The sequence below is a fragment of the Sylvia atricapilla genome, chromosome 6 (genome assembly GCF_009819655.1).
Source record: "Sylvia atricapilla isolate bSylAtr1 chromosome 6, bSylAtr1.pri, whole genome shotgun sequence".
NCBI classification, from domain to species: domain Eukaryota; kingdom Metazoa; phylum Chordata; class Aves; order Passeriformes; family Sylviidae; genus Sylvia; species Sylvia atricapilla.
In genome coordinates, this window is record NC_089145.1 from 1,848,867 (window position 1) to 1,920,955 (window position 72,089).

Consider the following 72,089-nt stretch of genomic DNA (forward strand, 5'->3'; position numbering starts at 1 on the left):
CCAGTGTCACCCATCTTGGAAAACCTTCTGGTTTTATTATTTCAAACAGGTCAGGGAGAGCGAGGTGGGAAACTGCAGTTTCAAAACAGGCACCACTGCAGTGTCTTCAGCAAAACAGCGTGTGATTTCAAAGGGAAATCTAATATTGGTCCTGATCCCTTGCAGATTCCTTCAGTCCCAATGCCTCTGCCTGTCCCAGTGGTCTGGTGCTGAGGCCTGGAGTGCACAGCTGCCCCACGGGTCGTATGGGGCCACGATAGCCCTAAACCCAGAGCGCCACTGCAAAGAGAAGCCCTCAGCCATGAGTGAGAGACATTTTCTATTTCCAGCTCTGTCTCATATGAATGGAAATTATGCAACTTGCTGAGGCTGGTGCAGTCTGGGGCTGTGCATTTGCTGGTGTGAACAGGAACACGGGAGCTGTGTTTCTGTTTCCTGTGTTTGAAAGCAGTGCGAAGGCGATCCGGGCCTTCTGCAGCACTGCTCGCCAAAGAGACACTCTTTCTTTAGCAAAGCAATTCGGGAAGAACAACAAAGAATTCTCCCTTGCAGAAAAGGTTGTGGTTGCCTTGCCAGCTCTCAAAATTAAAACTATGTTCCAGTCAAAAATGCCTATTCAGGCTGACATCAAAGAGAAAAATGCAAGCAGGTCAGGGAGTTTAATTTCCATGGCACTCGCATTTGTGATTCACATGTCGGGTGCAGTAATGACTTACATGCCCATTGGCAATAATGGAGCAGAGGGCCAGCAGGGACACAAAGGGAAGGGATCCCGAGGTGGCAGTGACAGGACGGATCCCGTGTCGGGTGGGACCCCTTGAAGTTGGGTGGTGTCACTCGGAGCACGGGCTGCTGGTCTCTCCCACAGCGGCGTTCCCATCAATGAGAACCTTGTGGAGCCCCCTGCCTGGCTTGAGGCTTTTGGGAATGATGCTCATGGGGGGGGCCTGATGCCAGAGGGCTCCTTTTTGCTGGGAATAGACCAGATCCTTTTAAATACACTGACTCCCGAAAATCTGGGTCTCGGGGCATATTTCCTGAATGCTTTGAGGTGTGGTTTCATACCAGCTTTGTAACTTCTCCAAATCTCCGGTCCAGGTGAAGGGGTGTGTCATGAGGTTTGAAAGCAGGAGGTATGTAAACTTTTTAACAGTGTCCGTATATTCTCCTACTACTCCTTATTTGCTTTTCTCATGGGAAGATCCAAGTAGACATTACACACTGTTGATAAATAGATTTTCAGCCTATTTCACTTAACCATTACTGCATTTCCATATCAAAGACTTTACATTTGAGCCTATTTCATTTGTAATCTGTTCTCAAATGAGGAGTTTGGAATGGTTTTTTCATTATGTGTTTCATCTGCAATGTACTGCCCTCGTGTTATTTTTTAAGATGAGATCTTACACGCTACCTCAAGTCATTCTACAACTCATTGGCTCTTATTTATTCTGGCCTCCTAATCTAACACAATTTCTGTGTTGAAACTTGTTGCTATTTTTTTTTCCAAGGATACACCATAGGATGTTAAGCATGTGCTCTATATCAAAGTGCAAATATAAGCTAGTTGATAGTCTCTAGTCACACCCTGGATAGGGTGTGGCATTTGGGAATTTTTCACTTGCTGGCTGGAGATCAGAATGTGCTTAACATGGCTCCACACACAGGATCTCGATTGGGAGAGAAATGGTTGGGGCTTTTTGGGGTTTGGGTTTTGGGGTGGCTTTTTTGTTATTATTAATTTATTTAATTATTCTATTTTTTTGTGTATGTTGTTTGAAAGGTTGGGAGCTAAATAGTTGTACTGCTTCCAGAAACAGATTTTTACATGTTTGGCTATATTCAGAGCTGCAATTGGGAGATTGGAGGGTACGATAATCCAGTGCCTCGCTGTCTTTCCTTTTCTCTTTCTATCACTTTGTGATGGACAAGCTTGATTCTAGTGTCGCTAAGGCATGGTGCAGGGCTACACCACTCCAAGAGAAACTCCAAGGAGGAAGTATGACTCAGAGAGCTGCAATTCCTTCCGAAGTTCCTCCTTGTTCCAGCCAGGGAAGTAAGTTACTTTGGTATTTGAGCTGTTAGACTAAAGCTTGCTTTGCCCCTGGTGCTCACAAGCCTCAGCTTGCAGGGCAGAAAGAAGAGGGATAAAAAAGACCTGTGCCAGGATGAGGTGCCACCAGCCTGTGAAATGGTGGGACCACTCAAGCCCCTGTGCAGTTTCACTGTGGGCAGTCACCTCCCAGCCACCCACCTTTAACACCCAAAGCAATACTTTTTATAACCTTTTAACACCCAAAGCAATACTTTTACAACCTTTTAATACTTAGAGACTGGCAGAGAATTTGCCAGGCAAGTCATTTTCTCACCAAAACAGAAATGCTAATCAGGGTATTCCTGGTGAAAATGTTCAAAATCGGTATTTCCTCACTGGTAGTGCAACTCTGAGGCCTGAGGACATCCACTGGTGTAGGATCTCTTTGCAAATGGTGCACGTGCCTGACACTCTGCTCAGCACCAACATGCTTTGGGGAAAAACATAAAATAATAATAACAACAATTATGAAATTCACAGCCTGTTTTTGAAGATGCTTTTTCAGGGATGGCAGAAATGCTGTACTGTGGAAGGACCTTCAACTGAGCACTATTTTAAAAGAATTTTTAATATGGCAGTACAATACTGTGGTAACTGAGACAGTGTCAACTGAGAGCGCAGATTAAATACTGAAAGATAAAAAGGGCCAGGAAAACAAAAGAGAAATTTATCCATATGCACAACAGCTAGATGATCCAGTTAGTAATAAGACCTTGTTATTAAACCCTCTAGGATTACCAGGGATAAGCTTTCAGTAAGCATTTTGAAGTTTAAAAAAAAGCAAAAACAAAAAAACCCCCAAAAAACCAAAAAACAAACAAACAAACAAAACAAAACAAAACAAAAAAAAAACAAAAAACAAAAAAACCAACCCAAACTAAAACCAACAACAAAAACACAATGAAACAAAACCAGGAGCAAGAATCAACTTCAGAAAACAGATCTGGCCCTCATGTGGTGTTCAGCAGCACAGATACGTACACTCACACTTCCTGCCTGAGTTATATCAGTTTCAAAAATAGCCTGTGAAAGAAGATTCAGGCCATTGGAGCAACTTCTGCTTTCAGCAAAGTGGACTGAAATATCAATCTGAATTTATACCTCCATGTGTGATTTGAGGTGCCCACACATACAAAGCTCATCCTTCTGCTGTGAGCTCTGAATGGCATCAGCGCTAATTCACCTGGGTACCTGACAGAGATCACCAGAGAGATATAGAAAGAGAAACACCATTCACTTTAGCTTGTCTTTATTCCAACACTGAAAATAAGTGATGTAAAGGAAGCCTGCAGTTCAGACATGCAGAAGCTGCTTTTGTTTTGCATCGGTTTATTCAGGTATTTTAAACAAGCTTAGTTAAAATAATCAGTTGAGCCTTTCTGACAACATTGTAAGAAAGCCTTATGTGGCTAACTCTTAAATATCATCAGACAGCAGGCTGATTGTGTGCGAGTGCACATTGTTGCCCCAGGTTGCAGATAACTTCCTGTGTTGAAACGATGACTTGGGAGTGATATCCTCAAAGACAAGGAAATATCATCTTCCAGTCCTGCAAGGTCTTAGGGTATTCTGTGAGAGCCCCCTTCAGCTGCCTGTCTGTGCTTAGTCAAGTTCTTAGGCACATTCAGGGTGCATTAAACTCATACACCTTCCAAACTACTGGATGGGTTTGAGTCCATATAGCCAGCTGATTTAGTCATGACTCTGAATATACTGGCCTTGCCAAGAATGTTTCTGTATAGGTATGGAACAAATGTACTTGGATGTGTTTAATCATACAGATATGCAATGGCCACCTTTACCACCTTCTGTAGCATCTCAGTCCTTACCCATTTCCCTTCTGAAAAGGGGATAATACTTTGGAAGAGCAAACATTCACATTTCTGAACACATCATCAATCAAAAATACAGCAACAGAACTGTTAGTGGACCAAGGTATGTACCCTTTTGGACAGAAGTAAATTCAAAACAGTCCCATGAAGTCAAGTCAGGGGAGAACTTACTCTCCCTGATAAGTAATATAATAAAATTGGCTGGATGATTCATTGCAAACAGTTCAGTGAAAATATTATCTGTTTTGTATAGCCTTCCTTTTTCTTTTCTCCATATTCCTCTTTCTCTTCCTCATCCCCTTTTTAGTCTTTTCTGCCTTGTGATGCCTCACAGAGAAGACCTAAGAATCAGAGTGAGACAGAGTGAGTGGTTTGGAAAGGATAAAGACGAGCCACTGCTGGAAGTGCAGGAGATGGTGAAATACCAATAATCCATATTGGCATCTGACATGGCTAACAAAGGAAATATCAAAGGAAATATCTTCCTCATTCCTTGTATTGTCTGGGCTCCTGAGAGTTCTCCTTGCCTGTTCTGTTGTACAGTATAGCCCGGGTAAAAGGCAGCTGCAAGAGAGAAAAGGTGCCACTGATCCTGCTCTAAATGGGAGTCAGTACTGTGCTCATCACTGCAGTGTCTGAAAGCAAGACACTACTGCTGCTGCAGGACAAAGTTCATGGAATATCAAGTGTTGCTAGTCTGTGCTCAGAGTCTGTAAATGTATGTACAAATGGGTCACATCCACAGCTGGCATCTGTCTGGCTCCAGATCTGGTCCAGTAAGTTTCTAAAGAGTAGTTCACGACAGACCATTGAAAACTTCCAAAGAAAGTCCCAGGGCACATGACAAGAAATGGCCAAGTGGGACAGCGCAGCAGAAGAAAGAAATCCTGTGGGTTCATTTCTTTAAAGCATAGAAGTCATTAATCATTTCTATTCCTTTCCATTTGAAACAGCTGCCTGCCTGCATTTGCTAAGTGCTCTCCTAACCACACAGCAACTAAGTTGTGGGCCCCCAGAATGCTCATGCTTCCAGATATTAATGAACAATTTCCCTCCTTTGCTGTGTCAACGAAAGCACGTTACCATTCTTGGCATCTAGTTTTGGTAGGGAAATAAAATGCTGACGGTTCCACACTTTATGATTCCTTCCCCCTCAAAAAATTTTTCCCTTACTGCTTATCTTCTCGAGCGAGGCTCCAGAAGTTCAAAAGCCTCGTGGGAAAAATCTCAGTGGCCCTTCTACCTGTCACCTGCCATGCAGGTGACAAATCCAGATATCAAATGAAGGAAAAGGTTCTCTCCTGTGGCGCTTGTCTGCTCATCTCCTTGAGGAACCGAGTGCCGTTTCCCAGGTCAGCCCGTCCCTTCCCGAGCCGCCGGTCCCCGTGCCGGGGGCGGCTGGATGAGCGGAATGCCAGCCAGCAGGTGGAGACGCACGAAAGCAATCCCAGGGCACGGACGGGGCTGCCTTGACATCGCATTCCCAGAGCCCCGACCAAGCGATCCGGCGGGCCGGAGCCAGAAAATATCGCCACTGGCTCCGTGGAAAAGTTCCGAACTAAAATCTTGGGCTGCTGACAGAATATGTGCCGGAGCAGCCCCGGCTGCTGGAGGAGCCGTCGGGCACCTTTCCATGTCTCAGTGAGTCCTGGAGGGAAGGGATGGGGCGCTGGGGGCTGCCTCTGGCCTGAGCTCCGTTCATTCAGTTTGTTCAACATTTCAGAGCTGCCTGTCAGCCTCAGCCGTGCCGAGCGATGCCGGGAGCCACACACGCTCCGGACCGGGCACATTCCCCGCGGCGCTGAGCCCCAGCCGCATTCCCGGCCGCCCGGGATGGGATGGAAACAGCTCCGCTTCCTCTGCTCCTTTCCTAACTCCTCCCACCGCGTGTTTCCTCTTGCAGAGTGGAAACACCATCGTGGTGGCTATTTCTGAAGTGTCCCTGCCAAGATGAGGAAGCGCGGAAGGATGCAGAAGTGTGAGGAGGGGGAAAAGGTAGTTCGGGAGCTGTTTTGGGGGTGGAGAAGCTCTTTTCGTGAGCTTGGGAGCTAATCCAGGGATAATTCTGTGTCGTCTTCAAGGCAGTGGTTAATTTCTAGCTCTAACCTCTCCAGAAATGATAAGGAACCGCAGCAGTCAGTCTGCAGAATACCTGATGTGAACTGATTGCCTTCAGTGGAAATACTCACACAGTGGGAGCCAAACCTAAATGCCATGCCACAGAATGCTGGCAAACCCTCTCCTTACACCAAAAATGATTGCTCAGAATGCTGGCAGACCCTTCCCTTACACCAAAAATGATTGCTCAGGCTGTGAAAGAGAAATTTTAAGTGACAGCACACGTCAGTGTCCGCATGGAGGTATGGAAAGCAGGAAGGAGATGGTGTAAAATTAGGAGAGCTTTGAAAATTGCAAAAATCACCTGCAAACATTTTGAGAGATTTCAGTGTTTGAACACGTGATGTTCTGTCAGATTAAGTTCATTGTGGAGATACCTGAAAGCACAATGTCTTGTTTTACAGCTCCAGACACCCCCCGCTCAACGCTTCATCACTTGTGGTAAGTTTATTGGAGCTTGTTATTTTTCCTTTAAGTGAGAAAGGCTCTTCAAATCTTGAAAATCCAGTTTTGCTGTTCCAAAGGAAATGCATTTTGCAGCTTTTCCATCCCTTTGGATTTTTCTCCTCCCCCTCCACACTGCCTCTTGCACTCTTGTCTTTGGGGAGCAGAGTTTAACATGCCATTGAGGAGATAGCCTGCATGCAAATTCCCTCAAACATAAACACACTTCAGGAACAGATTTACCCCAGTATGTTCCAAATGTGGAAACCACATTCCATCTGCACCCTTATCAACTGGTCAATAGTCGGGATGTTGAATGGACATTCCTCAAAGTGAAAACATGCATTGCTGCTCGGCAGTGATTCACCAGCCTCCTTTACTCTCTCTGTCCAAGAGCATTTGAGCTCAAAGTGGCTCAGGCTGGGGACTTTGAGAATGCTATGCAGGAATTTGCCACACTGAGCTGCGAAACTCTCTCGAGGTGACTTTTGTGGTAGTGAAGAAGCCCTGTGTTCATTCAACTCAGGTATTATTTTGCATTTGCTGTCCTTTTAAAAGTTTGTTATTTCTTACCTTATAAATTATACATAATTATAAGAGGTGTTTTTTAAAACCTATCTCTGATTTTCCACTCAGATTTGTACACTGTGACATCAATGACTTCTGAGCTGTCACCCCGACAGAAAAATCAGAGGCCATGTGAGCAAGCTTGTCACACACCCTGCCTGATGATAAGGCAAGTTATCACCATTATTCTTTGACCTATTTTTTGGCTTGTAAATGACTGGGTCTAAATTCCCAGCCAGAGACTGAAGATACTGTTTATTGATCTATTGTATAGGATTGCCTTGAAAGAGTTTGCATTTGTCTTAGGTGACTCACAGATTGCTCTGATGATGGATGTGTGCTTTGGTTTGCTCTCACAGTGCATCTCTCTTGCTCTCTGTGCGCATGTATGTCCATAAATATATTATATATATACACAAAAGAAATGTTTTTATTTCATGACATACCCTTTAGAGTCTTGATTTCTTTGAGGGATTGTTTTTCAAAGGACCACTATTAGTCAAGCAAAAGTTCCTGAGGCAGACAGAAAGAAACTACCAAAAGTATTTGAAATAGAGGACAGTTTATTATTTAGGGCAATGGGATAAGGGTGCAGGAGAGAGGAAATTCAAGTGCTGAATCATATGGACATGCTTAGTATGTAGCTGGCAAGTTGTTTCATCTATATGGTGATTCAGTTCCTATGACAGCAGGATAAAGCTTAATGGCCTTGTAAATAAAATAAAATAAAATAAAATAAAATAATAAAATCTATGAATCCATATGAATGAATATAGACTGCAGACATGAAGGTGATGGCAGCTTATTCAAAATTTACCCAGTTTATATAATTTTGGATCCTGCCTTAAACAATGTTCTGTTGGAGACCTCTCAAAAGGTCTCTGTGGTACCTGTTCAAACTGAAATTAGGTCCTCATTGGGTTGTGACATAAGACAATGAAATTAAACTAAAGACATAACTCAAAATGTACAGTTTTTGGGCAAAACACCAAAGTAGCTGTCCCAGGACAAAATAGGTCTCTAACAGGGAAGTGTTTGCACCAATCAAATGCATTAATGAAGGAATGCAATTTTTTGAAGGATCAGTTTGAAAGATATTTTGAAAGAACCTAAATTTGCTGTTTACCTGCAGGCTATGTATCCTTAAGGTCTACTTCCAGCCAGTATCAGGTGCTATTTAATGTGAAATAAGGGTTTGCTTTCAATCTGAAGTTTGATTGCCCCTGTTTTCTCTATCCCATCCTTAGTTTCCTGAGTCACAAGGATGTATCTTGTACCTGTCTATTAATGACAACATTTGGTTTGTGTTACAAACCTCTCTTCCCACAAGTACGTGGCAGTGTTGTGTACGATGCGCATTCCCATAATCATTTCATATGTTTTCAGTCTTAAAAATAAAGTTTATATAATGAAAATACAATATAATTATACACATGGGAGTTCTGGTTTGGAAGGGGTTCAGCAGAATTCTTTGATAAACCAAGCCCCCGACCACAAAAGCTGCATGCAGTGATTTGACAGTCAAACATGTATAATCACTTACTCTAAATTAAAGGCAGTGTCACCACGGTAAGAGCAGCACACTGAAATCCCTTCTGTCACTTCTGGCCAACAAGTGGCAAATACTGTAAACCTAACCAAAATGCATCCTTGAATAAACTTTGAGGAGCTTTTTAAAAAGGGGCTTGCGGGTGGTGAGTTATATAAGGAAATAGGAGTGCAAAAGATCTTTTTATACAGGGTTATTTTATGATAATAATGGAGCTCTCATCAGCCTGGTCCTTTTTATTTTTATTTTTTTTTCATTTTTGTTTTGTTTTGTTTTGTTTTTTCCGTTTTGCTCTGCACCAATTTCTAGTACCCAGAAATGGACAATATGAAGGCTGTCAGAGAGAAAAACCATCTCATTAGACAGAACAGAGATGTCAAAATCTGTGAAGTTCAACACCTTATGGTTTAGGGTGAGATTTGCAATTTGGTGTTCCTGCCAACATCTCTCTTCCCAGAACACATGAACCCTTTTTCACTGCACCAAAACTGCCCCTCTGAGCAGAAAGTTCACGGGCAAGATGCTCCATGGGTACAGAATTTTGCAGCTTCACTGAGAGCAGTGGGATGATGCTGATTTACACCAGATATGGATCTGGTTCACAGCATGTCTCAGTCTGAATTCACAAAGCATGGAGTAATGTGAAACAAGGAAGTGACTTTTGTGAAAAGCATTTTGGAAAGGAAAACCAAAAATGATGGATGTACCATTGGGGCAGAGGGAGTGGAGCCTGCCTCAAAGAAGACCTTGTAGAGCTGCCAACCTTCCCACAAAATGTGCTGCTGCCCTCAGAGAGGAGTGGGAGGTTTCCCCAAGACAAATGCAGCCACACCAAGCACCCTAAAAACCACTTTGTAGATATTTTTATGTACCGTCACATCAAAACCAGACAGAAGTTCCAAAACATTTGAATTTGACCCATCGCTGATTGATGGAAGGGGGAGAAGGAGAATGGGTGGGAAGAATAGTCATTGTGAACTGCCATAACACTGGGCAGCAAGCCATGCTATTCAACACACGAGACAATACATTAAAAAACAAAACTCTGTTTTCAGGGGCCTTCTATATATATCAAGAGCTTGATTCACAGACCACTGAAGTATAATGGGAATCTTTCCTGTGACTTTAACCAGCTACTGACCCTGCTATTACAGAAGAGGAGTTAATACAATTTTGCACTTACTCGGTGCCTCAAGATTAGAAAATTACAAGGTTGGATTGAACATCAATAGTTACTTGCTAATTGAAACTGATCAGTCAGAATGCACACTCATTTTGCCCACCTGTCTGTAGTGCATTTTACTGTTGGAGCTATTAGCATGAACCAACGGCGGAGAAAAGATTTAACAGAGGACAAAAAATGCACATGATGACAAGAAAAACAGTTAATAATTTATGTTCCACCTGACATTTAAAGTTCTGCAAACATAATTAGTTGGGGGGCTGGAGGGGGGAAATCTGATTTTCAAATATTGGATACCTTTTTATAGCGTCTTTCTGTTTCTGTCCCTCTGGAAGCAATTAGCTCAATCATATTACAAACCTTATGTCCTCAGCTATGCAAGTGACCATATTGCCACTCCAGTTAAATGTGCAGCAGTCCTTTGTGAGGAACAGGATTGTTAATTTCAATAGAAGTTTTTGGATGGGGCGAGTCAATCATCCTCTTCCTGATCCAGCCGTGCAAATGGAAAAGGTGACCCTCCTTTTGCCATGGCTTTGTTGGAGGTCCTGCCTCCACCAATCCGCTGGCAGAGGAGGCAGTATGAAATTTTCCAAATTACTTAGCTGTGCAAAGTTAAATTCTCAGTCTAATTAGGAAAATTAATTTCTCCTTGGAGCCGTAACAAATTTTGCCCAAGTTAGTTCATCAAGAAAGACAGAGTTGTGAGGACACCTGGGACAACTCGCTGTTTTCCACAGGCAAAGAGGTGCAGTCACCAGGGAAATGAAAAACTATTCCTCATTCCCACTTAAAGGTATTTCCTCCAGGATGTTCTTGGACCAAACTTCTGTAAATACACAAGACAGTCATTAGATCCTTAGACCTGTTCAGCAAAGCTCCCTTGATCGAGCTTAAAGTGTGCATAAAACTCAAATTTTTTTCCAAATATTCTTAACCATGCACCTCATTCTGCCAAGGTCTTCCCTGGTATGGCTGGAGTGTATCCCACAGTATTGCTCTCTGACTTTGGGAATTTGAAGCTGAAGCTACACAGATTCCACCAGATCAGCAGAAATACTTGAGTTTTCCTTTACTGATCACTTCTTTTATCTCTTCTATTTGTGACCTCATTAATAGAAAATTGATATTTAGAGCCACTGAGAATCAGGACTAAAGACATTTGTGGAGCAGAACATTGTCAGCGAGCCAGTCCCTGCTCAACGATTTTCTGCTGTTTCTACAGTACAGGAAATGCTTGTATCACTTTTCTCCTTCCTCTCACATGTAAATGCAAGCATATTTAATATCCTGGACACTTCCATTTGGTAATGTTGGCAGAAAGGGACACTGCTGACCTGAAGTGATCGGTTGACACTGGGAAATCAAATGGCAGCAGCAAATCAGGGGTGGGAATAGAGTTACTGTAAATATTGTCATTCCTTCCATGGCAATATGTGCCAGTAAAGGAAAAAAATAATTCTCTTCATCTACTTAATGTAAATATCACAAGGATTATGTCTGTGTTTCATCCAAGAAATGCCAGATTCAGCAATTTCACTGTGGAAGACAGGAACAATTCACATCTCATTGAATTTCACACTTACGTACCCCTGAAATACCACAGATGTCGATACTGTCACTTTTTACTCTTCATGGCACAAAGGTTTTTTCTTTTATTTTGACTTTTCTGTCTTTCTGAAAGGATTTTTTTCTCTCATTTTATTAATTGGAGAATAAATGTTTAATCTATTTAATCTCCTTGTTTAGGACCAGCAGAAGCTCCTCATCCAAAAGCCAGTGCAGAGGTGCTCAGTATATCCAATTGGCTTTTTTTTCTCTCATTCAGGTAAAGGTCTCAACATGCATTGAAGTTTAAACACAAACTGCAGCTCAAATTGGGGTACTTTCCAAAGCAAAATCCTAAACTGCTCCTGCTAAAAGTTTTTGGGGAAAAAACATAAGGAGAAGCTCATATAATTGCTGGGAAAAGTAGATCCCCGGAGAAAGGCAAACAACCTGGCTCCCTATTGACTTTGCCTGGGTCAAAGGGAAAAGTTGAGTCACTGGCTTCTGCTTACATTTTTTCTTTCATCTTATTGATAGCAGGAATATGAGTCCAGCTCTCCCCAAGGTTTTCTGTCCGAGTTCCTCCCTTTGCTCACCTGCCTTCCCAAGACCAGTCCATTTCCTCTCTTTTATCTTACACTGCAACTTTCAGCTTTGCATGTTGAAAAGACTTGAGCTGACTGTGTGCAAAGGTAATGGCTGGTTGAAGGAAGAGCTGAATGTTCATTTATAAAAGCATTTTGGCACACGAGTAGGTAAAAGGGTTCCAGCTACGTTGCAGGAAAACATGCCTTTTCATTCTTCCTGTTTTTCGGTAAGTCCTTGAAATAAATGATTTGATGTTTAGAAAATAAAGAGGTGCCTACATCTCTGTTTCAAGAACTGCCTGGATGAGAATGGCTGCTGCTGGTCAACTTCCTTGGAAGTGTAGAAGTTTCATGAGTGCCTTATATAGTTTGGCCTCATATTTGCCAATAATGGTCAGGGTTTCCATGCAGGAGGAAATGCTCAAGGCATCAGCAGGACTGTGGGTGAATGCCTGGTGCCAAAGCCAGGCCCTTCAAACCCAGCACAGTTCCACTGGGATGTTCCTGCAGGATCTTTGTGGCTTTTCCTGGGAAGTACGTGAGGTTGCTGGATGTGGAACCACTGGTGGAGGTGAGACAAGCTGCTAATCCTGAGCAGCCCCACACACATCCACTGCACACCCAGCCAGGCTGAACCTCCAGTCCTCAGCCTTCTCCATCTGCTCTGTCGATCCCTTTTGACTTACCTCTTTTTTAAAGGCAGTGATTATGCGCAAATCAAATGATTTCTTTAGGTCCATTAATTATTACATTCCATTTACATTTTCTGTTTACTTTTTCCCTTCTCTATGGAAGCTATTGAAGGTCTGACGATTCAGAATGCTCTGGGAACACTATGTGGCTTTCCTTCTTGTTTGCCCATTGTAACAGAGCTCATTTTTCAGTGGAGGTTTCCTATTATTTCCAGGAAAAATGTGGTCAAACCCATGTACTCCCAAACCTTTTGATCTCCTGAATCCTCTTCATATCCCAGATAAAAAAGTCAGTGATTAAGACAGAGTTCCTAAAAGGACACACAGTCAGGTTTCCCTTTGACCAAAACGGTTTCCCAGTGAATCAAACCTTTCTTAGCTCAGGGGGGGCTCGACAATAGACCCTGAAAAGATGGATAGAGCAATTGTCCTGCTTAGTGATCCACGAAAGGAAAGGGGTCCTTAGTGAAGGGAGACCTACACTAAGTCTGACCTGACACTGCAGGAGGAAGACAATGAAAGGTCAAGGAGACTAACGAGAGGAAAAATGCAGACAATGGATGCCACAGCCAGCACACAGCTCCTGCCACGCAGACTATGAGGCAGCAGCCTTAACTGCCTCAGACATGTGAAGGGCAACTGAAGCGGAAAGAACTTGAAGTTTCCTTCTTAAGAATTGTGGCCCAGCATCTCCAGGATTTACCCAGGCCTCACAGAGAGGTCAAAGTGATGCAGCTAGGACTGAGGTGAATGAAAAATAAAGATTATCTAATTGGGGGGGGGGGGGGGGGGGGGAGAAAAATATAGATGTATTTTAGACCGAACAAAAAGGGCAGCTACTTGACAGTTGGGATCTGCAGCAAGTTCTCAAGGCATTCTGCAGGAGGAACCCCACAAAATAGAGAAAGCTTTTGCCTAATTACTTGAAAAAAAAAAATGCCCCAACAATTCAATATTGATGTATGTGGGACTTGCAACCATCATATTTTTCTTCTGCATGAATAAAAGTTTCGTAGTTTACAGTATCTGGGGCTCAACTGAATTTCCTTCAAGCACCCAGCAATTGTTTCTTTCTGTGTGTGAAAGAATCCTGGTCCTTGTCATCTGTCTGGAGACAAAAGGAGGAATCTCTGTGGCTTCTGCAGGCATTCCTGTCCTCAAAGGCATCTCCATTATTACTTCTTTGTAGCTGGTGAGCCTTGCCCTCCTGAAACAGCCCCTTCCTCCTTAGCAGACCTAAGTGCTACTTTTGAATGTGTACACCAACAAGACGCTCTTTAGTTAACAAATAACACGTAAAAAGGTTCATCAGAGGACTCAGAAAGGAAGTCTACCTCAATTATATTTGTCATAACAGCTGAATGGGGTTTTTTTCCATTCTAAACCACATTTTTCATCTTTTCAGAGACGAGACCTTTTGACAGCAGACACGAGCATTGAGGTTTGTCGGAGTTATTATTTCTGTGGCAGGAACTGACAGGTGGAAGAGACATTTTCTTAGCCATGAAAGCAAAATAAAGCAGTATTTTAATATTTGACAGATTCAGGTAAAAAAAACTTGTTTTTCCTCAGAACCTTGCACAAAAATTGTACTTTCCCAACATTGCCAAAAATCAGATATAACTGTAGAGAGAAGGAATCGGGATGGTAGTGTTGGTTAGAGGATGGCACGTGGAAGTTAAACAGTACACCTGGATTTTATTCCCAGGTCAATTGCTGGTTTGTTGTGTGATCTCAGACAAAGCCCTAGAGTTCCTTCTGACTCATCTTCCCCGCCTGGAAATTAAATCCAGTTTCTTAAGGAACCCTTTGGATCTTAGGTTAGAGGTACAGCAGATTATTACTTTCACCTGTGTATTCTATTCTATTATCAAAAGGAAGTGAAAATTTAAGAAGCATGCGTTGGGTTGAGGAATGGTGTGAATTTCACCTGGCATTAAACAACTAATGAAAATTACAAGTGAAGAGTAAAATACTTTGCCTTAATCTGAGATGATGGCTGAATCAAACCCAAATTCTTTTAAAAGCCACCTCAATTGGAAACTATTAGGTAATTTCTTTGGAGAATGAGAAAGGGGGCAGATGATATTCCTTCTACAATTACTGAGCCTTCTATAAATGAAATGATCTCTTTGCATTCCAGTGATGACCCCAACCATGGATGAAAGCTGAGTTTCCCATCTGACCTCTTGTTTTAAGTTTCTACCTATGTAACTCTGCATTCTGGTTATTAACTCTCTGGGGCCTGTAGGTGAGCACAACACTGAGAGAAAATGAAAGATGGAGCTCTCCTTTAAGGAACTTGCAGTTTAAGGAATGGTATTCCCAGAGTTAACTCCATTTGTGCTGGAAGGAGTTCCCCTCGAGATCAAATAAATTCTTAAGTGGTGACTGCTTACAAAACCTGTGGGGTTGCAAAAACCCAGACAGGGAGGGAAGGAGGTATTTCTGCCGTACTGGAAGGGACAATTTGTCTGAAGAAAGAGAAAAGGAGTGCCCACAAAGGTGTGGTTGGGCCAAGCCAGGCTGGTCCAGGGGCTCCCCAGGGGTTCAGGCTGGGCAGAAGCACCAACAGCTCTGAAGGCAGCACCTAACCCAGGTGTGAAATCCCAGCAGATCCCTCACAGGAGGGATCTGACACCGGTGCCAGGCTCTGTCCCCCACCCTGGGCCTTGCAGAGCATTTTCCATCAGGTAGAGCTGTTCCACCCAGCCTTCTCCTGGCTGCTGGGCACAACCCAAATTTTAACTGCCACGCGTGCTGCAGATGTGATTCATGCCTCCAAACACAAGGTGGGTGCGTAACTAAGGTCCAGTGAATCATGCTCTGGAAGTGCCTGGTTTTTTCCAGTGACTTTGGCTCAGGCAGAGGCATGAAGACCAGCTGAAGAGTGGTGGAACTGCTCCCACAGCACACGTGCCTATTATCTCCATTTTTCAGATTAGGTTTAGACGCCTCACAAGACCTGGAAGGGGAGGGTAGCTCTTTTAATCATTCTGCTGGCCAGGGTTTTACAGTGTGGTTTTGTATTTGAAAAAATAAGTGACACCACACCGGTGCAATTGACCTGTAAAAACCAAATAAATCTGGGCTCCTTCTCTGCAGCTGATAAGGACCCCTGTGAAGCTCCTTTCTGATCATCACAGGTTTTTAATTGAGTCTAATTAGCCACTAAAATAATTTCCCAAAGTTTATAGCCTATTTTCCCTCACTGGAACATTTTAAATCAAGATGGTATCTTTTTTCCAAAATATATGCTCCAAATCAAACAGGGATTGATTCCAGGGGACTCAGGAGGCTGATGCACTCACAGCCATCCCTCGAGGCCTCCTCACTTCCAAGCAGGTAATGGGAATCACTGTGGTTTTTCCAAGCAGGGTGCTGGGATGAAGGAACAGGGTGGGATGAAGTGGGAGGCTCCACTACCCTCAGACTGGCAGGATCACAATTCCTTTAAGGGGTTTGTGTCAAGGGATATTGGCAAACGTTTGCCAGAAGCTCAGAAATCCTTAAAATTAATGTATCAGAATTTTCTTTGCTCATTCAACTTTCATTTTTATTTCCAAATTCTTCCAAGGCATATCATGCTTAAAATGAAGACTCACTAAATTATTTTTTAGAGGGGAAGAGCTACAATGGGTAATATATTCCAAAAAACTTGGTTTCATCTCTCACCAGGAAAGTTTTTTTTTTTTTTTTTTTTTTTTTTTTTGTTAATCAAAGTGGAAATTTGCTACATGGAGCCCCAACTGTAACATTTTATCCCAGTTGGATCCCAGGATACTGAACATTTTGCTGTATTAAGTCATAAATTTGGGGCAGATACTGCAATCAGTCTGCTCTAGACTCCTAATGACGTCAGTGTGAGTGCCATATCTGGGTCAGCTACAAAATTAGGTAATTTTTTACAGGAGGTGCATTCTCTCAGAATATGTTGTGATTTGCAGGGCTCCCACAAGGAGCCGTACCCCAAACATTTAGTGAAGTAATGTGCAAATCTAATTGTGTTTCATCCAAAGAGGAGGAAGGAATGGCAGCCACAGAACTGACTTTGCAGTTCTCTTCTGGTGTGTAAGGAAACAAAGAGTGTGAGTTTCCCTCTAACTGAACGCAGCTACGGTAATTGCTTCAATAACACAACGTTCTCCACCAGCTTTTGGCCAATACCTGGCATTAATAACCCTGTCAGGATTACCCTGATAAATGAAGAATAATTCATGCCAGTGAGACAGCCTGTGAGGTGGCCAGTGCCATATTAACCAGCTCAGTTTTTCTCAAATATCTCCTGACACTGTGGCCCTTCGTGAAAGGACAAGACCAAGCAGGACAGTAAAAATTGCAGTGTAAAGGTTAATCACTCACATGCCTGCTCATTCTCACTGTGACCATTTGGGTCTCTTTCATCTCCCGGCTTGAATTTGCTGTTTTCTTTGCTCGGTTCTCAGTTTGCCCCTTTACTTGCTGTTTTTTTCACTGAGTACAGATCATCTCTCCTTCCTGATCTACCGCTGCTGATATCTTACATTTCTTCAGCACCTTCCACTGACTCATTTCGATATTTTCCCTGTGTACTAACACACAAAACGCCTCAATAACCTCTCTGAGTAAGGATGGCTCTGTCTGCATTTCCATGTAGGTCAGCTCCACTGAGCTGGGTTACAGTTCATGACTTGCCCAAGGTTACACAGGAAATGTGTGGCAGAACTCAGAATGGAAACCAGATTTCGCGCTCTCCTGCCTTAACAACAAGGTTATCCTTTCTCTTTGTGATGCTTTTGGGCAGCCCGTATGGATCTACACATATGTTTCAAATGAGTTAAATTTCCATGAACTTGGTGCTTCGAACAAAAAGTGGGTGGTGGAACGACAAAAGGGCTAAATTATCGGAAAATGGCAAGGGCTGCTCGGAGATTTGCATACCTGGTCACAGCAGTTGTGCACATAAATAACTAATTGATTACATGCATGGTCGTAGGAACGGTGCATGCAATTTTCTGAAAATTTAGACCCGAATTCACAGAAGGGGTAACTGGAGAAAAGAAGTTGAAAGTTTAATTTGATTCACATGCCTGGTGAGCACGGGCTTGAGCCGCAGAGGGTGCAGTGACTGGGCTGAGGGCTGGTGTGTGCAGCTCACAGACCTTGCTGGGCACATGGCCACCCTAATAAAATACCCTAAAATGTGTTCTAATTTGCATTTTCCTTCACTGAACTAAATAGTGATTTGCCTCTCATGCCCTTTAAGAAAACAGGTAGGTATGTGCACCACTCTCATTCGTGTGACTTGTTCACCTTGTCTTTTTAAAGCAAACACTATTAGGAAGTATGGGGATTTTTAAGGCTCCTTCCATTTGCCAGTGGCTTGGAAACTGAACTCCAGGATAAAAACTGAACCTGCTGATGATTACAACTTTATAAAGTAGAAATGCTAAGAGATGAGACGCTGAGCAGTGGCACAAAGAGACATCCTCAATGTGAGCATCCCCTGAAGAACTATGCACAGAACTCCACATTCTGCTTGCCCAAGACAAAAAGGTACAAAAATTTGCATTTAGAAAACCCCAGTGATTCCTGTCTGAGTGGCAGTTTCACAGACAGCTCTTCCCCCAGCTAGAGGGTAGACAGAGTAATCGCCAGATACTCAGGTGTAAATCAGGAAATCATGCGTGTGTCCCAAAACCTAGTGCTTTACACCCAGGGAGGATCTGGCCTGTAGCGTCCAAGGTGGCAAGAGATCATGTTTTCATTTGCAGTGTGTCTGGGACAGATAGAAATGTCTTTAAGCCTGAAGGTCTTCAGTGCTGGGTTTGCGTTTTTTTGCTTCATTGACCCTATTCCTCTCTGATTTGATAATGAGAGAAAAGTGTGCTGTTAACAGCTCCGGAGCAACGTGCTGCAAATTTAGGAAAATGAAAAATCTTTAACAAGAATTGAAAGGAAATCATTGATTTATGGCAGGAGCTTCAGCTAACCGTGGATTAATTAAAAAGCAATGCAAAGATGAGCACGGGTCAAGAAATGAGCAAAGATTGAATTTTGCCAGGAGCGGCACTGTGAGCGGGCTCAGGCACGTGGGTGGAGTGATAACAACACCTGGCCATCTGCAGGGAGGGTGAAAAAAAAATCCTGCTGGCAAAGGCTGAAGTGTTACAAGTGAAATGCAACCAGCAAAGTGTCAGCAGCTGGTCTGGAGATGCTGCTCAGAGGGAAACACAGACATTCTCTTACATCATCCCCATAGGTGTGGTTTTTGTCCTATTTATAGGGCTCAGGTAATCGGGCAGCGCTCATCAGCCAACATGTTTTGGGAGTTATAACAGATATCTCCTGGCACACGGCAGGAAAACACAGGGGCAGGGATCTGTCTCCAGCTCCAGCAGTGGGAGCAGCAAGGAGATGGCAGCTCCTGGCAATCCCCAGGCACCCACAGCACTGCGGAGTGGCAGGGTGTGTCCGTGCGCACACACAGCTCCCAGTGGGACAGACAGGGAGAGAAGAGGTGTGGGTCATGCATTCCCACTCGAGGGAATGGAAATGTTACCATTTTTGAAAATATGGGTTCATTGTCATGTTACAGTGATGGTGGTTTCACTTTGTGGACTAAACATAGGCTTTCTTAATTATCCGATCCATTTAATTTGTGAAGTGGAGGATTTTATGAAGGCAGATATTGTGGCTGTGCTGGTGAGGCAGTAATAATTCAGAGCCACAGTTATGAAGTGCTGTTTAGTAGTGGTGGGTTTAGACTTTGAGTTATTGTGTGCATTTCTTTTTCTTTATGGTTTTGTAATTATTTATATTGGTAACAGGGAGTTTGTGAACACAACTCCGTTGTTGTGTTCATATGAAAGAATAATATTGTTTGCAGAACAGTTATTTGGAATTATTTTTTCCCTCTAAGCTACCTTGTCATTCAAACATAAACATGTAGGCTGATTGTAATGGGAAAACAGGGAATTACAATTATTAACTAAGGACAAGGGATGGTATTTTACAGAGGGGAAAGAGAGACAGTGTGTTCCAGCTGTTCACCCAGATGTTCATGCACTGTCATCCTCATTTCTCCAGTAGAAATCTGCCATCCTAGGCCCCTCTGCAAGTCCAGCAAAAAAAGTAATTCTTGCATTTTTAACCCTTTGCACCCTGTTAACTTATCCCCATGCCAGTTCCCAGCAGCACCTGGTAGCTACTGGAGTGGCACAAACTTTGCAGAGAAATGCCAGGATAAACAGCTAGAGGCAAGAGATCAAAATCTCCTAAAATGTGTGACAAGTCCTGGTGAAAATCACTGGGATTCAAAACACCATCCATTAACAGCCACGGAGAGATCCAACTCTGGATCCCCAAAAGAGGGACATTTTTATTGAGGCAGCACATTCCTGGAAGGGAACAGTGCTGCCCTGTGGCTCCTCTGCTTCAATGAAAGTGAATTAACTTCCAGAAAGTTGATGTTTCCCTTTGCCATGTCCTGCTGCAGACGTTCTCCTTGGCATCCTTAAAAATACCTTCCTTTAACCATTAGTCCTTTGGAATGATGAGGAATTGCAATGACCCTTCAAAACAGCATCAGACCTCAGTGCTCTTCCTCTCCATCCACAATCTAAAGAACCGGAATTAGAGTTCTCAGAGTCTGTTTTGGAGAGTATCATAATGGTGGGAATTGAGAAGGAAAAACAAAACCAAACCAAACCAAAAAACACCCTCCCCCCAAAAAAACAAAAAAAAAGGGGGGGGGGGGGCGGGGGACTTTTTATGATCAGTTTAACTTGGCTAGCAAAAAACCAAAAAAAAAAGCCAAAAAAAAAAAAAAAAAACACCAAAAAAAAACCAAAACAAAAAACACATCACTCACTGAACTCATCTTGAACATTTTCTCCTTGAGTGGAGGATCCCAGCAGTGGAAAAAGAGGCACTTTTGAAAGCAGTGGAGGGAAGTTTACACAGATGGTATTGAGAGAACTGGCATTGTGCTTGGAGATGTGGTGGGCCAGAGGAAAAGCTGCCCTAAATAGAAGGGACAAGATGCTGGGTTTAATTTAGAAATGCTATTGGCATTTTTGTTACTGGAATGAAGGCAGCCACGAGTCCGCAAATGAAACAACCCAAACCCTTCACCACAACCATGGAGTGTAGCAAAAGGGCAGCAGCTTGCCATTTGCAGGCTTTGATTTTCTTCCTTTGTCTTGCCAGCTTCTGGAGTGCTCTCTCACCTATTTAGTTGCTCAAAGATAGCTTTTAAAGTACAAAATGTCAGCCTGGGCTGACACTGTAAAGATTTTTCCAAAATTCCTGCCATTCCTTTGGTTTAGCAACTGTAAAGCTCTCGCAACTGTTATCATTTGTGGTGGTCACAAGGAAGTGACATTGTCCAATAAAATCCCCACCACAAGTCAAGCTACTTAGCAAGGACATAATTTAGACCTCGGTTTGACAGCTTTTTTTTCTTCTCCATGTGAATTGACCACGTTCAGTTGTTTGTTAGATACGTTTGGAGCTGTTTGAGGTTTTCCAACGGTACAAGAGAAAGTGGTCCCCAATATGCCATCCTTCTCCTTGCTTATGAAAATACTCTCATAAAACTACTGGAAGAACAGAGAAATATGGTTAGTAACTCCTTGATAAAACTGGATTAAGATTTTGTTTTATTTATGTTAGCTGTAATCATTGTGGTTTAGTGGCATTTGAAACAGCTGGAACCTTCTGTTTCAGCTGGTGTTTTGATATGTCATTTTTACTTGGACTTTGGTCCTGATTTTCTGGTCTATGTGAAACAGGCAAACCATTTATGTATCTCAGAGGAGTGCTTTTAATTTAGGAATTTAGAGAATTATCAAGGGTGGTTATTTTAATCTCTGCCACTCAGTCACTAAGGGCTAGGTCAGAAAGCAGATTTAAGAATATAAATTGGTACAGAAGTCAAATTCAGGTACTATTCCCGTAAACTAAAACTAAAGCCCAAAAACCTTGTTTGAAGTCTCTGCATTTTGAAGTCCTGCACATGCCCAAAGGCACCTGAAGCTTGACAAAATCCAGTGAGTAGATCATGTGTACATCCAAGCTCTCACTTGCTGGAGGAATCCAGCTGGGAAGGGAATCCTCCATGCCAACGCCACTGTCATCTGAGTTTAGTGCCCAGGGCTGAGTGAATGCCTGCATGTGCAAAACTGCAAAACGTGTAGGTGGAGCATCGTTAGCTCCAGTAAATTGGAGCTGCTGTAGAACAGCCAGGGAAAAGCGTTGGGAGGGCTGCAGGGACTGCGGTGGCCGATTAGTTTAACTCTGCTGGGTGTGTTGCAAACCCAAAGCGGCAGATTAGATGTCAAGTTTGTTGTACAGTGGGCTAAATTCCCAAGCTTTTCACACTACTCCTTATCTCCAGAAAGCACCTGCCCCCCGGGCAGGGCGTCCAGGGTAATTTGAGTGTGAAAGGAAGAGAACTAGCAACTGGCCACGCCAACCCTCTGTCTTGGCTTCCAGGCTGCAGAGCCCAGAAAACTGCAGATTTCCTAACTGAGGGTAAAATTTCTGAGGTTAAAATCTCTGTAGGTTGTTTTGGAGGCAAAATTTCCTGTGGATCTCCAGAGGACCTGAGAAAGTCTGAAAAGAGAGTTTGGAGAAAAGCAAGTATGACCTTATCTGGTGCTGTGCAGCAAAATGTTGGTCACAGGCTGTGATTTCGAAGTTAAATTATCTTGGAAAATGGGCTCGAGGGGTGCAAGCAGTAGTAGGGAATGCTGCGCATGTTACATCATCATAAATGCAGAGTTTAATATTCATCATATTTTGTTTTCTTTTTTGTTCTGTGTCTCTGTAAAACGCTCTTCCGCACACTTTCTGTATAAGGACTGCTAGAGGAAAAAAGACACTGAAATCTCATCTCCATTGCTTGAGAAGGATGTGGAACATCCAATAATCCAAATAAAGAATAAAAGCCCAATAACAATAGCAACAACAATAATATAATGTTTGAGACATTCAAAAGCAATAAGGTCTTAGTCCTACAAGGAAGCAAGTTGGGATTCAAGGATACGTAGACGTTTCTGTCGAGAAATATGGGTCGAAACACACAAAAAGCTGTAGGACTAGAAAGAAATACATCTTTACTTGCTTTATGTGTTCTCTGGTTATTACAAAGGATTTACATGAAATAGTAAAAGGCTCAGCCCTGACCAGGCAGAGGCAAGGTTGGCACGAGAGGGAAGCAACCAAGAGGAAGTGCAGATAATGTGTCTCACCACTGATACCTGTGTCTGTGTAGATGGTTAATAGATAACGCCTGTGGAGATAAGTTCTCCCAAACCAATAGAATTCCTTCTTCTCTTTGCTGTGCAAATGGCTTCCCTTGCTTACAGCAGCTCCTGACACCATCAGTGCTCTGCAGGGAGATCTCCTGGATCCCCTCCCTGATGCATTTCAGGGCTGTCTGGAGGGGGGCTCCGCTCTCTCCCCCAGCAGGTGGGTTTGGTTCCTGCCAAGGTTGAGGTGCCTCTTGTCTCTCAGATGCAAACTGGGGAATTTTGTTGCTCAAGACTTTGTCACCTTGAGGTTTGGCCGCAGCGAAGCGATGCGAGGCAGGGCCGAGCCTGCGGAATGCGCTGGGCAGCGCAGATGGAGGAATGGCTGCACAACTCTCTTTTCATGTCCAAAGCCTTACGTCCGGGGGTAATTTATGCCTGTGCAGCCCCAAACGCAGATAATGAACATGTGTTGCATTTGCTGTGTGAATGCCGAGCTGCTAAAGAACAGCAGGCTGTAATAAAACTCCAGGAAAAGCCATATCCTGCTGTCATTTCATAATGGACATGAGGTTTGACCATAGCACAATGTGGGATGTGTGGCAACTTTTGCACAGAGTCGACTAGCTTGGAGGGACTTTTTGGATAATGCACTGCACATCTTCAGAAAGTGAAGCTAATGAAAAAATGCTCTAACCAAAGCCCCGTGAGATCCAGAATTTTCCTTCTCAGGGAATGTCCTATGGTTGAGTTTTATTTCCACTCCTAATGAAAGCAATAAAACAATCCAGAAAGCTATTACAAAGCATGATTATGAATACAATAATTGTTGGTCAATCAAGTGATTTGTTTGAATAAAAGCAAAATATTTAATTTAGATGTCAACTTGAAATAGTATGGAAAATAAAGGGGAAATGTTTTGCAATGTAAAATTGAAAATGTCGTTTTGAAAACGCAGTAAGATTCAATTTTCAGCAAGCCAATTCTTTTGCTTTTCTCTTCAAAAGGAACATTAGTCAAGCTCATCACTGTTAGGCAGACGTTTTGTTTTCTTGAGCTGGCAGTTTCTGAGACTTTTAAGTGTAACTGACTAGTATGTAAAATACCAAAAGATATGTTAAAGAGGTGATGTATTCCCGAGGAGTTAAAAAGCATTGCTGAGAACCTATGATATCCAAAAACACTAGAAAGAATCCTCCAGGTAAAGGTTTAAATTTTTTTTTTTTCTTGGTCAGAAATATTTGTATGGACGAAATTATAATAAGGATCAGAAAAGGATAAAACAATTACCCTGATTTTTCCCTGGGTCTAGAACTTCTGTTTATCAGATGGCTTTTTTTTTTTTTACCCAAGTGGAACGAGCCAGAATACTGTGTCACTTTTATTTTTGCAGGCTGAGTCTAAGAAAAGCCCTAAAATATTTTCTGGCCAACTGCAACGGTATCCTAAGAGGAGCAGGCGCTTGTTGGTGAGGTAAATACTGTTTTCTGGTCAAGTCCAGCTGCAGCTGTTTGGGTTTTTAGCCATTGATTTGCATGGCAGCCTCGTGTAGCACTGCTCCCTAGTGCTTGGCAGCCAGAGAGAAATCAGTCCCGATGACACCTGTGGGAAGCTGCTCTTCTTGGGGCCGCAATTAAGCTCCACGGTAGCTTTTGGGAATCAATGGGAATTAAATGCAGATAACAGGCATTAATGGGGCACTTATTGGAAATAATTTAAATGATGTTTTAGTGGTGGCTTAGTTAATGGAAATTAACGACTAACTGCGGGTTTGGGTAGGGGCAGAACTGCTGGAATGCGGTGAAAGTCAATACAGGCAGTTCCAAATGGCAGAGATAAGGAAGTGCTTATTGATATTAGTGATCTTCAATATTTTCCATTGCAACTACAATCTGATTCAGGCCAAGTTGCTGTGGACTTCACCCAGAGCATAGGGGAAACAAATTGCTAATGATATTGCAAATGCAAAGTGTCACTAATCTAGTAACTTGCTACGCTGGGTATTGAAATAATTAATGCAGTAGATCATTCTTAATTATAGTCTTGTATTTACAGACAAACCGAAACTGAGGCTGGTATTGATTAAAAGAGGTGCCATATTGCAGACTTTTTTAACCCTGTAACTATATTGTTCTTGAATTTCATACAGTGTAGCTTAGAGCTTTACATCTGATTTGAATTACTTGAATGTCTTAAAGATCTGTGTTCCAGCCAGATGTGAGAAATAGCTTTGGCTTGGAAAGTTTCAAGGAAGGACCACCAAATAATGAGGGGAAAAACAACTCTCTATTATTTTCCCCCTACACCTCAGTGGAAAATACTAAAAAAAAAAAGTATCCAAATTTACTAATACTGCTTGGGATCCTGTCAGGAAAAATGTTTCTTACCTGCAAAGTTCATTTATCTTTCTTTCCAGCCCAAGATTATATACTGGACTTGATAAGCCTCTGTAACTGAGAGAATTAAACATTTCTACACATAGTAATACTATTTACTGTGCTTTATGCATGTTCTGTCACACAGCCAACACTTTAACTAGAATTTCTCTAGTTAAGCACTGCTGGCTTAACTACAATAATTGGCTGTACTGAGAGAGAATACACATAGCCCAGTTAACTGTATTAAAGCTACAGACTTCTTTTTCTCTTTTTCTTTTCATTAAACTTCCAGGGTTTTAAACCTTTTTAAACTTAGGGTTGGTTTTTTAAAAATAACTAAAGTATTCAATTTAATATGAAGACATTACCTCTTTAACAGGAAAGTTTATATATAATTTCCTGCAAGGAATCGGATCATGTGCTGCTTCTGCACCACATTTTGCTTTGTTGGGAGAAATACTTTATCTCTCAGAATCGATTTTCTTTTTACAAAGTTATGTGATAAAGATTAGAGACATTCTGCCTTCCAAAATTTTCTGGACATGTATGGAAAACACTCCCTTCCTGTGAAGTTCCCGTCAGTGAACTGGGAATGACTGCTAGACCACAAAAGCAGGGTGAGCAAAGTGAAATTATCTACAAAGGGTAAATAAAACTTGGAAATTTTTTTGGAAAAACCTCCAGAGCTCTATTGAACGTGTCACTGAAAAACTGTAAGAATTACCTGGTTTGTTATGCTATATACTGTGTTTAATAATGGCATGAATTTCATGCTAGTGGTAAAAAGAAAGGAACTGTAATAAGCAGGTTACTATTACCACACAAAGATACCATCTGTACTTCCCTGAGAGAACTCCAAGGAGTACAGAGACCACGTTTCAAGTACTAAAAATGGCTGGAGAATATAATTGGCATTATTCCTTTTCATTATACCTGGTGATTTGTTCCAGGATTTACAGTCCTGATCTTGATGTGCCATAAATAGAGCCTTCATTTAAAAGGGATTAAGGCCGGTTATGTGTGATAACCCACCTTAACACAAATGCTGTCTTTTAGAAGATGCCAAGTCACGGAACACCTCCTGCCCTTTCCATTGCCAATGGCCACCACACTGCTTTGGAGAGCTCCTCCTGCCACCCAGGGAAAACAGAACATCCTGTGGATGAGTCTTCCTGTTGGAACCCTGGAGGCTGAAAGTTTCAGGCTTTCTGTGCTAAAAGGCACTGACCCTCAGGCGAGCACCATATTTGACCTGAGGCTGTGGGACAGGCTTCTGAAATTGAGTGATAGCACTGGGGTTGTGGGTGTGTAGTTGCAATAGTATTGTATGATCTCAAGGGTGAAAAACTTAGAATATAAGGTTTTAGTATATTGTAATATATATGGAGTGATATGGAGGATTTAGGGCATTGTCTGGGTACTTCTTCTTCACTTTCTTGGTTTTGGGTGTTTTTTTTCTAACTGGGTGAAAAAGGCCCACATTGGAGACCTTGGGTGGTCAATTATTGGGTCAAAAGTATAAAAAATATAGGTGTTGTCTCATTATTGGATACTTTATGCTGAAATAACCTTGGAAAGAGTTAGAGACACCTCCACTTTCTACCTTGCTAGTTAGAGCTCACAACTCATGAGACTGTACTATAGATAAGAATTAATAAACACTGAACCTGAACACAAAACTGCGACTCCCGTGTATTAATTCCAGCTTTAAGAGGAAGAAAAAAAAAAAGACAAAAACCTCCCATTTTCCCAGGGTACAAACCCCAGTCTTATGAAGGCCACCCACAGCAGCGTTATTTGGGATTGTCAGATGTGACAGTGCTTTCTGCATTACTGAAGATCCTGGGGCAAAACATCGGCCGAGAGAGGCCCCCCAAGGGTGGTTCAACCACCCTGAATTCCCAGTCTCGTGGAGGCAGAGCTTTGGCTTCAATTTGGCTTTGATTTGGGCAAGGTCCAGCCCAGAATTGTGGGCTGACCCAGCTTCACACCAAGTGTGGCCTCCCTGGCTCCCAAATGGGTGCTCAGGTCAGGTCAGCTGAGAACTAAAAAGCTGGAACTGTCTGTTCATCTGTTGAGCCTCCCGACGTCTGAAGTACAAACCATAAGGGCAACCAAATGCTAAGAACTGAACCTTTTTCCTACACACATCTCTCAACTGAAGCGAGCTGCTGGCGTCCTGGTCCTGACTGTTGCTCCTCTCCAGCAGGAAATTTGGGGAAAGAGGACCATTTCTCTGCAAATTCCTTCCCACACACCACCTACCCACACAGGGAGGGGGTTGTGAAATTGCACCTTTACCCAAGGTTTTGTTACAGGCTGGGTTAAGCCCTGTTGAAAATGGTAGGCTTAACCACCGCCCTTCTCTTTGGCGCTGAAGGAGACAGTTCAGCACACGTTCCTGCCCAAAACAAAGGCATATGTAAGGTTGCCCAGGAATTCCAAAGATCTGGGTGGGGAGCCTTGCGGAGTTTGTTTTGGGCAGGGATGCATGTGGAAAAGACAGAGCAGGCTGAGCAGCAGAGGAATAGGCTGGGAGGAAGGTGGGCAGCCTGCAGGAGCCGTGCTGGAGAGAGAGGGATTTCAGCCCTGAGGTTTCCCAGGGAACAGGACCAAGGAAACCTTCTCCCCTTCCATGGGAGAGGAAATGTGATTTAGCAGTTGCACTTTTTCAAAAGTGGGCAACTGTGTATTCAGGCCTGTTCAAAGCTGTACACAATTGTAGTCATCTCAAGTAACAAAAAATGGAACCAGCTCACAAGAAAGTGGAATCAAGAGATTTGCTTGCCTATGTTCCTGGAGAGCAGGGCCAGAATACCTTGTCACTACCTCTAACCATTACAGAATTGTGAAAGTCTGGTTATTTTTTAGGCCAAAAATGAGACAGTTTAAGGAAGCCCTTTTATATTAATTGAAAGTCACAGTCTGAACAAGGTTATTTGAAAATTCCCAGACAATTCAGCCTCTACTACATAGACTATGAAGAGTGAATTTGGTAAATTCTGTATATGGCTGGAACAAAGGGTCTGAGACCTTCTTAAGTTAATAAATGTAAGTGAAATATTTGAACAATCTAATAACAAACACTGAGACAGGCCCCAGACTGCTTATTAAGTCACAGTTGTAACAAGAGCTCTGGAGATTTACCTGTGGTAGGACTGCAGATGTGGTTGCTCAGAGATTTTTGGTCGGATTTTCAACCTCATATAACTGTACTTTATTTCTGTATATTTCAGCTGGGGCCAGGATCCTTATCATTGCAGAAATGTGAATTTACAGCCCTTTATTCCCTCTAGCATTCACCTTGAAGGCTACGGAGCCCTCGCTCCCAGACTTGCTGATATAAAGAAATCATCTTTGAAGTGAACTTCCTAGGAACCAAGTCCTCCTCCAGCTGGAGGCAATGGAAACGCTGTTGCTGATTTCAGTGGCAATAAATCTCAGTTCTATCATCTTTTTTATGACACCTCTTCTTGCAACAGATATGTTTGTATCTAAACTACTAATTGCCTTCATTTTTTTCCCCTCGTGTTATTAAATGCGATTTGTAACGTATTTCTCATTTTTTTTTGCAAGAAAAAATAGCAACTGGTGGAAAGGGACTGTCTATGTTGAGCAAATCTCTTAAATATTGAACTTATCTCATTTATCTTCCTTTTCTTTATCTATCCATTTAAAAGGAAGGCATTTATGATGCAAGGTTTGGCAAATAGCTCATAAGAAGTTAATCTTATTGTGTTGTGATGCAGAGAGGGGGGTGGGAGAAATCCTATCATTTCAGCAATTTGTTTTTCTTTCTCACACTAAGTTACAACTCAGCCTAAATTGAAATGACAGATACCAATCCCAAGAATCAGGATTATCAGTGAAAATGCCAACTGACTCTTCAGAACAGAGCTGTTAGTGGCAGCGCTCTTTTACTGGAGTGAATCCAAAAGGTTTTTGCTCTCAAATCAAGCATTATGTTATCACTTTTCTAGTCTCACATCACTTGCTTGAGAGCAATTGTTCCCCCGACTCACAGCCATCCACATGTGTGATAGGAAACATTAATGTGCTGTATTTTATCTGCCCCTGGATATCAGTCCTCGAGTCATTGATGCTGATGTGGGATGAGGATGCTCAGCACTTCTCTAAGCCAGGACAAATGGACACAGTGAGGGTGATGACTAAGGGCTGTTAAAAATGCACTTTGGGGTTCTGGTGTTGCAGCCCAGGGCTGCCCACATGTTGTTTTTGTGGCTCATTTCTTCACAGAGAACCGCTGCTGTTTCTGTCATTTGTTAATGTTTCCATGTCGAAGTTTCCATACTATTCTTACTTGGTAATTCTTGACCGAGGCAGGAATTCTGCTTTCTGTAGAGCAGGATAAAGCACTGTCTTCCACAGCACTGAATGTTTGTCCTCTCTCCCTTCTCATCCACCAAATTCCACCTTGTGTGTGGCACTCACTAGACACCAGGAACAGAGCTCTCCTCACCTTGCATGGAGTGAGATACACTCTGAGCTGGGTCACTCCCATTCCCTGTGGAGATAATGCGAAGGAACAGAAACCTGTGGGCTGTGATTCACCTTTCCTCTCTCAGCTATCTGGGAGAACTGAGGGCCAACAGTGCCTCACACCATGGTGACTGGCTCAAACACTTGCTGGCACTGTGGATCTCCTTCTTCTCAGCTGGACCTCATGCCTGCTTTTCTTAATAAGACCTTAAGTACAGTGCAACTCCACCTCAAGCCATTATTTTGATGATTTATACAAATTTCCAAACTGTTTCTCTGCTTGACCTGAAGGCATTTTGGTAAACAGGTGCATCACAGGATTTCAGAAAATAACTGAAGTCACCACAGGACAAAGCAACATTCCCCACACACTAAAAGCTCTGGCTCTCACTGAAATGAATATTTTGGTATCAGCAGGAAGGAGTGCTCCACATTTGGGATCTGGTAAGATGGTTACAATCTTCTGCATGGGCTTGCTCATGATAGAGAAAGATTCTCTTGCAGACAAAAGGATGTCAAGCTGCAAACAGAAACCAACAAGGTTCTTTTGTTATGAGATGTTAAGTGACATGTTTGGTACTCCTGCCTTGAGTGGTCTGTGCTTCCTTTAAAAATTAAGATGTGAAATAAGTTTCTTCGATCCTGTCTAAGAAGGCACAGAGCCTCCTGTATTGAATCCTGTCCTTCAAACTGCTTTTTATTTAAAAAACCTTCCTTATCTGTCATTTCTGCCAGTGGCTTTAAACCAGATTGCCCCACAATTCTGAAAGGTGACAAGGCGAAATGTCACTCAGTAGGATTGGCATAATTTAGATTCCCTTTAACTGCTTAATTTTGCTAACAGAGCTGCCCAAAATCCCGGTGAGCACCCAAATCCAAACTTTGCAGACAGGAACTTTTGGCACCAACCAAATAAATCTCTCATTTTGACTACAGCAAAATCTAACTTTCCATCTGAATTTTGGAGTCTGGGTTTCCCTCTACTTCCTGCCCAAGAGCATCATTACAGCAACTCCTTGCAGAGTTTCTGTCCAATTGAACCACTAGTGGCATGCATATGTGCTAAATAAAGGAATGCCATAAAAAATTTATGAGTGACTTACACTTTGAAGCAATAAAGTGCTAAAGAGTTAAAAAGAAGTTTGTTGCTTTTTTTTTTTTCCCCCCTCTACTCAGGTCATTCAGACCAGGAATTGTCTGCAACGCATGAAGCTCATTTGGGAGCTGACCACTGTTATTATTATTCTCTTTTGCAGTGTACTATACACACATCTTCTTCAATTTCCATGAATATTGACAGAGATCCATGCAGTGAAGTGATGTGAAACTCTCCCAGCTATTTTCAAACTCTGCAACCCACAAACCACTCACCTTAACCTGGGCCCAGATTTGCATGGAACTGGGTGAGGGGGGGAGGTCGATTGTCTCAAAAAGTTTATTCCCCTAGAAGTCCAACCAGTGCCCTCTGGGTGTGGAGCACAGAGTGAAGTGGCAAAGGTAGGTTTTGGATGGCTCCAGGATTTGTAATGGATGCTTTGCACAGCCTTAATGATGAGTGGGTGAGGAGAGCTAAGAATGAATCAAGTGTGGGTGGTGGAAATATTTGCCGGGCATGTCACAGCCAGGGGAGGAAGCGCAGGGGCCTCCCGGCCTGGGCGATGGGAAAGACGTCAAGGTTCCCTGGACACGGGCCCTGCTTATTTATTTATTTCATCTCTGACACATTCCCTTTAGGAGAGCAAAAAAAAAAAAAAAGTGAAATGGATACCGTGCCTTTTGAAAGCAGGGAGCTGATTGTGGCTGAGCAGCAGAGCTCTCTTATAATCTGCTTCCAAACGTGTGGGTGCCTCTTGGGTTTCCTCAGCTATTTTATGGCCCATTTTCAAAGATTTTTGTAAAACCAGGCCAACATCGTCTGCATCCCCTACCACATCAGTGAAAAGTTGGACCGTGTTTCAGAGCCATGTAAATTCCTCCTATAAGAAACATTTACATTTTACAAAGTGTAAATTTAGCAGACCACGGGGTGAATTCCTCCCTCGTCACATTGCAGCTGCCACGGGGATGGGTTGACTAATAGTTTACCACGAGTGAGCAGAAAAAAAGAGAGCAGCACGTGTACTTGAGCATTACAAAGGTTTCTTCCAGGATTGCCGTGACTTGTTCAGATAGTTGATAAGATAATTAATTCTTACCGTTCCTGTATTTTCATGAGAACTTCCCTGTGAGTAAACAAAACCCCAAGCCTAGTCTGTGTTTCTTTATTGTATTATTATATGGCTCTGTAAGTGCAATAAAGCAATCTCCTGACTTCTTGACTCTTCGTGGTTGTTGTTCCTAGATGGGTTTCTTGCACACATGAAATATATACAACAACTTTCATGTCTAAGATCCCAGCAGTTTAAACACAGTCCAATTCTTTATTGGCAACACATTTCTGCAGTTAGGACTTGATTGGGCTGGGAAATATTAGAAATGTGCTGACTAACACATTGTTAAAAATACAAGATGTGTAATGTTGGAGTAACGTTGGATATTCATGGTTCAGGTTGAATGATTGTTCATGGTCCGGAGTTGCAACCACAGCTGACAAAGCAGTTCAAAAGATGTTGCCTAATAACTAAATTGCTCAAAATAGTGACTAAAGTGATGGCTTCCCTGAAGTCTGTGTCGAACTCCATTGATTTTGTGGGAGTGGAACACTCCCTTTCACACAGAACAATGTATTCATTCAATAAGTAGGTTTTCCAAAATGTTGGGGTTTTTTTCAGCCAAGTGTCTTAAAGTGTAAAAAAAACCCCCATCAAATCTTTAAACCAGGGCAAGAATTAGTGACGGTGAAAACTGTCATGCTGGAGGCTTAAAGGAGAGCAGTAAAAATTCAGAGCCTGGCCAGCATTTCATTCTTTTGCCCTAAAAGACTCACCCAGCAAGAATCTTTAAGTGACACTCAACGGAGAGAGCGCTTTCTGAACAGCTGATGTGAAACTTGAAAAGAGGCAATGTAACAAATGTAATGTGGGGGGGAAAGTGCTTTCATTCCAGCTCAGGAACATCTGGTTTATTGCAACAATAACTACTGTAATTATATCACTGCTAGAAAAGCTGCTCTAGGTTAGGTTAAGTTTGTGGTTTCTATAATAAACACTGCTTCAGAGGAGTGGGGGTTTCAGTATTTCGACCATGTCAGATCACACTGAACTGAGCTGTGATTTGAGGCAAAAATAACAAAATATAGAACACATAAAAGAATTACTTCTAACCATATACTTCTTGAGATAGGCTTCCTCATTATGGTAAGTGGAGAGTATGCCAGAGAAGTAAATTTTTGGATGACTGACCACATTTCACTGATAAAAACTAAAGAAGTAATCTTCTGGTCAGTTGGAGACAGGCTTATTAATACTCATCATAGTATATATTCCTGAAATAAATGAACAAAGATCCCAAAAAGGACAGCATTCTCACTTTACTTGCAGGGAAAATTAAGGAAATCAGGTGAGACAGCAAATTGATGGCAGAGGATCTCCTAGTAAAAATAGAGTGGATTTTTCCAGGGATGTGCCTGTGCGATAGGACTTATTACCCAGCCACTGTGTTATTTCTCTAGCTATTAAAAATGAAGTGTTTCAACTCCAGCACAGTGCTTTTCCATCCAATGGAAAGTTGGAATCTACATGAGACTCACTCCAGTAGGGTGGATACACTTGGATCTGCAATGGGCTGCATGTTGCACATGAGATTTCTCAAAAACTGCAAAATATAAATAAAGCATTTTGTATTCTACCCTTACAGCATACTTGGCCTAGAATCTGTGACAAATATTCTGTACATCAATACAATTTCATTGTATTGTCAATGTATAAAAAAAATGGCTAAACATTTTGCTGATAAGGGGAAATAGAAATGTCATTCTGGATAGATGAATTCCCATTCAAGTGCCTTGTTACTATAGAAAGATGTGTAGATCCAAAACTTACGCATTTGAGAATTTAACAATGATGGAAAAGTAGATATTTTGTTGTTGTAATTTGTGTCTTTACCCCAAGTGGTGATTTAAGTGTTTGTTGCTGTGTGTTCAGACTCACAAATTAGATCAAATAGTATTTGTGAGTTCTGTATGTGCAGCATTTTAACAACTGACCCAGTGTTCCTGCATGCTCACACTGGCAAGACCTCACCTGAGCAAGAATCAACTCATTCTGCACATGCAGATGTGGATTTGTGTGTGCAGACTTCTGTTTTGTACATGCAGATTTAACACTATCTTTAGTTTTACCTCCTGCAGCTAAAATTATTTCTGTCAGCTCAGTGTTTGGAATTGAAAACGATTCCTTTGTTTCAGCACAGAGAGTAATAGAATAATGCCAGAATTTTGCAGTCTCTCTTTCTTTTTTTTTTTTTTTTTTTTTTTTTTTTTTTCCCTACCAGAAAAGTTCAAATTAATGGAGGGTAAATCACATCACATAAATGGCCACTAAACCTTGTTGAAGGCAGACCAGTAAAAACATACCGTAACTTCAAAGGAACAAAGTTGTTTTAAAGTGCTAAAAAGGAGAGTAGATTTATAGTTATTTAGCATTAGCTCTACCTGAATACCCCAAGACATTAGGAGTTTAATGGTCATTAAACTAATCAGTCATACATACAGTTTTTCTTTCATAATGTTCTTTTTTATATCTTTCATGTTCTTTCTCTATATCTTGCATGTATATCCATATATAGACTACTTCTATATCTATATATGCATATATGGTTGGGTTTTTTTTTGTAGGGGCAAGAGGATGTGATTCAAGGGTAACCCAGCTTTTCTCTGTTTTCATAGAAACCTTGCTAAAAAATCAACTCTCATGAACTATGAAGAGAAAATTACCTCTGGGTTGAAAGTTCCTTATTTCTCACCTGTCTGTCACCTTGTCACCAGTTCTAGAAAGCCTGACAAGTGGGCTGCTGAAATTGAAGAATGAATAAATAAATAAATAAGTGTAGGTGATTCTACCACGGATACTTTTATAAATGCTCCTGGATTTACTTCACAGTCTTTGACTTCACAGTCATCGCCAAAAAGGGCTTAATTCACTGTGATTTTGTTGCAAAAAAACCATTAAATCTCAGAATCAAAAATGCAGGAAAATATAATCAACTGATGTTAGTCCTCAGTCACCTAGATCAAGAGAGTTACAGAGGAATTTACCTGGGCTGGAGTGTGGAAGAGTTTGCTTTCCAGCTATGTAGAAAATCCAAATGGTCTGATGATGAAAGGAATGAGGGGTGAGCCTGAGGCTTGCTCTGCACTCACGCTAAACCCAACTCTTGTCCTTCAGATAGGAAAAGTCAAAAGAAAATGGTTTGCAAGCTGCTGGCAGCAGCACTGGGCATGCCTTAACCACACCAGCTTTCAAATACCACCTAGGACTGAGATGAACCTTTCACCTTTCTTTTTTTGGATGCTAAAAACCCCCTGCATCTCTGCTCCTGCCTGCTGAGACACTGGATCTTGGAAGACACTGAATATTACCTGGCTGGTGCTAAGTGTCCTTAGATGCCTTTCTTGTCAATGGTAGCTTCCAGCACCAGGCACCCATTCAAAAAAGGAAGTTTAGTTATTGCAGGCTTTTCTTTATTTTGTGTGTTGTCAGGAATTCTGGTGGTACTTAGGATTCAGTCCTGTAAAGTGATGACCTTCCCTTGTACTCCAACCTCTGACTGTTCCATATAATCCATATATTTCATGATTTCCTATAGAGAAAAGAAAAAGGAAACTTGTTGTTGTTATTGCTTAAACAGCAAAACCAAAAAAAGAAACATTTAAAAAACTGGACTGAAACATGATTTAAAAAAAAAAAACCTAAGATATAATTTCCAGTTCCCTGGCTTTTTCTCTGTTTTGCAGTGTGTGATTGGTCCACCTAGAGAGCAGAAAAATTTAGAGATGTTCCCCCTGAGCTCTAAGAGATTATTTGCTCCAGGACTTTTCTGCTAATGTTAATATCAAATGGAAAACTCTCTTCTCTGAGAACAAACAACACAAATCAACCTAAAAGAGAGTTTTCAAGTGAGGCAGAGCAGAAATCTGGGGTATTTTCTGTGCTATAATAAGGCTAAACAGCTGTAAGTTTTCAACCACCCATGAGAGAGGTAAGAATGAGAACTACAATGCACACACAGAGAAAGTTAAAAAAAAATAATAAAAAAAAAAATATATATATATTTCCATTACTAAGAAGCTCTCATATTGTGTCTTAGACCCCTCATTTATTTTTTTTGAATTGTGGTGGTGTGATTACAAGGGCTGGTTGTGCTCTGCAGACTGTATCACTCACACAAGTGCTGAAGCTATTTCAGTATGGATGCAGAATATTTTCACATTAAGGAAACCCATGCTTAATGAACATATTCAGAGTTATATATTCTGATATTCAGACTTAATTCACTGCTAATAGTGCAGAAATTCTCCTAGAAACCAGGAACACGAAGAGATTTTCAACACAATCATGAGAAAAAACACGGCCTGATAGTACAAAATTACTATTTAGGAACACATCTCAGAGCTGGCAGAAATTTGCTGTCACAGGGCTGTATTTTCTCTTGTGAAACAATATTACAGACTGGAATAATCACTTCCTAACTCCATTTTCAGACAAATGAATGCACTCTCATGTCTCAGTGCAAGATGTATCCAGCTAAGGATGGAGTTCTGTGTCACGTCCATGAGTAGAAATGAAGAATACTTTGCTGATCTCTAATCAGACCATGAGGCCTCCCAAGCCATGCTTCTTTCCAGCAGAAATCTTTGAGGGATAGTACCCTTAGTTATGCCTTTGTTCCTTAGGTGTTTGTCTTGCCGTGTTGGGCACGCTAAATTTTCCTGTTCAAGATCACTTGATATTGAAGCTTATCTTTCCTGGTGTTTCCCAGCACCCTCCATTCCACAGCAGTACCTGTCATCAGAGTGCTAATGTGCAAATTCAGGTTACATCCCTCCAGCTGGCTATTTTCTCCTCTTCCCTTCTCTTTCTCTCTCTCCTCCCATTCGGAAGTCTCGCTCTGTGGCCTCCAGAGAAAATCCCACAGGGGAGAGCTCGTTTTCCCTTCCTCAGGAAGCTGAAACGTCCTCCCCGTGCTCTCCCCTGGAGCAGCAGCCTTTGCTCCCTGGCCCGAGCTCTGGAAAGGCTGCTGCTCACCCGGGAAGAGCTTTCCCACATCCCCAATTGTCGGGGAAGCGCCTGATACCTGAGGATACCTGAGGATACCTCAGGATACCTGAGCTGGGGAATTATTCCTGCAAAAGCTCCAGGCTGTTCCTCACCTGCACTACCTCATACATGCTCTGCTGGTGTGGTTTGAGTCTCCCCTGCCTTTGTTGCTTGCAAAATAAATCAGAGGCGAGAGATATCGCAGCAAATCACGAGCAATCCCAAACGTGGGATTCAGATACAGCTTTTCTCCTAGGTGAGGTGAGTCAGTCTGGAGTTGGGGTCCACCTTTCCTGGGCAGCTGTAGGATCCTGTGCTCCTGCTGCTGACAGCCTGCCTTCCCCTGCAGTGGCACATGGGACAAAACCCAGCTTCCCCAGAAGCACAGCGTCGCCACAGGCTGCAAGAATCAGATTTACACAATCCTTAAGTAATAAAAAAAAAAATCAAGCAGGCTCACAGTATGGGATTATTTTTGTTTCTCTCTCTCTCTCTCTCTCTCTGTGTGTGTGTGTGTTTGTGCCAGCTGTATCCAAAGGATGGCTGGCAACATTTCCTGATTTTGTAATTGAGATGTATAAATACAGCAAGCCCGAGATAATATCTAGTAATGTAATCCTCCTGCATCCCTTGGCATTGACAGGAGCTGTTCTTAACTACCATACAAGTTCAGACCTAAACAAGAACCCCTGGAGTGCAGCCATATCTGCAGCACAGGGTGCTCTGGCTTTCAAGTTGCCAAAGGGGAACCCTCACTGCTCCTCTCCCACCAAGGGAGATGGGAACACAAAGCATCAATTGGAGGTACAAAGCGCCTCAAAAGATCCAGTTCCCTCGCTGATTCAGGCTCAAATCAAGGCTATTGATATTGTCTTTTAGTCAATACCCTGGACCCTCGGTCACAAGAGGTTAGATAAGATTAGAGAACTAAGTTTTTTTAATCTATTGAATATTAAAAATGGCCGCTTCTGGCTTTTCATTCACACCATCTGTTGCTAGCAGGTTGTATTGGCAGTTTCAGGACAGATTAATAATTGTTCCTGATTTTGGCACACCAAGAGGTTAAAAATAAGTCTTTAGCCACACAGAAGAATCCCCAGCAATTGATTTCTTTAAGATATTTTGGCAACTCGGAAAGAAAATATATGATTTGTGCCTTTCTAGAACTATTTCTGCCAGCCACATGTGATATAAATAAAACAAACCTCAAGAATTTGGCTTAGAATATGCAATAACATTATGCTGCAGTAATTTCTGCTGTGTTTACCACAGCAAATGTTGAATTAGAGGCATCACTATACCTAATATTTAAATATTTCAATAATACTCAGAGCTCTCAACACTCTTATTTCTTTCCCATGTTCACAACGATTTGCCACCAACATTTTAGATCAGAGCAGCAGTTTTAGAGCAGCCTCTTTGTGTCAAGAGATGTGCACACACCACACACCCGCATCTGAGATGCAGCACAACCCCTGGCTGGAGGAGCATCCTTCTAGGGGTGCCCAAGGGTTAAAACAGTCCTGAGAGGTGTGTCTGAAGGTTTCCCTCATCCAGGGGGTCTAGAGGCAGTGCTGCCAGGTCCTGTGAGGCTGAATCCCTGTCTCAATTCCCTGCAGCCACAACTGTTGGTCGGGAAGTTCCTCCTGGTGAGCCTCAGTCCAGCCCCGCCCAGGTGATCCGGGTTGAGGAAGCAGAAATGCGATAGGTGTTGAGGTAATGGAACTCTGAAATTCCCACTTTGAGGATAAACTGCACAAAAAATAGTCCAGCCCTACAGGAGAATGAAAACTGAGGGAGAATCAAGAAGGGTGCCTGCAGAGACTTTCCGTTATCTAGAGCATAAGAAAGAAGATAACTTCAAACCCAGTGCAAGGATCAAGGATGGTCTCTTCAAATGCAGATACCACTTTTTGAAGAACAAATAGCGAACTAGGGACAGAGTAAAATAAAGAAAAACAGCTATGTAAAGTTGATAGGGATGTTTAAAAAAGCTTCATTAATCATTAGTGACTTTTTCACAGAATCTTGCAGCACACCTGGGAACTGGACTTCTGATTTTATGAACAAGTCCTTCCTACGCCTACTCCTTTCATAAAGTTTTTGTCTTTCTGGATACTGTATCCAAACTTTTCAAGAGTGGATCTGGCAAATAAATGCAAAATGCTGCACACATCTGAAAATCTGGTCATTGTACAGATGCCCAGCTGGGAGTTGAGCTCTTCTGGATGGTGAGTTCCTTACCAAGTACAGCTCCCTATAGGACAGTGGGTAAAAATTCTGGATTTGAGAGCATCCATCTGTATTTGGGAGCAGTCTGTGGCAAGGAAGAGGGAGAGAACTTAATCAGGACTGAGACCAATTTAGGGGTGTGGAAACTCCAACCCAGCCCAGCCCTTCCAGCCTCCACTTCCCGGCTCTGGGTGTTCCTGGTCTTGCTGGAGCCTCCTGCCAGTTCCAGCCTTTCTCCAGTGTGGAAAAGTAACTGAGGGGGAGCTGGACCATGCAGCAGCTGAGGCCAGCAGAGGAAAGGACTAGGAGCATTGCTGGCAGTGCAGTTGGGAGTGTGACATTTCCAGTCAGAGGCGACTGGAAATACATGATGTTGAGCTTAATGAAGAGCGAGGGAGGAACGAGGCAAGAGGGTGGGTGCTAGCAGGGATTAAGCTCCATGAAAGGTCATTGTCTGATGGAAAGGAGGGAGCAGGAATGGGAAGGCAGAAGGTCTTCTGAGCAAGAAGGAAATTTTCATGTAGTTCTTCGTTGGTCTTTATTTCCTGAGGTGTTTACACGACCCCGTGGGTCTATGGGTTGGTGAGCCCAGATTCCTACAGAAAAATCAGACGCTCAGTGCTCAGTGCTGCCTCTGCTTTCAGGTGTTATGGTTGTCCTGTGGGTTTCACTCGAGGGTCAAAGGACTTGCTGAACACACACAAATGGCCTGCATAGTGGAAGTGTGGGTATTATCATATTAATTTTAATTAACACCAACTCTTGTCTCAGCCTGGCTCACGACAAGGGGAGAACCCAGGGATCCCAGCTCCCCATCACATGGGCCAGAGTGGATGATGGATGTTTTTCCTCAGTGCCCAAGTGACAACATGCACCAACAGATCACTCTGTACTCAGGATAGGAAGCATTATTCATTCTTCTTTTGGGATTGCAGCAAATGCCTGCACAAAAACCCAGCCAGCTAGGGAGAAAAATTAAAAAAAAGTATGGCTGGAGTAAAGCTCAATGATTTAATTAAACATTTGATTAGCTCTCCCCAAAAGCCACAAGCGAAAACACCACAAGCATGTGCAAAAGACAGATGCTTGTGGATGGACCTGCACAACCTTTTTCACAGGCTTTTATATAACTTTGTACAGGCTTAGACAAAAAGTCATCTTGTTCCTTCCAAGCCAGCATGAAGCACTGCCAGGAAGTGTTAGTCATAAGAGAGTTTTGGTAGTTGTAGTTTGGAACCCCAACAGGAGTGTTTGCTTTGTGCACTGCTAAAAAATCTAACCCAAGAATTGGCCACTATCTCGGTCAAATCACATTTCTTTCTAAAACAGCTTTTGACTAAATTATCGCTATTAGGAGAAATTTTCCTTTTCACGCCCTCACAACACAAGATAAATACAAAAGAAACAACCCTTCCCTCTTCCCCAAGGAATTGTAAAAACAAGTTTTTTCAGTGAGATTTGGAGGATTTCGTATTAAAATGTGTTCTGAATTGTGTTTTAATGGGGGGAAAAATTATTATTTTTGTAACCAAAATAAAACAGATGTAAAATTTTTCTTGAAAGGCTTTTACCCTCTAGAATGAAACCGAATATTTTTCATGCGTTAGTCTGAAAAACATATTTTGAGATTTTATGAAACAATACATGGCTTTCTCCGGTTACTGGCCATTCCCAAAGGTACATCCATCCTGTAGGCTTCTGTGTTCTGGCAAACTTTGGAAATTGCCAGTTTGGGCTAAATAAACAGTATTTTTATTCATAAATAAAATTTGCTTCTACAATCAAGATGATTTTCTGCACAGCACTTCAGCCCTAAGCACAAGCGGTTATATGTACTTATATGAATCATAGACAACTCTAACATAATAAGGTGCTGTTATTAAGCATTATACAGCTACAATTGCTATAAAAGCGAAGAAGAAACCTGAGGTGATGAAATAAATCTTCAGCTGGGACAAATCAGCACAGCTCTATTGAACTGACAAGGGCTGATTTAACTGATTTAAACAAACAGAGTTTTATATGGCCGGTCGTTCATTCACTGCAGCAAATAAACCATGGGGGAGGCTGGTGAAGTAACATGGTTTATCCCAAAATCCATGTTCTCAATGCTGTCATAACTTTTTGGGAAAGTTCTCCTTGATTTTGGTGGTGTAGGACTGTACCCTGAGCTGTCCAGGGCCACCTTCCTCCTGCATACTCATATGGCAGCTCTCACTTCTGGGTGCCTGAGCAAATTTGCTCCCCTTGGCCCTAAATAACTCCACTGAAACAGTTCTATTACGCTCCCCACATGGTGTAGGCTCACAAAATCGTAGCCCAGCCTCTGGCAGGGAGGAGGATTTTATCAGTATGGGATCTCCTCCCATTGCTGCCAAGCAAAGCAGTGTTACCTCAAAGGTGGGTCTGCCTCAAGCACCACAAGGTAGCACCAACCCATGAGGAGGGAGACTTCAGCTCTGACTCAGGTCACAACAGGTATGTTATTCCCAGCCCAGCAAACTTCTGTTTCAAGAGTTAATTTGCTTAAAGACTAAAATTATTTTAATCACAGATGCACCCTTTTCAGGCATGTTGCCTCTGTTTCGCTCAGGATTTTGAGGAATTTCATAACAGTGCTCTGACATCATTGCACCCAGACACAATGTGCACCATTGTCAGATAAAGCATGGGTTTTACATTTGCATGAGCATGTAGCTTTTCCTTTCTATTACTCAATGTTTTCCTTCTCCAGCCATGAATGTTCCAAATCACGCACATTCTTCTGGGGAATGATAAAGGCGTTCCTGTTTGAGGGAAAACCAAAGCAAAGCGGGCTGCTTGTGTGGAACCTGCTCATAAAGCATGCTCTAGGCTGTGTCAGAGTGGCAGAAAGCAGAGCACACAGGAAAGGCGGAATGCTTCCAGTGCTCCTTTCCGCTTCATGGCAGGTCAGTTACCCTGGATGTAGTACCTGGACAGCTTGGATCAGACACCAGCATGTCCCAGGAAACTGACACCTGTCCTTATGGACTCCAGGCAGGAAAGTGTCATAACAAGGACCAAGATAAAAAAACCAGATAGTGGTTATTCACATGATTGACATTCTGCCCCAGTGTTCTCACACAAAGCCCTCTCTCTCTGCCTGACATGCGGGCGCTGCATTCCCAAGGCATTCTTGCAGCCTACCCCACATCCCGAACAATAGCCAGCCTTCTTTCACTCTCCTGCCTCGTCTCTCTGAACAGCCTTCTGTTGACAACTCAGGCTGTTCTCACTCCTGAAGAATTCCAAAAATTGAACAATATAAGGACAGTCTGTGACTTCCAGGAGGCATCTTGGAGCATCCTATTTTTAAAATTGCAGTTTGGTGCTTCTTTTTCTGTTTTGTTTCTGTTTTGAAGGAAACCTCCAAAAATGCAGTTCCCTGCAGATCCACCCTCAGACCAGGGAGCTGCTCTGAATGCAGCACCACTAATAGCTGTAAAATGCAAATACGTGGATGACTTTCTCTGTTGGGCCGCTCCAGAGCAGCCTTTCCCCTCTGAGCTTTAATGTCAATGCTGAGTGCCAAACTGGCAGCCCCTGTGCAACTGAAATGTTTGCACAAGGGGAATGCATTGGTGCTTGCCTTCCCAAACCAGGTCCCAAGCCTAAAATGGACAGGACACATGTAAGGTCAAGACAGTCCAGCCTTCTTCACACTCATGCCAGCTCCTAAGGAATGATGCGTTTGGGTCAGGTGATGAGGATAAAAATGAGGAGCGTGCATCTTTCTCTCCTCCATCTCACATGGGCAGCTGGCAATGAGCCAAAAGTAACAGAGGAGATGAGGAATTACAGTGCTGAACTTGCTGAGGTGTTATGTCTGTCTTTGGTTGGTGATAAACACATCTGTACCTGAGCAATGCATCCCAGAAACTGTGAGGAGAGGAGAGGAGAGGAGAGGAGAGGAGAGGAGAGGAGAGGAGAGGAGGAGAGGGAGAGGAGAGGAGAGGAGAGGAGAGGAGAGGAGAGGAGAGGAGAGGAGAGGAGAGGCGAGGAGAGGCGAGGAGAGGAGAGGAGAGGAGAGGAGAGAGGAGAGGCGAGGGAGAGGAGAGGAGAGGATGAGGAGAGGAGAGGAGAGGAGAGGAGAGGAGAGGAGAGGAGAGGAGAGGAGAGGAGAGGAGAGGAGAGGGAGAGGAGAGGAGGAGGGACTGAGATTGGCTCAGTTGGTGCCAGTAACACCAAAGCAGATTCAATCCCCATATGGGCCATTTACTTAAGAGTTAAACTCGATGATCCTTGTGGGTCCCTTCCAACTTAGAATACTCAGTGAACATGCTGCATTGCCACATTGTGCCACTTTTCATGGCACAGTCTAACAGAGACTAGAAAATGAGCAAAATCTCTCCTTATATAGCCAACTTTTATAGTTTTCTGGTTTGGAAAAGAAAAAGTAAAGGACCCATTTTTGGTTTTTTGCCACAGAAATATCTTTGTTCTTGGTAGCCTTGGTTCTGAGCATGTGATGGCATTTCCACCTATTCAAGAAGCCTGATGAACTCGACACACTTGCAACAAAACTGCAGCACTGCCTGCATCCTTCTTCAGGTCCTCAAGCCTAAGGATGCCTCAAGGGAAGCCCCTCTTTTAGAGGCCCTATTTGTTCTTGGCTTCAGTCTTCTCTGGGTGGATCTGGTAAAGCAAGACCAGAATGGAACATCAATGAACAAGTGTGCTGGCGTCACTGAAAAATGAAAACAATTGGGAAATGACAATCAAAGGAAGGTGAAAGATCTAGTCCCAGGGCTTCCTGCTGCAGCTGAGAGTTTATTCAGATGGCCTCCAGATAATCCAAGCCAGAAAGAGGGCACACTGACTTATTATTGTGTTTATTCCCTTGGCTTTATTAGCTGTCAGATGCAAGAGAAGTCTGTCCTGGATGCCCTCCTATTTCCACACATCTTCAGGTTTAGGCTTTGATTTATGGTGCTGCCATGGGAGCAACATGGAATTTATAAATGAGAAACATAAATGAATGAGAAAGAGCAAGAAATTTCTATCCTGCAGCATCTGTCATGATGTAGTTATGTAGGGTGTTATTTCTCTATCAATTAAATACACTTGTCAGTATTTCCCACAACAGCTGTGTAAAGGAACCATGGCATGCAGAAAATCAGCCCCAAATCATGTCGAGTCCTTCCTGGAAGAAGTTAGTTTAGGTGGCAGCTACTTTGAGTTCGATAATTTACTCGTCAAAATCCTGAACACAAGAACATGGACAGACTTGTGTATGTGGGAGCCAGAAGTCAAAGCCAAGTCATTTAACCAAGTTAAGTACCTGGTTCTGCAAATGGGTTAATAACCTGTGTTATCTTCACAGTGAGACTCAACTCACTGGAGGAATCTCCACTGAAGGAATTTGCAGGCTCCAGCATTGGAAATCAAGGTGGTTTTTCTCCTAGAAGGGGGAAAAGGACAATTATGGCAATAACAGCATCTACTGCTTATCAGGATATGCACATTGGAGAGTTAAAAGAATGTTTTGCCTGGCTTATTCCATTGTAGAGAAAATCATGGTTTTCCCATCAGGAATCATTTGCCTTTATTCCTGCTGTAGCCCCACTGAAAGATGGGATTTGTGCTAAAGGTTTGGGATTTCCAGCTCTAGAATCAAGTTTCTCAAGCAACAGAAAGGAAACATCTTGTTAATTGCAGCATTCACAGAATTATCAGGGCAAATGAGTCTCCTTTGCAAGTTTAAAGATGTTTGTGAATTTGGTAAGTGCTAAAATTTGCACTAGTCAGAACTACGAGTACTTTCTTGAAGTCTGTTTCTATGTTATCCACACACATGGCCAGGAAGATTGTATGCCAATAGGTATGTTTAAAATACACTTACTATAATATAATTTTGAAATTTCACCTTTTTGTTCACTGCTGTTGCACTCACTCAGTTGTTTTATCTCAGGTTTTGCATTTTTTGTGCTTCTAAACTTAGGATCTTGTCTCAATCATTACGGCAATCCTATTACCCAGCTGCTACAGCCTTATTTTATGATACAGTTTTTATTCTAAAAGCTCTTCACAGAACCCTGAAATTCACCTTGCACAATAAACACTTGCTACAGGTTGCTAGAATTTCCTGGGAGGCAGCAGTTATAGTAATTTTTATCATGTTTGTTGCTGTGTTTGCTGCTGTATTTAACTTTAGATGGATGCCCAAGACCTTTTGTCCATTTGATTAAAGGGATCCCTCATTTGATTGAGGGATGCAGCAGAGCTTTTAATGACCCACAAGACCCAAAATGTGTCTGGTTTACAATGCTGGAATCAATGAATAGAACCATAGAAATATTTAGGTTGGGAAAGCCCTGTAAGATCATGGAGCTCAACAACCAACCCAGCACTGCCAAGGCCACCACTAACCCGTGTCCCCAAGTGCCACATCTGTCTGGCTTTTAGATCCCTCTGGGGATGCTGACTCCACCACTGCCCTGGGCAGCCTGTGCCAGTGCCTGGCCAACATTTCCACGGGCAAATTCTCACTGATATCAAATCTAAACCTACCCTGGTGCAACTTGAGGTTGTTTCCTCCTGTCCTGTCCCTGTTCCCTGGGAGCAGAGCCTGATCCCCATCTGGCTGCTTGCTCTTTCCAGGGAATTGTGGAGAGGGAGAAGGTCCCCATGATTCTCCTTTTCTCCAGGCTGAGCCCCCACAGCTGCCTCAGCCTCCCCTCCTGCCTTGCCCACCCCATGACAAACACAGCATAGGGCTCTGGTCCATTGGTGTTCTCCCCACCCTTATAGCAAGGGTTGGCAAGTAAAAAAAAAAAACCAAAAACAAAAACAAAAAACAAAAGCATTTGAGCAAGATTAATCTGCAATAATTCTATATTGCAAATGTATTTATTCTGTTTAGGGAGAAACTCCTGTAAGGCTCCAGATGAGACATTTCTCACGTATATTGCTTAGCTTTTCCTGAGGCCCTAATGAATTGCTTTAAATTACAGACTTAGGTATTGATTAGCCTCATTCAGTTGAAATCTAGGCTTAGCAATCTATACTCGCCTATAGTTTATTTGTGATATTATTCCTAATAAAGAGCTGCAATTAATCCACATCAAGAAAAATCAATTAATACAGATTTGTATCACAAAGAAAAAAATCCTCCTCATATCTGCCCACTAATCCTGAAGCTTAGGTCTTTCTTTGCTACCAAGGAGGACAGATAAAAAATATTGATTTCACCCTATTTTTACAATTTATAGTGATACAATAATAGCACACAGAACAGACGGGCTTATCAATTAAAACTATTTTTATACATGATGATAGATTAGGACACTCAATGCCTTTGTTCTCTGCATTATTAATAATTATTAATATGATGGACTAAGAGTTCTGTAATAAGAATAAGCACTCCAAGCACAGCTCTCAAGGAGTTGGGCTTCCCTCCAGGTATGATTGTGAATTTTGCACTGAATGGACCACAATACATGGTTCTAGAAGGAAAATTGCAGTTATCTGCAGCTGCCTGGGAAAGGAGGATTATTTTGTGTAATTTTAGACTAATGGTACAACATGAAGAAACACAAGATGTTATCCAAGCTGACATCTTTCTAATTTTAACCGCGTCTATCTCCCATTTTAACCAAGTTAATATCTAACCTAATTTATTAGAAATCATTAAAAAAACAACTTACCAGAGCCTTCTTGCAGGAAGCATCACATAAACACTGCGAATTAGATTTTGCAGTTTGAGAAGCCAAACTTTATCTTTGCTACGCAAAAAAGACAACAATGTGTTATTGTCCCTTCACAATTCCTACTGTAAACAGTTTATGTGATTTATTCTTTGCATGCTAGATAATTACATATTTTATACCAGTGTATCATCAGTATGTTTTTATTCTGACTGCCCTATAATAGAAATTGTGTATTTTCCCACTGCAGTGAATGCTATTCTTAACATATATTGGCCTCAACCAGCTAAAAATATCAGAGTTCTGTTGTCTGTGGGAAAGTTCTGCTGGAGTTATTTCTGTTAAAAGTTTAATATTTGTTCCCTTCAGTTTTTTATACTGAATGTGCCATTCCCATTTAATGCTCTCTTCTCCCCTGTGCAATTACTTAATAGTGCTTAAGTGTCACACACAAGGCAAATAATGCCCTAATTCACTCTAATTCTAACATTAATATGAATGATCTGGAATGAGATTAGTACTGAGGAACAACCATTTTAAAATAAACTGTGATGACACAGTGACAGCTATACAAAGGATTAAAGAGTGTGGATTATCACAGGTTGTGGCTGGAGGTATCAGATGACAGGGCTCTGTGTTTGTTCTTGCCAAAGACACCAGGCAATCAGGGGCTGGAGCAGCCAACTGTAATTCTCACACTGAATCTCTGGTTACTCTGGGGGTTTTCAGCTCCTCTAGGTTTTTGACAGACAGGGGGGTTCAGAAAAAAAAAAAAAAGAAAGTTTTTTTGAGAAGTATTTAATTTATCTGGCAACCTAGAGCCTGTGCAGATACAAAGGGAAAGCTCTAGTTTTATCATAATTTGCTTTTTAACCCAAAATCATATAATCCATGAAGATATCACTAAATTAATGACAATATTTCTTTTTCTCTGCTGCTGCACGTTTAAATTTATTTCCTTAAAATTGTTTTTTTGCTTTTCTTTTCCCTTTCCTCAAAAAACATCAGAAGCCTATTTAGAAACCTTAATTCATGCAATTTAACCAATAACATCTATGTTACATAGGTCTCTATCGACGTATGTCTGATCCCCATTTTCCTGATGTCTCCATTTAGTACTTTTATATTTCAAGATACCTAAAAATCAATATGGTTGCATTCAAGGAAGCGAGGAAGCAGCTGAGAAACAATAATTATTCCTTGTCTCAATTATCAGATTTTAGGAAGGGCCAAGGAAGCCACCACCATCTTTTGACGCACAGATAACTACATGGTTTGCCCTAACAGAGCTTGTACTGGTTTAGATCAAAGATGATATGTGTAATTTTAGAGATTGGGGAGATTGCATGTGGCTCATACAAGACAAAATTTACAGAGGACACACAAGTCACAGCTCTTGTGGAGCAGTGCTGGTGGAGAGCTTAGCCTTGCAACACAAGCCATAAGGAAATAGGTGTTTAATGTCCATGCTTAAAAATGCAAGCCATAGGAAGTTCAATATGTTGAGTATGAAGCCACTTCACACAGCAGGATTTTGAGAAAAGAAAGTTAGGTATAAGAGTGTGTTCATTTGTCCCATAGTTCCATTTCCAGTTTAATGTACTTTACAGAATTTCCTAAACTGATTTATATCAAAGTTTCTATTCTCTGATTTCAGAACTTGCAGCAAAATAGCACCCACCCTTAATCTCCACTATGTTACTCTAGGGAAATGCAGAAGTCACCTGCCTTAAACATCCTTATTTGCCAGCTTCCTTTTCACGTAGTCATGGATGGCACTTGCCCCTTAGTGGTTTTGGAAGCTTATATCCAGTTAATATCTACTGGCACCCCAGGAAAATCTCTGAGATCCTTTAAAATTCCTGGGTAATGACATAGGGATGTTTTGATCTTAACTCTGATCGTAGTAGTTTGTGCCTAAAAAGTTCCTGTTAGAACTTACTAAATTGCTCTTGGAAAGGAAAACACTGAATGATCTCTATTAAGGATAATTATAAGACATAGACTGTTTTTCCTGAAATAAGGCCATTATTATCCTTTCTATCTTACTGTATCTTAAACTGGTGAAGATCAGTATCATTCAGGTTATCTTCTTAATATATTAAAAAATGAGCCTGGTGGGTACAGGTCTGCCTTCTCACCTTATGTTTCCCTTATTCTTCTGCAATTTTAAGCTTTTCTCTCATATTTATTGCTACAGGTTTTCTCTTCTTCACACCCACAACTAAACAAATATGAATGAAATATTTATTTCTCTCTCTCCACTAACCTAGAACTTCCTCTCAGTTTGTTCCCTATCTTCTCTTCTGTTTTACTGTTTGATCTCTGGATTTATGCTCACCTCTTGCTTTGTTATTTTAAATCCATCATGCTTGTATGTCATCCATGTCCTTGGTGGGCCCTCTCCAGATATAATATTCTGTGTGGACTTTAATACACATTTGCCCATAAACACAGACACACATGCTTGTTTCCTCACTTCTGCATAATGAATGATTGTAATATTTTCTCAGCTCTTTCTGTCAGCTCAACGTGCTTAAATGCAATGAATATCCTGTTAATTAGACAACAATCATAACTGAATATGAGCATATTAGTACATGTGCATTAAAAAAAAAAAATCCTTTCAAGGTGAACTGCAAAAGGAATAGAGGCAGGGAAATAAATCCTCTGCCCCGTTTTTTATTTAGCTCTGGTAACTATTGCCTGTAAAATTCCACTCTCCACTTCCCTCATCTCTGTTTTCCTGACATTTTGAAAGCCTGTCTGCTAGCAGAAGTTTCGACAGTTTGAGCGTTTCTTATGGACAGAAAGTAGAGCTATTGAAAATGACTGCCCTGACCAAAGCAGATGCTGAGGAGGGTTTGGGTTTCTGCAAGAGAAGGATTGTACAGTAACACATCAGGATGCATCTGAACTAATTTGGCTGTGATGGCAAAAAAAAATTGTGTATACAGAAAGCTTGAGATACAGAACATTATATTAAAATAAATAAATAAATAAAGCTGTCATCTCTTTCATTTTAAATCATCAACAGGCGAAGAAAAGCATAAATGCAATAAAAATAATCATTTCCAGGTCACGGATAAATGATGTGACAAATGCAGACAGGGATATATCATTAATGCTGCAAACCAGAGAAGACCCATTCTGCTCATCTGTCATTTCCTTTCTCTTTACATCCCTGTAAAGCACTGTACTTCTTTTGCACTTTTACTTCTTCCTATTAACTTTCCCATCTTCTCTGCTCCCCTCACCTCTGAGCACCCTGCAGCAGTGTGATGCTGATTTCACATCTCACCAGACCTCCTCAGGGAGCAAAAACACAGCAATCTCTCCCTAATAAGATTCTGGCAGTTCCTCTGGAAGCTTCTTTCTGAACCTGGATGTGAACAAGCATGTGAAAATGAGGAATAATGGGAATGAAAGCCAAGTCACATCTTTGGGACTTCAGAGGGACATTGAACTGAGCGCTGAGGGCAAAGCATGGCCCTTGCCAGATCTGATCTCAGCACAAACAGTAAATTCAGGACTCTGAAATCCAGTAAAGCACCAGCTTCTTCTGATTCCTTGTGTGAATATCTATCTATCTATCTATCTATAGATATCTGTCTTTACATACACACATACATATAAATCTGTGCATGTCTCCATATCTTCTTCTACACCTTTTGGAAGTGTGCCAAAATTAAAACAAAGCAAAATATCAATAAAGTTTGAATTCATGATGCTGAACAACTGGGTAGGATTCTTCACTTATTTAAAAAATGCCTTAGGCTTCAAAAATTTCTATGGTGATCCAGAAGGATGCTGATGGATGGAGCTGCGCACCCCTTTATTGTGAGAGCTGGGTTAAAGGTGTTACTGGCCACTGAGATAAATCTAAAATGCTGCTTTTTAGCCAAGTTAAGACAGTAGGATAGAGCCATGAATGTTCACACTCAGCAGGTCTGTCCATCCTACCTGCTGGCAGAAGGTGTGTGCTGTATCCATGAAGGTTAACCCAGACATACCCCAGTCTAAGGGGCCGATCTGATCTTCAAGGAGTTACTCAGAGTTCCAGTGGTATGAAATGCTGCTGGGAAAGGATGTCCCTCTGCATATGTACCAAAAGGGTTGCAGAAAAGGTGGGGTCACGGAGCAGAAACTGTCTGTCCCAAATCTGGAAATCCTGCCAGCCCTGCATGGCAAGCCAGCTATGACAGAGGCTGTGGAACTGTTCCTGGTGGGGTCAGGAGGACATGGGCCACATGTTTGAGGGCACAGAATTGTAATTCAGCAGTGGAAATCCCGTACTTCAGTGTGAGCGGATATTTTCTCCTCCCATTGATGTGAATGGAATCAGAGCCTGAAAGAACTTGGCTCTGTAGCCTGGAAAACTGTATTTTCTCAGATTGTATATTTTCTTGTTTTCTAACTGCTGACCTGCTTTGATTCTATCACACACACTTCCTACAGAGAGAATCAGTCATTCTGCCTTCACCCTGTCTCCACCACAGCTTCAGGACATGCCTGTTGCCCCTGCTTTCTTCTCATGGCCACAGATCCCACTATTCCGGCCAAAAAATGGGGACTGCCTGATGCTGAGGAATGCCACATCCCTGTGTTTCCTGCCTGCACCCCTGGCAGTCCTGGGCTGCTGGAGGAGAGATCCACCCTGCAGCACTGTCTGCTTCCACTGCCAGAAGAAGTGCAGTCATTAATTACGATATCACGTGCACTTTTGCAAATATGATGGGAAAACGTCCACATGAACAGGAGAAGTTAAGAGTAAGTTTGTTACTGGGGTAGGTACCTATGGTGGACACCGTAGGAAGTGTAAGGGATATTTTAAGGCATATTTAGGAGAAAAGATGCCATGTATTCACCACCAGTGCCTCCCATGCACAGTGTAAAAGGCCCTGAGTTAGCACAGGACATTTGATGAGATCACAGCGTGGGGCTCTAAGCTTTACAAAAGCTCCAGTACCTCTCTGTCAACAGAAGGGGTTTTTTGGGCAAAACCTTGGGTTGTAGCTCCTGACTGATGTTTCTGGCTGGCCCTGTTCAGGACAAGCACCACCACACCCTGTCCCAGACACACCGGCTGGTGTGGTCCTGGGCTTAGGTCAGCTGGGCAGACAAACGATCTACTTGTCACAGGGACTGGTAAATAGCAGATTTGGAGTGTAGAAAGGCCCATAAGCATCAGCCTCTTGCTGCCTGCCTCTGGAGGTCTGCTTCCTTCTGCACCTCATTTCTGCGCCTTAACTTGCAGGGTTTAGTGCAGTAGTGGAGGTTTTCTCATGCGCCACTTAGGGCCAAACTCACAAATGAGCACTTTCAAGGCGTAACTCACAGAGCTGGAGGCAGAGGGGGCTTGGTACACTCACCCTAGAATGGTGCACCGAGTTCATTTAGGCAATTTATTACATCACACCCAAGTGACACCTGCTGGGACCACTGGTGACATGCATGCCATTGTATACGGATATTTGTAACTTCACTGGCACAGGGCTCTTCTTCCTCTGCTGCTCCCATGCCTTACACACACCCCTTTGACAACACGCAGTCAAAGGAGCAAGGAACGTTTTTGCCATCCAAATTTTCAGATAAACTGATACAATGGACACAAAAGCCCTCTGTCCTATTGCCCTGTAACACACTTGCTTTTTCATCGTTTGTTTCAGCTTCAATACTTCCGAAATGTTACTTTAACACCCAGGGAATAGGCTTAACCCAGGTAATAGGGGAGAGACTTGGCACAGATCAGCAGCTCCTGTACTTGGCACTGATTAGATTAACACCAGGAACCACTTCAGAGCGGCCAGTGTAATCTTTATGACCATCCCTTACTTGCTGAGAAAGCTCACATCTTCCAGTTAACGGCAGCTGTGCCAGTGATCTCTTTGATAGAATGGTGATAAGCACTTAAAGGAACAGATTAAACAGCCCTTTGCCTTTCTTTGAGACATCCAGCCCTCACTAGCAGTGGGTAACACTTTTGAAAGAGCCTAGAGCCTGCTTTCCAGAAGGATTTAGTCACAGACTTTCACATAAGCTTATTCATCCTGGCCTTTGGGCTGTGGTTGCACACACATTTCTCTGGGATGTGGAGATGTCCACTCTGGCTCTCCCCTGCTGCTCTCATGCTCCTGCCACCCCTCTGTGCCCATGCAGAACAAAGAGGGCAGTGTAGGGACTGCCACAAGCAGCCCTGGCTGGTGGCAGCATGACTCGCTGGAGCCAAAAGTGCCACAGAGAAAAATGTTTGTGGAATCACAGCTTTGAGCACTTCTCAGCGGGGTAAATTAATGCCCATGGTGTTCCATCCTGCCACAGCCAGACTGCTACCAACTCCTGAGCTCTGGAGACAGCTCAGGTAAGTTCTCAGGTCACTCTGACAGGTGCCCAGGTGCTTCAGATGCCTCTGATGCATTTTACATTCTAGCTGCTAGTTTGGGTTTGCCTCACCCAATGACAGAAACAGCTCTGTTCATGCTTAAAGAGGCTAAGTCCCATCAATTATTGTGTCTCAGTGAAGCAAGAAAGCATGAAAGCACCTGGAGATGGACAGCCCTTGGCTAACAAATCCTGATCCTTCAAGGTCTACTGCTTTGCCTGCTGCAAACACACTATCTGACAACCATAAATCACCAACTTGTTATGTAATGGCCATGCCGTTTCATAGACAAAGATGCATTTCACAGAGAGTATGGTTTTAATAAACAGGCAAACTTTTCAGTGGCTAGACTGGAGTAAGCCAGTGATCTCAGTCCAGTTCCTGTCGGAAAGGTAGTCCCAGCACAAAAAAAAAAACGGGGACAGATGGGTGGATTGTTCATGGGCTGCAGTAGAAGCAGAATGAATTCCTCACCCAGGGCAAGTTATGGCAGCAGTGGCATTGCCTGGGGGGGGGCCAGGGGTACCTGGCTGTGCCCATGGCTGTGCCAAGGGATTGCTGGGCTGCCTCACTGGAATTCTCATGCCAAGCATGTGCACAGTTAACTTGGGACCTCTAATTAATTCCCCTCAGCATTACCATGCAGTAAACAGAGACCTGCACAGGGCTGACTGAGTTACGACCCACCCTCACATGTGCAAAGCATGCACTTCTGAAATGCAATGGGAAATATTCATTATTCTTGGATAGAGCTCCCTTTGAGTCCAGCAGTTACAGCAGCTGTCGTCATTTACGGCATTAGCAAGCACTATTTCTGTGAATTTATATCATCATGACCCAGAGTTCTCTGCCAGCAATATGCTTAAGCCACTGCTGCAAAATAATCCCATCTATATTGGCCACATATTTGAGATATTATGATTAGACATTTTAGTGGGTGTTAGGAATTATTTTTATAAATGTAGCATGTGTGTATGCACAAGGGTTTTTACAATCAACCCTAAAAAGGAAAGAAATATATTTTCATTCTTATATTTTGATGTGGTTCTCCTCCATCAAGCTAATAGAGCTATGCCAGCCCTGTAAAATATTTATGAAACAACCAAATATGAAGAAATAACGTAATTTAGCGTGTTTTTCTGAATTATGGCCTTTTACATAGTTCCCACAGACTATCAAATCTGTCATTTCAACAGAATAGGTGTTGGTACCTGAGGGTGGCTGATATCAGTCAGAACACAGACTGGTGTCATTGTTTTAAGAAAAAGAGGTATTAGCAAGCACCATTACTGCACCCTGCACTTCCAAGCCATGCAAGAACCTGATCTTTCTTGTAACATCATCTTCAACACATATTAAAATATGTATTGATGAAATCTCAGGTTGAAATATCTTCAAATTTCAGTTGTTATAATATAGCAAAATGTTGGCTCCCCCCTCTCTCCCCCCCCCCCCCCTAAATCTGGAGAGAAAATGTATATTCCGGCAGAAACACATCTGCAGATTATTTTACAGACAAACCTGTTCTGGAAAAGTAATTCCAAAATTTTATTTTATGGAGTAGCATGAATCTTACTAACAATGAACACAAAATAGCAGAATCTAGTGCAGTTAAAAAAAAAAAAAAAAAAAGGTATATGGGGCTGCAGCTTGAATGGGGAAATAAAACATCCATGTCATGGGTGTCTTGTTACATTTCTTACAGATCTATTGTCATGTTTGCAGACAACATTGCAGAATGCATTCAACCATCATTAATGGTTGAACTCAATGATTTTAGAGGCCTTTTCCAACCTTACTGATACATTGATTATATGATATTTTGCCAGAGAGGTTCTGAAAACTTGTATTTCCTCTGCCACTGAAATCCAAAGGTGTCTTGAATGGGTTTACTACAGCTCCACACTCCAGAGTTTGAACCTGAGGACACACACTGGTGTTTTAGCCAGCGAACACATGGTAGCTTATTTCTTCCTCTTCCTTCCCTTCATCATACCTTTTAATGAGCCAATTATTTGTCAAATGGAAAGCAAGACCCAACTGAGAAGTGCAACCTCATCTGCTCAGATTTCCCTGTGCCCAATACTGACTCAGCTTCCCCAAAGGGCTGCCAGAGTCTTACTCTAGCAAACGAAACTCAGGAGCTGTAGGAATTCCTATTTCTGATCAACCTGCATTGTCTTTTTCCAGATCTGCTTGGCTTAACCTGGATGAAGATGGGAATGTTCTCCCAGCGAGCCAGAACTCACAGTCTACTCAAATCAGCAGACTTGAGTTGACTTGTAGGTCCTCCTGTGCTCAGAAGGTCTGGAACCCCAGTGAGACTGCATCTTCAGACTAGAATAACTAGTCAAATTTTTCCACACATCGGTGTGCTGGGGAGACAGGGATACTTCTTGAATCAGTTGCTCCCTGAGGGTGGAGGAAACGAGGAACAGGGAAACAGAGCTAATTGCAGCTACCTTGCACTACTGAGCTGGTGCGTGGGCTGGAGCATCGTCTCTGAGAGCTTTGCTCTAGAAGAATAATACAATCCAAACAATGGTCTGGGTTGGAAGCGACCTGAAAGATCATCTAATGTCAAACCTCCCACCATGGGCAGGGACAGCTTCCACTATCCCAGGTTGCTCCAAGTCCTGTCCAACCTGGTCCTGGACACTTCCAGGGATTCAGGGGCAGTCACAGCTTCCTTGGACAACCTGTGCCAGGGGAGGATTTCTTCCCAATCTCTAATGCTGTAGGCACTCTCTTGCAGCTCAGTGGCAGGATGTACAGGGTGTAACACTGCACAGAGATTGGGGCAAGTGGAGCAAAACTGGGGGGCCTGACTCTGCCCAGACACGCTGCACTCACCCCAACTTCTGTACAGGACACTTGGCTCCCCACCAGTCTGGATCTGCCACTCAGGGCAAGGCATTGTAATAAATTCTAGACAGAGATACAACCGTCTGATCCTATGGGACATGGAATTCAGGAAAAGTTGTGGGTGCTGAGATTAGACTTTCAGATAAACAGATACTAAGGGATGTTGTGCCCAGCACTTAACATTTTTAAGTGAGCTACAACACTGAGACTTTTGGAGAGAGCCTTAAGTCATTTATGTGATCTACAGCATCAAGTCTTTTCGAAAAGGGTCTTAATTAATTCTTATTTGGAATGGCAAGAGCCTCTGTCGACAAGATGTTTTTACATTATCTGCTGTTAAAATCAAAGCAGTGTGTTGCATCACACTTCAGTGTTACCTGCAAGGAATAACCTGTCACTAATGCCAAAAGATAGCAATCAAAAAATGAATGATTTGGGGTTATAGACACTCCGCAGTCCCTTCATTATTTAGGTAGAAGAAGGTGTTTTGAAAATAGAGCAGGGTTTGAGAAAAGAATCTTGGCAATAACTGACTTTCAGTGCAAACCACGAGATCTGCTTCGGCACTGTGTAGTTGCCTTGGAACTGAATACGTTTAACTGTATATTCCCCTTCCTGTCGTTATTTCTGCTGATTTAAAGGCATCCACGTGCCTTTTACTTCCCCTGCATTTGTAAGCAGGGGGTACCATAAACTGTTTTCAGCCCAGACCCCAAATATTTTGGCTGTCTATCCAAAAGTGCCATGATTTTGATGTAGTCCACCCACACCTCCAGCACCATGAACGTACCCACCATCCATACATTCTATCCCAAACTGAAAGTTATGCACGTTCTTGCTAACCTAGTTTTGCGTGTGCGTGTGCCTTTTCTTTCCTTTTTTTTTTTTTAACAATAGGCCTAAATCCATATTAATGATCCAAAAAGTGACCAGGCCTCAGCACCTTTTGTCCTCTATACATTAACTATCCAATAATCAACAGTAGCTGTCCTGTACTCTGGTGTCTTTAGCCTAATTCAGAGGGACAGATATTTATCATCACCCTTGAATTGGGTGACCCATTCTGACAGGTCGACATCCTTATTTATGTAACAATGTCATAGACAGTAACTGCTAATGAGTGGAGTGACACAGAGGTCTGTTAGATGGAAAGGCAGAGGAAAGCCGAAAAGGGCATGAGGGGTTAATGGGACTTTTCTGTTCCAGCCTCCTGGGATGTGTAATTATGTTCTAATAAGAAATGAATGTATTGATTAGATTAGTGTGCAATTGTGTTCACGTGCACACGTATAGTGCTGCATGTATATAGACAGTCATTGTGTGTGCCTCTCGTCCCCTCAGTGTGTGTTTGAACCCCAAGTATCTCTGCTGTGGGGCCAAAAACAAGCACTGCACTCCCACAGCCCTCTTCTCGTCCTCACTGTGGCAAACTCCATGTGAATCCAACTGGAGTTTATCTGAGCAAAGGCTGAATTTAACTTCAGTAAACACCAAATAAGGGCTTCGGGATTAGGCCTTCACAAACAAATTACTTCCTATTTGCATTGTTTGGGCTAAACACTCACCATCATTTAAGAGAGCAGTAAAAGCAGCCAGCACACTGTAAACAGTGTCATCTGCTGAGGAGACCATCCACCAGCCAAAGTAGGCCATGCTCATTCCTGATGGATGGCCACTTCCAGCAGCCTGCTTACAGTAGGGAGGAATTTGGCTCAGCATTCTTTCTCACCGGGTAAAATATGTTCCCTGACAGGTCAAGGAAAGCATCCTTCACACGCTCACAAAGGGCCGATTCTCCGCCGCATCCCTCCCAAGTGTGTGTGTTCTGAACTGGAGGGTGAATTCCCCTGATGGGAAAGACACAACAATGGGGGAAAGCAGGGCGGGGGGAAGGAAAGCATGTCTGAAAATTAGAGCTGCCCATGGCCCAGGAGCCCAGAGAAGGCAGCTGACAGCGGTGCTCTCACCACAGCCCCTCGCTGACGCTAATACGGGCAGGCAGCACAACTGTGGCGTTGGTACCTTACACTGTACAAATTCCAGCCATGAGCACAGCCTTACATGGGGACTTGGATGTGATGTCTTTGCTGGGAAGGAACAAACAGGGCGAGGCTGGCAGAAGAATAGGCTTTTTGGGTCACCACCTCAGCCCCCTGTCCCCGGGATAACGAAGGCCATGGCACCAGCGCGCACAGGCGTGTGACAAATTAGTACCTCCAGTTACACGCTGAAGAAGAAATAAATTACTTTCTAGTGACTCCCTCTGGAAAGAAGCACCATTATAAGGCTCTAATGGGATTTCCTTCTATCCCAGCCTTGATTAGGACCTTTGTGAGGCAGAGAGGAGGGAGGGAGAACGGAAAACTGAAGGATTCTAGAGTCTGAGGAGGGTCCAATTTACCCAACTGTAAATTTTGTGAATCGTGGTTAGGATTCCAGATGTGGCACTCAGGAAAGGCTGCAGTGCAAAGATGCAAAAAAGGACTTACTAGGCAAGATTTCCAAACATTTCAGAAATGTTTAAACAAAGTAATATAAGAACACACTGGGTTCAGTGTCACAAAAGAAGAATCTCTTGGAAATGGATTCTCATTAATCTATATTTTTGCCTGAAGGATGAAAGACAAGAGGGTATTAAAACATGGCACTTGCAACATGGAGGTCAATGGACCCCTAAAGTCTGACCTTTATCTGAGAGGTGATGATTACACACATTTCTTCCTCATTGCCATACTACTGCAAATTTCTCCATCAGAGCAGCACTGGTTTGTTTTTGGGGGTTTGTTTTGTTTTGTTTTGAAGTGTTTTGATGCAGAAAATCATTCAGGGAACATATTTATAAAAGACAATGTATTTACATTCCCTAAGAGAGACTTGAAATCCAAGCTAGAGCTAACTGTGAAGGCCCACCTTGTAAAAATTTGCCTCAAGGGTCAAAATAGAGAGTAAAAAAGCCTGGAACTCGTGATGGCTGTAGGAGCATTATCACTGACTTCATGAGGGTGAAATCACGTGTGAAATGAAAGAACTAGAGACGGAACAACCTTGCAAAATGATGGTATTTTCTTCCAAATAAAGTATGATGCTCAAGCAAGTTCAGTATCCAGGCTGAATAACAAAAATTCCCTTTGAAAGCAGAGGCATTGCATAGTTCAAATCCAGGTCCGAACAGCGGATGCAAGGGAGTTAATTTTTCAGCTACTGCTGACCCTTTGACTCCTAATACTTGAGGGTTGGTTCACATTTGAACCATTCACACAAAACTGATTTCCCCATTATATTGATGGGAACTTTGCAATGCAATGAATCATCTTCAGCTGGCTGATTCATTTCACAGGGCAACTTGAGGCAGCAAACTTGGAGCAAGGTAGCCCAAACTAAGAAGAAATATCCTTCCCTGTCCCATTTATTAGTGTCAGCATCAGCATAAGCTTTTTCTCCTTAATGAACCAATCTTTCATTCAGGACAGAGAGGATCCTGAGAAAGTTTTCCTTGCTTCTTTATATTTTGCCAAACTTGTAAGTGGCCTCCTAAAAACTTATTGAAAGAGCATTACTCAGTCTGACACATTCCATTTATTTCAATATGGTGACAAAGAGGGAAGATCTAGTTAAAAATATTGCAATAGCCTTATGGGATACTTACGGGGTTTTTTAAATGTAATACATCACAATAGAATACTTTGTTTTTGTAGAAGGGCATTCTGTATTCGCCAAAAAAGCTGCTGACTTAATCATTAGTTATGATGAGAAGAGATTTAATGCTCTCTTTCTTTACACTGTCACTGAGAACAATGTCTATGAAAAAGCCTATGCTTCCCATTATAAATCACTATAAGCTCCATGAAAATTTCTCCCCTACCCTGGGGTTTAAGGGAGCAGATACTCAGTGATGCAGCCTCCCAACAGCAGCACTTTATGCCGAGCTCTACAAGTCTGTGGAATGCCATGGTTCACCCCAAGTCCAGGCGCTACCAGTGCGTGCAGTTCCCATTGTTCAGCAATTTATGAGTGGCTACTCTTTGACAAAAAATGAAATACTTTTTCCTTTGCAGCCTGTACATATTTTTAAAATGCTTGAAAGCTGCAGCACATTGTCACTCTTAGCACTACAAATATATATTACTGTTGATCATCGGACTGCCTTTGAGAAACACAGTGTAGCCTTTGCTCCTTCACCCTCTCATGCTCAAATTTCAGATCTTATTTAGGATAAGTGAGGATTCAGAAATAAAGCGAATCAAAAAAGAAATGGTTTATAGGTGCTCCCTTCACTGAATGAAGAACACTGTGTCACGTCATCTCAAAAGGACAATTCAACCTTAAATGTTTTATGAGGGCAGTTCTGAGATGCATAAGCATCTCTCAAAATCATTTGTGTAGGAAATACAGATTTAGAGACTTAGCATTAAACATATGGGCTTGAAAGTCTTTAGCCTTCTTCCCTTCCTCTCTCCTCCCCCATATCATAGTCACAAACATTGGCTGGATTTTGTTGTATAACTTTGTAAAGAAGAAAAGAAAAAAAAAAAAAAAAAAAAAAGAAAATGAGTGTTCCACACATCTGTCAGCATTTTTTTTGTTTGTTGGCCCAAGCTGACAGCTTTTTTTGTGTTTCCTAGTTTATCTGAAGACTATCACAATGTATTGAAGAAAAAGAGCCAAGACATTTTCCCTAGATTATGATGTCCTTTAAAATCATTCTAATGAGTTTGTTTCTTATTTACTTCTTCCCCCATTTCTTGAAGATAATATTCTGAGAAGCAGAGATGGCTTGTTTTATCACAAGTTGTCTCAAACTTTTCCTATACCGGGTTTTTAAATCTGCAAGCCCTGTTCAAAATCCATATCACTGGGTTCAGTTTGAAAGGGAGGACTTTGACTCAAAGTTCTCAGCCACCCACACTAGACCTGAAAGGCCACTAGGAATAGCCCTTTTCTGCTTTGTTTCTCAGGAACCAGAATAGACACATTCCCTCTGGTCTGCCCTGAGATATGAATTTGGCTCAATAAGCACATGTCAGCTGCAGAAGCATCTGGCTGCAAAGCAGTTTTCATGGAAACTGGAAGCCTGTGTCCTCTGGAAAGATAAAAAATTGTTTCATTTACTGTTGTAATTTTTAATTTATTCTGCATGAGGTTTGAGGCCGCTAATGGTGGCAGTCTAAGATCAAATTCTTACTGGCCTTTGATTTGAGTTTGATGATTGGCACTATCACTGTGAATAAAATCAGTTCCAAATCTGTGATGAAACATGCCACCTACGTATTCTAGGTGCCTGCAAGGCCTTAATGCTAGAAGGCAGCAAGATAAAAGCACAAGATAAAAGCACGTTATATAGGTCCTTGGCTTCAATCACAGCTCCCAAAGCCACAGGCTGACATCAGGACTTGAATTTTCACCTAAAAGCAAGGCATGCCTTAGCCCTCACAGGTAAATAATGCCTGAAGATGTTACTCACCTTGATGGTTTTATGGATGTCTGAGTTTCCATGGTGAGCCAATCCTGTTAACAGGCTGGGAGCAGAGGCAGCCTGGTCATTCCCAGTGTCAGCATTCCCTGGAGAAGTCCCACAGGAGTCACCAGCATGGCCTCCCTGTCCCTGCCTGGAGCTTTTAGACAGACAACACCCTGCCCAAAGAGAAAGAGTGGTTGATTGGAACAGTGATTTCCAAAGAGAATCCCACACAGAAAGCAGCTCTTGTGTGGAGAACCTCACCAAAGCAGAGGTGCTGCCCTGTATCAACCCATCTGGAGTCTGAAGAACTTGGACAAAATCAAAACTTTAAACTTCTCAACAGTACTAAACCCTCCAGTAATGACAGCAATTAGCACCTGTGATCTCCACCCTCTCCAATCCTACAAATAAATTTAATCTACTCTGTAGAACTGTTCCCAGATCTGCCTGTGAAATTTTTGCTTTCCAACATTCAAATGAGGTTGAAAAACCTGTGACAAACTTAAAGCTAAAATTGCAAGTTCTTAAACCCATGAAAATGTAACAATTATTGCAGTCACCTGCTTGACTGATCTATCTGGAGTTGCTGGTTTCCTGTGACGGATTCAGCCATCCCAATTTACACTAATCCAGTCCTGTTAGAACCCTGGGCACTGAGAATTTCAGACTTTCTATGCTCACAGGCACTGACCGCCAGGAAAACACTGCATTTCCCCTGAGGCCATGGAGAAGGCTTCCAAAATTGAATGATAAAACTGGGATTACGGGTGTGTAGTTTGAATAGAAGTGTGTGATATCACATGGTGGAAAACCTAGAGTTTAAGGGTTTAGAATATAGTTTTATATATATATATATATATATGTATGTATATACACATATAAAGCAAGATGGAGGATTTAGGGCTGAGGCCAGTCCTTCTTTTTCACTTTCTTCTTGTCTAGGTTTGAGAAGACAGGTATCTGCCAGAGAAAGCCAGAGCTTCCCTTGGAATGGAGAATGCAAACTACCACCACCTCAACCCTTTTTCCCAATTATAATTTTTTCAGTTAAAAGCTTTTAGGCAAAAGATTTTGGAAATAGAAATAGCAATTCTTTACTAATATATAACAAATCAAACAAACAAACACAACTACAGCATTGATAACAAAAACAGTACCTAGAACATTGAGGACTTTGCTGCACAAGAACCCAGGGCAGTTTGGTCTCGGTGTCTTTGTAGGATCCTTAGAGCACCAAGCTGGGAATAGTAGGAAGAAAAAAAAGTCTCGGGCTGGTAACTGTAGAGTGGCAGAAATGTCCTGGCAGAGCGGAGGCAGGGTCTGGCAGGGCAGAGGGATGCAGGGTCACGCTGTAGCAAGAGGAACAATACTGATGGAACTACCACGGCAGGGCAGGGCTGGCCCAGATCTCACAGGGCAGCAGAGGAGCTCAGAATTCCAAGGTGAGCAGGTGGTGATGACAGATTTCCCAAGACTGGACTGCAGTGAAATCCTAAAGCAGGAGCACCAACCCAGCTGTGTGCTTTTTCCTCGAACGCCGAAAACCAGACGGCACTGGCTACCTGAAACTCTGTTCTTTTTTTCTGCCCCAAAACCCCACCCCCCCCTCCGAGCTTCGACCATCTTTTTGTTTTGTTAAATAGTCTTAAGTATGACATTTAGTCTCCTTGGTAATTTATGGGGAAAAATTTATTTAGGGTAAAAAGGAACAAAACCTAACCCCCAACACTTCTTCATGGGTCTGGGTGGTATTTTGTAATTGGATAGAAAAGTCCACATTGCGGGCCACAGGTGGTTGGGTATTGGGTTAAAAGTAAAAATAATTTAGGTGTCATTTCTTAATTGGACAGTTCATCCTTAAAAGGCCTTGTAGAGAGAGATGAGGGCCGTTATTTAGTTTGTTAGCTAGGAGTGCTGTAGAACTCATGGTTTGTGAGCCTGTAATGTAGGTAAGAATTAATAAACATCTGAGTTCAAACACAAAACACCGTCTTGAGTATTTAATCCTGACCCTGGCAAAAAAAGAAGATAAAACACAATCCAGTCCTCTACAAAACCACCCTTGTGCTCTTGATTTGAATCCCACAGCTTCTTAGGCCAGTCTATTCCCACTTCCTCTCACTTCCACTCCGCCCCTGTCCAGGGGTCTACCCAAACTGACCACCCTGGCTTTGCTAATCTCTCCTGGGGGAGGCAGAGCCCAGAGAACACATGGTTCTCTCAAAGGATCCTTGTCCTTCCTGCAGGTTTTCTAACTCCAAACTAGAGAGGAAAAAAGTGGAGCGAATGTGACCCTGGCAATCGAGATCCTTTGCTCATACAGGCAGGGCTATTAAAGCTGAACAGGAACATCCATCAGAATAATTAAAGTGGGCATGAGTTGGCTTTGAATTGCAGGAACTCTCGGTGACCACATTTCACTTTCCCTGTCACTGACTAAGATAGAATTTCCTCCTTCTCATCAAATGGCAACTCTTTTATTTATGGATTACATCTATGCCTTGGAAGGAGGTAGAGTTACTGATAAAGTTTTCCTGAAAAAAAACATGTTGTATTTTCTTTCAGCTCACAGATGACTGCAGTTGATCACATCTGTTTTCCAGCAGACATCAGTGTAACCAATTAGAAAGATCACAGAGTATTTTAGAGGTCTTGGGATTATTTGGTCAGCCAAAAGATTTGGGCTTTGAAAAAGAACAAGAAGACAAATCTGGTATGTGATAATTTTCATGACAACCATGGTAAAAAACTCTCTTAAAACCCATTACACAGATCTAATCCTTGGCACTAAAAATATATATATGTAAAAAACAAAAATTTGGGGTTTTTTACTATTATGCTAAAAATTGTGGTGACTAAATGAGTTGTAGTTCTGGCTGAACTGACAGGAAAGGTTGGGGTGTTTACCATCACAAGATATTTCAAACACAAAAAATAATCAAACTCTTCTTTTCCTTGAAAGAATGCATGAAGCCTTCAGAAAAAAAAATCACTACCCAAGTAAAGGATGGAAATATTATCAAAATGTAGCTCCTGGTTTTGCTAAGTTGCTTAAATTTTCACCTGCAGCTCTGATATGACAAATGCAACTCACAGAAGAATCTTCAAACTAAAAATCAGGGGTTTGATCTCTGTATTTCCAATACAAAAATCCGTTTTGACATTTTCATTTTAGGATGTTCATGACAGCAGGGGAATCAAAATTTATGGAGAAATATTGATATTAAAGAAGTAATCAGCTCTTAGTTGCAAAGTCTGAAAACATCTTTGAAGTGTCTCTTGCAGATAATTTCTTAGTTTTCCACTAATGCTTATGTCCATGATGTCCTCCTGTAAATAACTTCTCAGGATCTGACAGCTGAAACATGGGAGCTCCAATGCATACCTACATACCTACATAGTTGAGTAGATTTAGTAGTTGTTGAGTTTTTGTGGGGTTGGGGAGGGGGGAAAGAAAGCAAGAGAAAATAATTGGGCATTAAGGACAAAAAAAAAAAAAAAAAAAGAGAGAGAGAGAGAGAGAGAGAAAAGGCTGGACACAGAGCCAGAAGGGACAAAAAATATTATCTTGAGAAAAGCAAACTGGATGGGATTTTGAGCAAAGTGCTACCTTTGGAAAGGCTTTTGGACTACAAGCCAGCATACTCTCCCCTTCCAGCTTGATGCCTGCCTGATGCCTTCAACCAAACAAAACTTTGAATGCCTAAGAAAACAAACAGGACTATACCAGAAATTGCATTTTCTTCATGGAAAAAAAAGGCAACTCTGTGGCAAATCAGTCAGCTTTAAAAGGAAACAGTCAACATTCAAATTCACTGCCAGTCTTTCGGCCACACCTTGAACCCTGAGAACTTCTTTCCCAGCGCCACAGCAGAGACATCCGGCATCACAGATTCCGCACAAAGGTGATGGAGCATCCCTGTTGCAGGAGCTGAACCCTCTCTTTGCGACTGCCAACACAAAACTCTATAAAAACCCCACCTCACACCTGCATGGTGCTGTGCTGCAGCTTTCCTTCCACAGGGCGTCTTTCACCTTCCACTGGTGGTGCTGGGACAGGGCTGTCAAAGCCCTCAGGACAAAAGGCGTTCTGCAGGACCTCGTTATACATTAAATATAAATAGCTATATTGTAGCCTTGCATGCAGTCTATTTTACTCGGGCAAGTGTGTTTTTTGTTAGACACATAAAACACAGAGTGGGTTTTAATGGCTGATCGGATCCCGTTAAAGCAAATTGCATGTTTAAATACAAAGGATGAAAGGATCCCTATTATTCTACAAATTTCTAGCAGCGCTGCATCTTAAAAGGAATTTTATAGCAAATTTGTAGCTTTGCAACCAGCTCATGAACCAGGGGGCATAAAAAGGACATGTGTTCCAAGAGCAAATGCATTCCATATTTCAAAAATAGTAAGCTCTTGCTCAAACCCAGATCTCATCAGTGCAGAGAAAGGATTTTACACCCATGGGAAGAAGGACTTTTCTGTCTCCAGCAGAACAACTGCAAACTACAAACATTCAAGATTAAAGATCCACATTAGGGGAAACACTGTCCCAGTAGATCTGGCTCATAGGAAGTGAAAAGATTACAAAAGATTACTCTTAAGAGAAGTAAGGTTTGTACAAGTGAATCTTCACAGAGGCAGGAAGAAAATGTTCATGTGGTCCTCGAATTAATGAAGGATTGTAGCATTAGAAGTGCAAGACAGACAAACTTCTCATAGCCTTCAACCACAATAATATTGGAACCTTTGTACTCTATAAGGGTATTTATATTTATTTTTATGGGTAAGCAGCTGGAGCCCTAAGCAGATCACTAGGGCAGGGAGGTGAAAGTGAGAATACGTGATAATTTTCTGGTTTTAAGAAGGTAAATGAAATCCTGGGCTTTTTAATGAAGAATGAAAATTCTTTCTCCTCTACTTACATTTTATTACTCATAGTCATGGTCCTTGATCTCTCCCCACAGCTTTCTTTCATGTAAACAGTTTTCCTTCATGCACTGAAAGGTACAGGTCCCCAAAGGTCTCAGTGCTAATTAGGAGAAAAAAAATTTAAAAGAATGAAAATAAATCAGAAACAGGAGAGGAAGCAGATTTTAAAGGCGCAAAATTTTATTATTCTGTGAGAAAAGTCACATTGGTTTGAAATTAGTGAAAGCTGTCGATGCCTTGACCAATACCTAAGCCAGAAGCAGTGAGCCACAGAGCAAGCCCTGCACATTCAGCAGGAGAGTGAGTGTAGAACACTATAATGAGTTGTCTGCAACAAACCTCAAACTCTTGAGGCAACTCCTCTTTGTTCTCATTTATGTAAACCTTCACATGCACTCAGGCCTGAAGTATTTGAGCTCCTTCAGCATGGCACCAAGCAGTGATGCATTACAACCTCCTCTATCTCTTCCTCTTGCAGAAAGTGAAATGTAAGAGGGTGGACCTTGACAGCAGAGCAGAGGGTGGGGAGCCCTGCCATGGTGTGCACTCCCCAGAGAACTTCACGTCTGAGTCATGCCCTCAAAAATGTTGTCTCTTGCAGAGATCTGCTTTCTCTGTTTAAGAAAACCCTGTTGTGCCAGAAAAGTAAAGTTTTTTTTTTTTTTTTTTTTTTGTGACAGGGCACTGACCTGGCATTGCTAAAAGTGAAAGGAAATGGCACCAAGGTTCATTTTTCCTCATCCACAACCCATAAAGCTTTATATTCATCTATAGATGATACATTCTGAATGTCAGAGAAAAAACAAATCATTGAAAAAAAAAAATGATCCAAAGCACATCATGATCCCAAATAACTTGAATAAAATAAGCAAAAGACTTGACCATGAACTTTATGTGAAGTAGAGTACTGCACGATTAGCCAAAAATTGCAGAAAATGTTCTAGTTGGTTCTTTCCCACTTTTTCACTGTATCCACGTTTCAGTTAGAGTAAAAAGATGGAAATTACTATTTCAAGCTAGAGAGATTTCCTGGGCTCAGAACCAGAGAATTTGTCTTTAAGACAAATTCATGCCTCCAAAAATCCCATCACAAGCGACAGCCTACATGATTCCTTTATTTTCTATAAAACAGGATGTGTAGATAAAGTCTGGGCTGATATTCTTACAGCATGTCCAAATGCTTCTGTTGTGGAAAACTCAAGGTTTCCAGTGATGTAAAATCTTATTGTGAGACAAGAACTGTCTCACATTTGGAAGTCAGGAGGCTGCTGTTTTTTCTATTCCTTCCTGCCATCTGCAAGATCTCATATGGGGCAAAAACGGGAAATTACTTGAGCAAATCTTCAGCTTTCCTCAGTTTGCTTTAAATAACGTGCTCAGCCTTCTGCCTCATGATTTACATAATAAGGAGACTGTGCTGTGTTATTACATCAGTTTCATTTCTTCAGGGAAAAGGGCTCCAGATGTATTAGACTAAGTCATTAGTGCAAACATCCCATATTTGTAACAGCATTCCCTAGATCAACTGTAAAGACACACTGTTGATTTTGGCTACAGCCCGAGGAGTGGACAGACAGTGCCACTTGATCTAAGCAGCTGCCTCCTGATGACTCCCTCCAAGTTCATTGTCATGGAGAGAAGTACAAACCCCTAATGGATCCACAACATTCATGAAACCTGGCAGATGACTCATCTGATAAAAATCACCATTGTACAGCTATTCAAGGAGGAGGGGGAAAAAAAAAAAAAAAAGATTTAGCCTTCCTTAGAGAGATTGCTTCCTTTCGTCAGGGTGTTTTTTCTTCACTCATATGGGAAGGAAATTACAAGCAAGGACAGAGTGGGATCCTGACACCTCAGCTCTGGTGGGATGCTGCTGTCAGGGGGTTTATTGGAAGCTCTGGTGAGGAAGGTGCTTCTCAGGGTGAAGAAAAGTTACAAAGGCCTTTCCTATCTGACTCAAAACCATGAGTGAAGTGTAACAATGAACAATAGATGACCCAGCATAATTCTAGAAGTAAAACCATTGATTTTCTTACATTATTTGCTGCTTGATTCAACTCATAGCAAAACTTTACACCAAAGTATTACTACCACATCGAGTTTTTAAATTGCAGATAAAGCCTCATTGTTGATTTACTTCTGTACCCTGACACTGACAATTAGAAAGGAGAAAAAACAAAAAACAAAAAACAAAAAACAAAAAAACAAAAAAAAAAAAAAAAAAAAAAAAAAAACCTGATTAAAAGATAGGTAGCTTTAAATTGTTAGCAAATTGTTCCAAACAGGCACAATAATGCGCATGACAAAAATGTGCAAATGAGTTCTCTGAAATACTGCTGCAAAGCAGAAGAGGCTAAGTAGATAAGCATCTTCTAAAAGGAAATAACCTAAATAACTTATTTATGAATAAAGGTTGTGAGAATAGGTCAGGAATTCTGGTAAATGCTGACACATTTGCATCACATTTGTGCCACAGCCTCTATCTGCTCCCTGGATGCAAACATAAGACTGAGATTTTTCTGCAAATGGTTGGAATTATAAATTGAGTAAGGACTGTCATGGTCTCATACAATTAACACTGTATTTTTGATTTAGAAACATTTAATTTAGAAAACATTTTCATTTAGCATCATACAAAGATGTGCAATAATTACAATGTGTGAGTAAAGTAATGGACAAGCTATATATATTTATGTATATATGTAAGTATATAAATATAAATATTTGACACATACTCTCCTACAGGATTAGACTCCATTAAAAGGTAAAAAAATTGCACTTATTGCTGTCTCCTGGCTTTGTCATAACTGTTCAGATCCCTGTTGCTGTGCAGGAGATGTGGTATTTGCACTTAATTGCATCATTTGAAAGCCTTAGAAGAGGGTATTCTAATGATTAAATCAATGTAAACCAGGTTTCTGAGCCAAAATAATCAAAAGTCTGACCAGGGAAAATGTCTCAATAAAGTGAGCTTGCCAAACACAAGTGCTAATTAACACCTGATTCTTATTTGGTGATTGTGAAAGTGTGGCAATGAAACCCTATGATTTTGCAAGTGGAAATAACATTGCTTTTCCCCATTGGTAGATTTCATGAATTGCCCTCGTGGCCAAAATTTCTCCTTTTGATCCATTCTGGGTACAATCCATCAGTGGAGAGGTTGTACAGGAATTCCCTGTCTGAGAATATTTCCCATTCCTTGGTGTTTCCCCCAACAGTAGTGGCTGTCAATGAAATTTTATCTCCCTCAATGTCGGTTTTCACTGAAAATTTTCAAGATGAGAAAGTTCAAAACATCCCACCGCCTACAAATGGCAAAAACAAGTGGTCATGTTCTTTCATATTTCCTGTTAGGATGGATTCAGATTTTTGAGGGAGGAAGAGTTCTCCTTCAGCCAGTTTTCACATGGGGAACTCAGGACCTCCTGTGTACTGTGGCAAGTCTCTCATTCAGCAAGACACTGGTGACAAAAGCAGATGTAGCAGCATGTGACTAATTCCTGAAGTCACTGATAAGGCATTTGATCAGTCGCCTGAATAACTCAGGGCTTTGCCTTATGTTCTTTTCCCTCTCCATCGTGATGACACACAACAGACCAACCACAACCTGGCATTAGATGGGATCATTGTTGGCACCCCAAAGGGCCAGGACTGGTTTTGCAGACAGAAAAAGGCTGAAAGGACAAATCTGCTGAATTAAGCAATGAGTCTCCTCTGTGGACAACTGCAATACTTCAGACCTTGGCACCATTAATCCAGTACCATCTCCCCAAATATTTTTTTTAATTTCTTAAGTGCACATTCAGTGACGCTCTCACATTTCTTTGCATGAAGGTGGCACAACTATACCCCAGTAACTTCAACAAAATGCAGTTACTGCTGCCTTAGACCTGAAAGTTGTGGCACTTCTCACTTGTGACATGACTAAAATAACGTGCAATTGAACTCCATGTGTGACATACACAAGTAATTAGCAGGGCATACAACATATGAAGCATCTTCAAAAACAAAGCGACACAAATTTAACTTCTAGCTGATTGTCGATGAATCCAGTTGTAAAATCAACACCTCATGTATTTGATCTACACAGCAGCCACATTATACCATCTACTGATCTTTTTAATGGTTTACTCAGTTTACTCAGTCTGTCATTTAAAAAAATATATATGAAAACCAAATTTTTAAGTGCAGGCTCTACAGAAATATTTGAAAAGACTCCTAAGTATTTTATTACCTCTGCAGTGCAAATGTATTTTGACTGCCTGTTTAAAGCAACTGCAGTTTGTTCTTAATAAGGGTGAATTTGCACTATAAATGGCATCCCCTCTTTGGAAACAATACTTCCTTTATCTGCTTGTGTTCAAAAGCTCCTATGGGGGAAACCTAACTTATCTGTTTCATCTTAAAACTGGAGCTGCCTGTCAAGCTTTGACAATCTTCAGATTCTTTTGGAAATAGGAAGCAACCCATTGTGTTCAAATTTGCTCTTAGTGACAGCTGATCCCACAGGAGCATCTAGTTAGAAAATAATTGATAGCACTTGAAACAGAAAGGACTGCAAATCAGGTATGACAAGTTTGCATTCAATTGCAGCCCTAAAACTAATTGTCCGGTTAAGAAATCAGCTTCAAAAGGGAAAAACAAAAAAACCAAAAACTTAAGAGGAAGGAAATGAGAAGTTTGTTTATTGCACATACACTTTCATTCTGACAATATTTTCCTCTTTAAAAGGCAGGTCTGGAATAGGCAGTACATTAAAGGGATGGGCCCAAAGCAAAGCCTCCAAACTGAATACTCCGAACTTTATGACTCAAGCCCATCTGTAGTTTGTTATAAGCAAGTCATAAGGCATAAATGAAAAAATCTGGATGCAGAAGGACAGAGGCTCAATCCTGCTACCACTGAAGTGAACAGAAAACCTCTTGCTGGCTACAGAGAAGACTTTGGATCAGGCATTAAAATTCCAGAGTAATACTGGCACAGCTTCAATCATGTGAGTGTGTGTGTGCGCCTGTGCATAAATACACACACAGCCCAATATTACGGGTTTTTAACCCTGACTCTTATGTCAGACTATAACACCGGATGTCAAAAATGAAGATAACATGGGAGGAAGTTTATTTTGATGAGGAAATCCCTAAATGCTGTTGAAAATATGCTTGGAATGGTTAATTAGCATGTAGGGGCTTTGGAGGAAATGATATCTTGCAGCTTGACCATCATCTTTTTGCCAGGTTTCCCTTCAATTTATCTCTTATCTGCAGGAAACTGTCTCACAGCTTCTGAATCTGCTGTTGGCTAATAAGAGAAAAAGGACAATGACTCATTGTTGGGCAACAAGACAAGTTCTATTTGGATTCTAAATTTCCACATTCATACGAGTTAATGTCCTATCTACTGTACTTCAGCCCATCCAGGGGATATGCAGGGTGGGCTCTGAAACCAACCAAAAGTGAAAGCTCCTCCACCAAAATAACAAACAGTCAATGAAGAGAAGATAAAACACCCAAGTGATGAAAACACTGAGTAAGAAAAATAAATCTGCCGTATTTTCTATGACTAAGGCATCAAAAAGGCTTTATTGATAAACGAAAGTATTGCAAATAACGGGTAAGACAGGATG